Source organism: Vigna radiata, chromosome 9 (assembly GCF_000741045.1).
Source record: "Vigna radiata var. radiata cultivar VC1973A chromosome 9, Vradiata_ver6, whole genome shotgun sequence".
Taxonomy (NCBI): domain Eukaryota; kingdom Viridiplantae; phylum Streptophyta; class Magnoliopsida; order Fabales; family Fabaceae; genus Vigna; species Vigna radiata.
This window is the reverse complement of record NC_028359.1, coordinates 12,981,628-13,049,736: the sequence shown is the minus strand read 5'-3', so window position 1 is coordinate 13,049,736 and position 68,109 is coordinate 12,981,628. Positions and strand designations below refer to the sequence as shown.

Genomic DNA, 68,109 nt, shown 5'->3' with positions numbered 1-68,109 from the left:
TTCAAAAGATGATAGAAGATCTACCTCTGGATACTTTACTTTTGTAGGAGGGAATCTTGTAACTTGGAGGAGTAAAAAACAACCTGTAGTAGCAAGATCTAGTGCTGAAGCAGAATTCAGAGGCATGACACTAGGTGTATGTGAACTTTTGTGGATTAAAAATGTGTTGTCAGATTTGGAATTTAAACCAAATGAAGCTATGAGTTTGTACTGTGACAATACTTCGGCTATTGCAATTGCTCATAATCCTGTTCAACATGATAGAACAAAGCATGTGGAGATTGATAGACATTTCATCAAAGAAAAGATTGAAGCTGGAATAATTTCCTTTCCTTTTATAAGATCAGAGTTACAGTTGGCTGATGTTCTCACTAAAGGAGTGTCAAGAAGATTGTTTGATGAGTCTCTATTCATGTTGGGAATGTGTGATATTCATGCACCAACTTGAGCGGGGGTGTTAAGATATGTTAAATATTCTATTAAAGGATATTAGGCAATAAAATATTGTGTTAGTTATAATTTAGATATTATTTTAATTTGTGCAGATTTGTGCACCTGTCATTCCTTTAATAGATGAAGAATTATAGGATCCTTATATATCCAAAATACTTTTCTATATGGTATCAGAGCTATGGTTAGAGCCTATCCTAGCGATATTTGTTGGGCAGATTGTTCCACCCGCTATTAGGCCGTTATCGGACCACCCATTAATATCTTGTCTCACGCTCGAGATGTATATACCTCGGCGTGAGGGGGGTGTGTTGGAAGTCTCACATCGACTAGAGATAAGACCAATTTATAATATATAAGTGGAGTGCAGACCTTACCTTACAAGCCGGTTTTGTGGGGTTGAGTCAGGCTTAAAAACCCACTTTCTAATAAATTATATTTACCTAATCATAAGTAATAGATGGTAAATTGAATGACAAAACAATTCAGTTATAACATCTTCATAACATGTATAGCAAAAGTAAAATTTACTTGAATATATATATATATATATATATATATGCTATCGCTCACAACTACGAACTGTACCACTAAACTAATATAACAAGACTTAAATATATTCCCACTCTGCAGCCAATGTTTTAAACATTTGGAGTGCGCTAAGAAAATGTGGGCGTGCAGCTAGCAGAAAACTAGCCTAATATGTTTCTGATCGTATTTCATTATGGGCTAAGGTGGAAACAAGGAAAATTGGAAAATGGAAGTTGCTATCTGTAGTCTCCTTTTTTCTAATATATTACTTTATAGGATAAATAATCAATTTGATTTTCTGAAAGTGACTATGAATTCAGTATTTGAAAAATTAGAAAAATTATTCAATTTCTGAAAATGTGTTAAATAATCAAACCGACTTATAATATTATAGTTTAATATAAAAATAGTTTATTTTCAAATTTGTTCTTAAAATTGTATTATAATGATAGAAGAGTTCAACAAAAACTTATTAAAAATAAACACCTTTACACATTCATGAACTAAAATAAACATTTTTTTTCAATAACAAAATTTAGATGCATAATACATTTAATTCGTATGTGGATGCAAATGTTTTGGATAGTAATTCATTTATATGAATAGTTTGAAATTCTATCATTTTTTAAATTAATGTATTTTCTTTTTAACTTAACTTTCGTTGGAATATATTAGTTTTGTTTTGATTCAAATTGTAAGATTCGAGAAAATATGGGTATTAGAAATAATTTAGTGTTGAGACTTTGGTCTTTTTGTTTGTTTTTGTGTGTACATATTCATTTAGACATGATTATTATGTTATTTTCTTTGATTATATTTATATTTTTTCCTAAAGATAAAAGGAACTTGTACATTTTATTAATTATGTGCATAAATTAAAATAGGAGATACAATCTTGACATTTTAAAGAGATATTATTATTAGAGAAAAAGATATTATTAGATATTATGATTATATAATAATAATATATATTATTTATAAACTTATCATAATTAATTAGAATAAAAATATTAAGATATAGAAAGAGTGAGAGAATTTGTATTTTAGAAACCCTAGAAACACTAAATCAAATAGAGAAGCAAAGAGAGAGACACGTTTGGAGAGAAGAGAAATAGCAGCAAAAACCCTTGGGGCAAAGGGAATATTGGTGGTGCTTTGGGGTTGTAGATAAAGTCCTAGTATTGGCCAAGGTATGGGAAAATTTACCTTTTTTTGTTTATGCTTGTATGTGATATGTGTTCTTGATTATCTTGATTGATAATCCTTGTTTTGAAACATGAGTGTATGATTATGATTATCTCTGATGAGTTTTATGAATGGGCATAGGTTTTATGTAATATTTGTGATGAGTTTTTCCAATGAATGTATAATATATGTTTTGTTGGGTTATCCCAACAATTTGAAGCTAAGGGAGAACAAAATTATGCTTGGGGGTTTCCATGTATATGTTGTAAGTGTTGGATTATTAAACTCCCTTCCTATGTGAAGAATAGGCCAAATAATGTGGACATTTATGTCTCACTTTGTTTTAGAGGAGATGAGTCAGATTAGTAGGGCATATTAGAGTCATTTGAAGGGAGGGAAAAACCAAGTGAGTGAGAGAGAGGAAGAGAAGAAGTCATTCCCGCAAAACATAAAACCTACACTGGGGTTTTCTTCGTTGTGAAGTCGTTCATCGTTGGATCAGGCTGAGTTTTGGACAGTGGATTACAGACGTATGTGTCTTCATTCTGACCGTTCAGATCGTCAATCAGAGGTATAGTTTGGGAGAAAACAGTCTCACATCAACAACTCTGTTTTGGAGAATTTCATAAAAACTACATTGGTGTTTTCGTCGTTGTGAAGTCGGTCACCGTTGGATCGGGATGATTTTTGGATAATGGGTTCTAGACTTGGTTCTTCATTCTCACTGTGCAGATCATTAATTTAAGGTCTAGTTTGGAAAATAAATAGCCTCGCATCATCAACTCTGTAAGCATTATGCTTAGTTTTTTTGACTGATTGAAAACCCAATTTGGTGTTTTTATCGAAGACTCTTTTGCACCTTATTATTGGGGGTATAACATGTCAATGATTGGATCTGAAAGATTCAAGTGATGTATTATATGTGTTTGAGTATGTTTACATGGGTATGTGATGCTTGAATGCATGTATAATGTGTTAACTATGTTTCCACGTGATCTAGGGTTGATGTATGTATGTTTGAATGCTTTAATCATGTCTACGTTTCGATTCAACAATAATCAATTATCATTAGTTATAATTGATTATTTGCACATTGGTTTTGAGTGTGATTTTGAGAATAATCGATTATTTGGGAATATAATCAATTATCCCTTCCTACGTGATGTTTTTGGGCAAATTTCATTTAGATAATCGATTATCATAGTGCATTTTGGTGAAAAATGACGAATTTGATGAAGAATGGACATGAACCAAGCTTGAGGAGCTGTGGAACATGATGATAATCAAAGATGAAGGTTAGTGGTTATGTTTAGGGTCAATGTGACTTGCGGTTGAGAGTGGAGCATGAGTGAGTGTTGGGATGTACCTAAGTATGTGATTGATGAGCATGAGAGTGGAGGATAAGTCTACTTGTTGTACCTCATAAATCCTAGTTCTATCTGCGGGTAAGTCTTTCCTTTTGCCTTATGTGCATTGGAAGGAGATGATCTATAGGGGATGCTACAAGTGGGCTGTAGGAGCGGCTACAGTCGGTGAGGTAGGGTACATGAGTGAGATGAGTTCTTTCCACTATGGTATTATGGTACGGTGATGGTCATGGTGTTGTTCATGACTAGGATAGTCATTATGGTAGTGTATCTAAGATGATGATCATGGTACTTGAGATGCTTCAGGTTATGTTATGTTGATAGTGGTGTTACTATAATCGCTATAGTAAGTAGTTAACACGTGTGCTAATGAGTGGATAGACCAAGGGTCTATGTGTGAGATGTTAGTGATGACATCAAGGGTTGAAGATCAAGGATTGGGGATCGAGGATCGTGTAATTCAGCATGATTGAATTGTTTATGTTAGATTGTAAAGAATCCTATTGTTATCACTACTATGTACGAGATGTTTGATTATGGTTGATATAATCATAGGGTATGTATCTTGTCGTGTTTGATTATGGTTGGTGTAATCAAAAGGTATATATCTTGTTGTGTGTTTCGTTATGGTTGATATAATGAGTATGTATGTATCTTGTTGTTATGATTGTTTTATTTTATCGGTAGCTTACCCTATACATGTTTATGTTTTGTGTTTGTGAATGAAATTATTGATGATGATTGTATAATGCATTATAAGTGAGCAAATAATGTTACCGATGTTGCAGAGGCGTGATTGATTCGAGAGAGGATGGAGAATAATCTTGGGATTCATTTAAAGTTATTTTGTTTTACAAGTTGAAACAATATAATTGAAGTATTTCCTTCGTTATTTTATTACTCGAAATAATGTAATTGGATAAGATTTTCTTTAAGTATGTTTTCACGCTATGATAAATTTTGAATTTTACCAAATTTTAATACCCGTGACATCTCATAAATCATAGTGTTACAAAAATATTTTTAACTTGGTTGATATTGAGATGTTATTAGTAATGGTGACAATGCAGGCCGACTCATTTAAGTCAGTCTCGCATTTGATCTTCTTTTCTCATGAATTGAGCAAGGAACATTGGAAGTGTTTCAAAGTAACTAGGATTTGTTTGATCATATGTGTGTTTATTAGTTGTTAATATTATTAATTCCTCTTGTTAATCCACCATTTACGTACATGAACTAAAATGAGTTAAAATAAGGTTTTTTTTATTTAATTTTGTCTTGATGAACTCTACTTTTTGGTATGCATGTATTGTAGTAGAGATTTCAAGATAGCCATACAATATGTGACTAAGCAGTTTCTTATAATTGAGCAAAAGGCGAGTAGAAGCCATTTGCTTTTGCATCCACTCTCACTGTGATTAAGTACACTTATAAACACATCATATATGCAAATTACAAAATTTCATATTATATTATTGTAGCTCTTACAACCAGGGGTGACATCACAGATGCTTCACACAAAGTTAAGACGAGTAAGATTATGCAAATAAAATGTTAAACAATAATATATGCAAAAGGATTCTAAAGACAATGTTAACACCCTATATAATGATTGTTCTTGACATTTTACAGATAAAAAATATAATGGTTAGGTGCTCGACATAAGAATATGTGCTCGACATATTTATTGCACATAAATAACAACTTGATATTGGTGTGGATGTCAAATGTAATTATATAACTATAAATAGAACTTCCCAAGAGTCATCAATTGAGAAAGAGTATAATATTCTTAACATAAAAGAGAAAAATTTGGGTTTAAGAGAATGAGGGCTAGTAGGCCCACTCGCCCTATCTCACCCCAAGTTCATTTTGGTTACAAGTTATGTAGGCCAAACTTATACGGGTTAGCAAGCTCAACATATCAATTTGTCCTATGCTTTTAATTATGGGCTTATAGGTTAGCTCGCCTAGCCCATCCTACATTGTCATCCCTAGTTATTAGTTTGTCAAATTAATAAAGGTTATTTCAAGTTAAAGTTAATTGTGATGATTTTTCTTCATGATTTCTATGATTTTTTTTTTTTTTTTTTTTTTTATAGATGAAGGAAACTCATCAAGGGAGGTACAACATGAGCTAGTGTCAAGACCCAATCTATTTCCTTAATTGTAAATATATTATTAGGATTCATATATTTTGTATAGGATTAACCTATTCTTTGTGTAATAAGTCTTTTCTTTAGGCTTTTGATAACGGTTTAAAACACCGTTATTTGTGATGTAATTTTTAATACTAAAACCACCCTTTTTCACTTAGAAACTTTCTTGTACTCATACTTTTTCATTAAGTTGTGTGAATAAGAGAGTTGAGGTTGATTTTAATGGTTTTATGACTACTTCCCCTTGTTTTGACAGAGATTGAGGTAATACTGGAAGCAGAGATGAAGAGCCAAGAAGATGGAGCTCATAAGGGCTTAAAAAGGCACTAGAAGGAGGAACAACACGAAGCCCGAGCGTCCAGAAGCAAGGCTTGAGTGTGCAGAATTGACGTCCGCCGCCCGAGCGGTGACCCTGACCGCTTGGGCGGCGGGGCCTCGAAGCTTGGGCGGCTAAATTGAAGGGCTGGGCCTTGCATGAAGTGTTCTAACCGCCTGGGTGTCTTCTTAGACCTCTTGGGTGTCGACTTTCGTGGATCTGGCCCTGTTTTGATTCTTTTGGACCGGACCATGTTTTGGCACGCCTCCAACACTATTTAAAGGACCCTGGGGCTCTAGGTTTTGCATCCTTGGCAAAGAAGAGCATAACAATACACTCTGCTCCCAATTCTTAGGCTTTCATTCTCATTCTTTCTTCCATTGTTCATAGAGTTCCCCCATGTCTATGGGAAACTAATTTCTATTTGTTGTTGTGGGATGATGATGTATTTGAATTGATTCTTAATTTCATATGATTTTTCATTAATTGTTAGAGTAATTCACCTATTTCAATGCTTGTTTTGTTTAACTCATTCATTAGCATGATTTATGAATTGCATGAGTGTCGGGAGGTTCCTCACAATTCAGGTTCTTGTTGAATTACTCTTAAGGGTTATACTTCTCAGGGATGAGGGTATGAGTCTTGGTCGTCTTAATCTCTTGTTCTTCACATCTTTTTACCAGGAATGCTAGGAATTGTATGAACTGGTAATTAGGGACATACTTATTTACCGAGGGATCGAATTTAGGTAATTTAGTGAGAGACGTTAGCATTAATGCTTAAAGAAGAATTCTTACATACATGAGAGGGAATTTGGTGAAATCTAACCCCAACAACACATCTATCTCATATAAATCAACATTCGTTCATCTCTGTGCTCTTTTACCATTGGTCAATTGCATTTTTATTTTACTTATTATTTTTGCGCATAAACCCATTGATCTCTTTTATTTTAAGTCTTAATTAATCTTGTTATCACACGACTGTTTAGCGCCGAGAGTCCTCTGGGATACGATACTTAGTCTTACCATTTTATATTACTTGTGCGACTCGGTACACTTGTTGATTTGCCCCAACAACTTTATATTTGTGCCAAGCTTACATTTCATTTGGGCTTGTATTTTCTCTTTTTTTTATTAGTATTTGATTTAATCGATTTTGAAAATCCAATAGTAGATTAAAACAAACAACATCTTACAAAAAGTGCAGTTCTTTGATTTAATCAATTACATAAATTCCATAATAGATTAAAACAAACAACTTTTTTTGCATAAACTATAATTTTGGCTTTTTAACTTGATTCTTGAGTGATTATGCGAACTATGTGGTTCTTTGGGCTTGATTGGGAACTCAAGTAACCCTTAGAACATTACTTGGATGCTAAGACATCTTGAAAGGTGCATGCATCCTCACTCTTGAAGAAGGATTGTACTTTAATTCGCTTGGGTGAACTGAAATCCCAAGAAAAAACTAGAAGGGGGTTTAATAGTGTTTTAAAACTTTTCACAAATCAGTGTCCGATAAGTTTTCAAGAGATTGACGGTCAAAAAATTTGTTCAAACATTGGTTGCTTTAAGGAAAGATGTTTCAAGCAGGAATAACACAAATTTTATACTGGTTCACTTAACCTAAACTATGTTCAGTTCTCCCTTAAGACCTCTTAAGGGGTTCCACTAATCTTTAAGAAGATTACACAAGTTATAACACTCTAGATTTATAACGGGAATTCACGCCACTTTTGGTTCACTTAGTGAACACGATTAGTCTGAGTTTAGTCACTTTTGGTATAAAGATATTCTAATAACTTATGGTATCAATCCTAGACAAATGTCTAGACTGTTTGACTCAATTGAGCTAAAGACCAAAATATTTTAATTATCTTCAGAATATCCAATATCATAATTGTAACGAGGATAAAATTGAAAACTTGCAAAAAGAAGTTTTTTCCGTTATAAATACGAGTATGTTTTAAATTATAAACATAATAAATCATTAAAATTTACTAAACAAACTTTCGTTATTTATTTGTGAATAAGAAATTATCTAAATATTTTTGAAAAAAGAGCTAATTTGATTTAGTTTGGTGTCGTTCAAATTATCTTTTCCATGAAAACTTCTTAGAAAGAAGAATATGCAGAAAAATTAAATAAGTTTTATATACACATGAAAAATTAGAAAAAAAGGTACACAAAAATTCCTTATGCATTTATTTGTCTCTAGACAATTCTAGGTCCATTTATTCAGATTAAAAAAATAATTTACGATTTAAAATATTTTTTAAAAGCTTGTTATTTTAATTTGCGAAAGTACCTGAAATTCTTTTATTTCAACATTTTAGTTTTTTAAGAAAAAAACTTCTTGAAGTGACAGAAGAAATCTTTTTCTCTTCGCCGAACCATTCTGATATTGGTTTTTCTATTTTCTTAACAATGCAGCAATAAAATTACAAAAATATGAGTGGTGGAGGGTGATGCTGCAACTCTAACCTCAAATATCTACATTTCCTAGAAGCCTCCATTATGTTCTTAAACAAAGTCCACTGCACTAAAAAACGATGTTCCAAACCCAATGTCCATGTCACCAAAAGCCACGTATTAATAATACCGCAGTACTTCCAACCCCACTTCTGTGGCTGTTGATAAATTCTTTAGTCAATCCACAGATTTTCCTTCTACTTTTTCCACACTATAAAACACCCTCTCTCCTATTCAATCCAACCAAACACTTTGAAACACTTAGTTTCCTGTTGTCTTGTTCCCCTTTAACACTCCTACTAGTCAAAATGGCTGCCTCAGTGCCAACCTTTGGAGCTGTTAACATGGCACCGGTACTATGTTTATGTCAGATTAAACTCTTCAAACATTTGTGTCATCGTCACAACCTGTTTTGTTTCACTTATAAATTATGATGTTGGTCTGGTCCATGTTTTTAATACTTTTAGCTTACTATAGAGTATAGACATGCCGACATAAATATGCATGATGCAGTTGCCAATCATAGTATATGTGCTATATTTGTGTAAGTTTGTTCAAAGGAGTAGATTGTGAACTTATTTCTGTATATATAAAAATGGGGGGCTCTTTAGAATTTTGGTGATCAAATATGTATTTGATTTGTTTTTTCTATCTGGGTGTGTTTCAATTTCTTGTGAAGGATGAGTCTTGCTGTTGAATTTGGGGTTTATGGCTCATTGGGGTTAAATTTTTGTGCAGTTGAAACTGAATGGCTGTAGCAGTGGAGTGACAGGCTCTCCATTCTTTGGAATCTGTTTGAAGAAAACCAGTTCTGTGAGATCTAGCCAGAAGAGTGTGTGTGGGAATTTCAAAGTTTCTGCTGAGATTGAATATGATGAGGAGAAACAGACTTCAAAGGATAGATGGGGAGGACTTGCTTATGACACTTCCGATGACCAGCAGGATATCACTAGAGGGAAGGGAATGGTGGACACTCTCTTCCAAGCTCCCATGGAGAGTGGCACTCACTATGCTGTCATGAGTTCCTATGATTACATCAGTGCTGGTCTTCGCCAGTAAGTTGTTGCTTTGAACTTAACATGGCCAATAAAGAGTTGGAACATTAAGTTTGGATTGTTTGCATTCTGTGAACATGATGAATGTTAATGGACTTATTTTTCAGGTACAATTTGGACAACACCATGGATGGCTTCTATATTGCTCCTGCATTTATGGATAAGATTGTTGTTCACATCACCAAGAACTTTTTGTCCTTGCCAAATATTAAGGTTCCTCTTATTTTGGGTATTTGGGGAGGCAAAGGTCAGGGGAAATCCTTCCAATGTGAGCTTGTCTTTGCCAAGATGGGAATCAAGTAAGTTTATTTATTTCCATTCCAATATGTATTACCCGATTTGGTAGGAAAAGGATAGAGATGCTGTGTTGGTTTAGACTAAGATACATCCAAGATGAACTAAGAGTGTATTCAGCTTATGGTTTACAAACCATGGTTTGGACCACTGAAAAAACAATTTTTTTTTTCACTTCTACACAATCTATGGCTGGTCCAAAATAGTTGTTCCCAAATTGTTATAGATCCTACAATGATAAGACCAAATTATATAATATATAAGTGAGTGTAAGTTTCATCTTATAAACAGGTTTTATAGAATTGAATTAGATTTAAAGTTTACTTTTTAACAAACGTTGGGTTAAGGATTCTTAGTTTGTCAGGAAATCTATCCCTAAGTCGATTTTGCTTAGGGTTAAGGATCTTCAGAACAACCAAAATTATGTTGAAATACAGCTCAACTGAGACTTTTGCAATGTGTTATCTGTGCATGGAACTCAATATTCAGTCTCCAAACCATGGTTTGGGACATACAAAATTACAAACCACAATCCAAAACTTCATTAACTCTTTGTCTTATTGGCTTTGTGTTCAGCCCCATAATGATGAGTGCTGGAGAATTGGAGAGTGGAAATGCTGGAGAGCCTGCTAAGTTGATCAGGCAAAGATACCGTGAGGCAGCAGACATTATCAGAAAAGGAAAGATGTGCTGTCTCTTCATCAATGATCTTGATGCTGGAGCTGGTAGGCTTGGTGGAACAACTCAGTACACTGTGAACAACCAGATGGTGAATGCAACCCTCATGAACATTGCTGACAACCCAACCAATGTCCAACTTCCTGGCATGTACAACAAGGAGGAGAATCCCCGTGTTCCAATCATAGTCACTGGCAATGACTTCTCAACATTGTATGCTCCTCTCATTCGTGATGGTCGTATGGAGAAGTTCTATTGGGCACCTACTCGAGATGACAGGATTGGTGTCTGCCAAGGCATTTTCAGAACAGATGGTATCCCAAAGGAAGACATCATCAAGCTTGTTGACACTTTCCCTGGGCAATCTATTGGTAAGTCATAACTCAATTCAAGTTTCAAGCTAAATCTATTGGTGTCAAATTGCGTGATGACATGTGAATAATCAACTGTTTGATGGAATTGTATGCAGACTTCTTTGGTGCCTTGAGGGCCAGAGTGTATGATGATGAAGTGAGAAAGTGGATTTCTGGGGTGGGAGTGGAGAATGTTGGGAAAAAGTTAGTGAATTCAAAGGAGGGACCACCAACTTTTAAGCAACCACAGATGTCTCTTAGCAAGCTCCTTGAGTATGGAAACATGCTTGTCCAAGAGCAAGAGAATGTGAAGAGAGTTCAACTGGCTGACAAATACCTCAAAGAGGCTGCACTTGGAGATGCAAATGAAGATGCCATGAAGACAGGAAACTTCTATGGTTAGACCCTTGATTTGATCCTAAAGTTCATGATGGGAAAACTGTTTCTGGCTTCAGGATTATGTTGGAGTAACCATTGATGATGAATGAACAAGACTAAATTAAGGTTACCATAATTGTTTGGTGCAGGACAAGCAGCTCAGCAAGTTCATGTTCCTGTTCCTGAAGGTTGCACTGACCCTGCTGCAGAAAACTATGATCCAACAGCCAGAAGTGATGATGGAAGCTGCACATATACACTTTAGGTGATGATTCTTAGGTAAATTTAGAGCAGATATGGAGATATATGATACAGAAGAATAATTAATGTTATCATGTTTTTCACATTTGCATTCACTTCTTTTATGTATGTTGTAGATATTTGAAACCTTTTGTGTTTTGTTTTATGGCTGGCAATGAGACATCTTATAGCTATCATAGTTGAAAACGTCCTTTCCTTTGGGTTTCACAGTTATATTGCCAAGTTTGTCAAATCAAAACTTCAGTTGTACTAATAATGTGTATGATAGGATACTAAAAGAAAATTAATTATGTGTAAAATTAAAGTTATCACAATCAGATAATACTAATAAGTTTTTAACTATTGACTATATTCACAGTAAGAGTTCTTATAGTAGATGGTTGACCTTACAGAATTTTTCTTGACAAGGATACAATAAAGAAGCAATCTTTGAATAACTGAATAATTATGTATAATAACAATATTAAAAGTTATTAAAGAAGGGTCTTCCTTGAGAAAAAGTTAGAAAGGTAGCACAGGGTCAATTTACATTCTTACTTTATAAGGTTATATTCAATTATTCATTTATTTTAAGATTATACCATGTATTTTTACAAGGTAATATGCAAGAGTTAAACTATCTTAATAATATTGTTGAATGTACCCACCATTTCTACTTTAAAAATAAATAAATAAATATAATTTTAATCCTTATGTAATTTTTGATATAGTATCTGTTAGGAATTTAATTCTAGCCCCTAACGGTTGTAACGGTCATTTTTATCTGTTAATCTCTTTGTATTAATATTGGTTCTTCTAATGAGAAATTACTCGTTTTCTCTATCTCTGTCGTCTCATTTCTATGTAAACTACGTTATGTCTTTCCCTTTCTGCATACGCTTACAGTGGTATCCAGAGCTAGGTTTCTGAACCTGGGAAGTATCGTTCTCTGCGAAGAATTTGTGTAGTGAAGAAAGGCTTCACGTTGAAAGGATGGCGGGGATGATCCAGAGTAATCTACCCATATTTGACGGAAAGAACTTCGAAGATTGGTGCGTCAAGATGGATGCTATTCTTGGTTTTCAGGAGATCGATGAGATTGTGAAGATTGGGTTTAAAGAACCCACAAAGAACGCTACAAACGAAGAAAAGAAGGCATACAAAGAGAATAGAAAGCTAGATTGCAAAGCACGCATGATATTGCATCAATGCATTTCGGCAGCGATTTTTCAGAAAGTGTCAAAGGCGACAACGGCTAAAGAAACATGGGAGATCCTACAAGATGGGTATGAAACTGCTGGAAATATGAAAGAAATTAAGCTACAGTCACTACGACGACAGTATGAGCTTTTAAACATGGGTGAACAAGAAACGATTGAAGGTTACATCGGCAGAATCCAAGTGGTTGTCAATGCAATGCGTGCATGTGACAAGGTTGTCAAGGACAAGAAGATCGTTCATAAAATCCTAAGGACTCTCACGCCTCAATACGACCACATTGTCGTAGCCATTCTGCAAAGCAGAGACTTGGAAAAGCTGAAGGTCGAAGAGTTGCAAAACTCTCTTGAAGTAGATGAGCAACGTTTGTTGGAGAGAAAAGCCGCAGAACAAGAGACTACTCAGAATATTAATCAAGCCCTACAAGCCAAGACCTTCAAGAATCGTGGAACGGGCAGAGGCAGAGGTAGGTCTCGTGGCGGTCGAGGAGGCAGAAATGGTGGGAGATGCAATTCAGAGCAAAGCAAAGGTAATGAAGGCAATGAACAAGGCAATGGCAGAGGTAGAGGAAAACCCACCAGAGGCAGAGGAGGCGACAGAAAGAACACTGACAAGAGGAATATGCAGTGCTATACGTGCAATAAATTCGGTCACTATTCGTCGGAGTGCTGGCACAATGATAATGCCAAGAAAGAACAAAACGATGAAGTGAATCTTGCAAAAGAGGAGCTGGTCTCGGATTCAGATCATGTTGCCTTGATGAATATTGTTGCGGATAAAAGAAATGATGGTAAGTGTGAAACACGTGGTGAATCCTTGCTATATATACTTAGTAGTAACGAAGACAAGTATATAAAGAATACTAGTCAAAAGGAACATGTGTCGACGCTTGGAGAATCAATGCATGCAAAGGATGAAGTGTCAAACAAAACCAGACAGACAGAACATGTGTCATTAGCTAGAGAAACAGTTTACGCACAGGAAGACATGTCATGGTATCTCGATTCTGCATGCTCTAACCATATGACAGGTAACAAAAAATGGTTAATTGATTTAGACACCAGTGTCAAGAGTGTTGTCCGATTTGCAGATGATAGTGTAGTTCAAGCAGAGGGATCAGGAAAGGTGTTGATCACGCGGAAGAATGGTAAACCTGTGTATATGCATAATGTTCTTTATGTGCCCATGATGAAAAGCAACCTTTTGAGCCTTGGACAGCTTCTGGAAAAGGGATACTCTATGCAATTGCAGAAAAGAAACATTGAAGTTTATGATGAACAACAAAGGTTGTTGATCAAGGCACCTCTTGCTCGAAATAGAACGTTCAAGGTTGAATTGAACGTTGTAGAAGTACAATGCCTAGCTGCAGAAGGTGCTAATGCAGAAGAGTGGCTTTGGCACTACCGTTTTGGACATTTAAATTTCAAAAGTTTGTGTCAGTTGAGAGATAAATAACTTGTGAAAGGTATTCCTGAATTCACTGCACCAAGTAAAGTATGTGAAGGTTGTGTGGCTGGTAAACAAACTAGGTGTGCCTTCAAACAACACGCATATAAGCGAGCAGTACAAGTGTTGAATGTCATTCATGCAGATGTGTGTGGCCCTTTTGACGTGTCATCACTAGGAGGTAACAAGTACTTCCTACTTTTTGTAGATGAATTTTCTAGAAAGCTTTGGGTATACTTACTTAAAGAAAAGAAAGAAACTCGCCATTATTTTGTTCAATTCTGTTGCATGGCCGAGACACAATCGGAATTCAAAATAAAAATTCTTAGAACTGATGGAGGAGGCGAGTTTAATTCAAGGGAGATGAATGAATTCTGCATTGATAAAGGAATCAAACACGAAGTCACGGCACCTTATACCCCTCAACACAACGGGTTGGCTGAGAGAAGAAATCGGATGATATTAGACATGGTTAGATGCATGCTCAAAGGAAAGGGGCTACCTAAATTTCTTTGGGGTGAAGCGGTTGCAACAGCAACCTATCTTCTGAATAGGTGCCCCACAAAAGCTTTACCCAATTCAACACCAGAAGAAGTATGGTCAAAGAGGAAGCCCGATGTTCGACACTTGAAAGTGTTTGGATCAATATGCCATAGACACATACCAGCTGAAAGAAGAAAGAAACTTGATGATAGAACTGAAGTTCTTATTCTTGTAGGATACCATCCCACGGGTGCTTACAGGTTGTTTGATCCAGATAAGCAGCAAATCGTGATTAGCAGAGATGTTATCATTGATGAGTCTGCCATCTACACTTGGAAAGGAGGTGAAATCATACCAACTCAAGGACCTGATAATGTGACGACTTTTTGGATGGGAGAAAATAATGTGGAAGAAAATAGACCAGCAACTATCAATGTAGATGGAGACACAAGGAGACCACAAAGAACACGTTTCCCATCTACAAGATTAAATAACTATGAACTATTCTCCGATAATGATATTACTGACACTGGAGATATGGTTCAGTTTGCTCTTTTTGCAGGTGTTGAATCACTCACATGGGATCAAGCCATCGGGATCAAGGAGTGGCGAGATGCTATGCAAGAGGAGCTATCAACGATTGAAAGAAACAGAACATGGAAACTTGTGAAGTTGCCAGAACATAAGAAAGCTATAGATGTCAAGTGGATATTCAAAACCAAGTTTAAACCAGATGGAACAGTAGCAAAGTTAAAGGCTAGGCTGGTTGCTAAAGGATTCTTGCAGAAGCCAGGGATAGATTTNAATGATGTTTATGCTCCAGTTGCTCGGATTGAGACTATCAGACTTGTTGTCGCTATTGCCAATGCTAAAGGGTGGATAATTCATCAAATGGATGTCAAATCAGCTTTCCTCAATGGCCCTCTTGAGGAAGAAGTGTTCGTGAATCAACCACCAGGTTTCACTATAAAAGGGCAAGAATCAAAGGTTTATCAACTAAGCAAGGCCCTATACGGTCTTCGTCAAGCACCACGAGCATGGAACAAGCATATCGATGCACTTCTTATCAGGTATGGTTTAAAAAAATGTACAGTTGAATATGGAATTTATGTACAATCTATTGTGCAGGTAGGTACGCTTGTGGTATGCTTGTATGTTGATGATCTGTTGATCACGGGGAGCTCAACAAAACAGATTGAACAGTTTAAAATAAAAATGAAGAATGAGCTCGAGATGACCGATCTCGGTAAATTGGGATATTTTCTTGGAATGGAATTCGTAAAGACTGAAGGTGGAATGATTATGCACCAAAGGAAGTACATTCTTGAAACTCTGGACAAACTCAACATGAAGAATTGCAATAGCACGTGCACTCCTGTTATAACCAACATCAAGCTTTCATCTCATCAAGAAGAGGCCAAGGTTGATGTTACTTTCTTCAAGCAGATTGTAGGAAGACTTCGTTATATCTGTAACAGTCGACCAGACATCAACTATGGAGTTGGCCTCATAAGCAGATATATGCATGATCCAAGGCAGCCACATTTAAATGCAGCAAAGCACATCCTCAGATATCTGAAGGGAACAACGGACTACGGGTTGCACTTCTGCAGAACCGACAACAACACTGATAACATTCTGGAAGCATGGTGTGATGCAGATTGGAGTGGAGATCAAACAGATAGGAAGAGTACATTTGGCTACCTCTTCAAGCTGTTGGGAACATCTATTTCGTGGTGCTTAAAGAAGGAAAGTGTAGTTGCATTGTCTTCATGTGAAGCCGAATACATTGCAGCTGCAGAAACTGCATGTCAGAGTGCGTGGTTGGAGGCTGTTCTTCGTGAGTTAAAGATTGAAGACCACAAACCCACACGTTTAATGGTGGACAACAAATCTGCAATAAATTTGTCAAAGAATCCAATTGCCCACGGTAGGAGCAAACATATCGAAACGAAATATCATTACCTCAGGGAACGTGTCATTGAAGGAAAGCTAGAACTCATATACTGTCCTACGAATGAACAAATTGCTGATGTGTTCACAAAGGCCCTACGACAAGATCGCTTTGAAAGATTCAGAGAATTGCTTGGAGTCAAGTTGTTAAGTGACTTAGAATTTAAGGGGGATTGTTAGGAATTTAATTCTAGCCCCTAACGGTTGTAACGGTCATTTTTATTTGTTACTCTCTTTGTATTAATACTGGTTCTTCTAATGAGAAATTACTCGTTTTCTCTATCTCTGTCTCACTCTCTCATTTCTTTGTAAACTACGTTCTGTCTTTCCCTCTCTGCATACGCTTACAGTATCTACAAATTATTTTCTTTATTTTTCATTCTTTAAAACTTGAGATTGTTGTCTGTAATTTTTATAAATGTATGAATTTATCTTTTAATCTTAATAGAACAATTTCTTCACTTTTATGCCGTCAAAGTTTAAAACATTAAATTTACATATCACATTTAATGTAAAAAGTCTCAATATAGAAACATTAAATATTCTAGATTAAATAATCTGGAAGTTGTTTCTTTTTTTTTTTTCTTAATAAAAAGTCTCTACACATTTTTTCTTAAGAAAAGTTGCATATGATCCACTTAGAGACTTTGTTAACCTTTAGCAAAATATGATTCAAACAATTTTCAAATTTCCTTTTCATAAAAGAAAAAATAAACACGTAAGGATCATATTATTTTATTTTGATATTCAGAGGAAACAACCATATGTAGTGTGTCCTGATTCAATGTATCTGTACGAAGGAATCACAATCACATAAATATTTTACTCACAATATCCATACAACATATATTTTCTTAAATATTTCATCTATCATTGTTTACTTAAAAGCTGAAAAAATATATGATTCATCCGACAAACCAGTTGAAACTTTTTGCTATGCAATATGATTATAAGGACTAAAAAACTCTTGATCTAGTAATTTGTTACCTTATACTAGACCAATTTTATCAAATATAAGAAAAATTATCGTTCTAAATTTTTTAAAATTAAAAAAAAATATATATATATATTTTTAAGTATACGAATCAAACTCATAACCCAATCCAACCAAACAATGCTATTTATTTAGTTTGATCTGATTTATTTTATATACTATTTGTAACAGCAAATCTTGTTAATACTATTAGATGTAAACCATATTTATGCAATTTTTAAAATTTTAAATATTTAATGAAATTTTATTTATAAGATTTTAATTTGATAATTGATCAGATACACTAATAATTCACATGTTAAAGATAACATTATTGATGAACTAATATATTTTATGCAATAATTTGATTGATGTGGGGCCTTCTAGGTTAAAACAATATTATTATTACGTTAGTTATATATATAGAAGAGTAAACTGTGGAGTTGGCAAAGAAGTGAAGCATGGGAGAGGTAGAGGCTGCTTTCGTCCAAGAGGTGCAACACAGACCAAAGTTGGGTGTGATCGAAGCTGAAGAAATTCCTGTGATAGATCTGTCTCCAGTAACGAAGGAGGCAGTTTCAGATCCATGTTCCGTTGAAAGGTTGGTGAAGGAGATAGGGAGTGCGTGCAAGGAATGGGGTTTCTTCCAAGTAATAAACCATGGGGTGCCTGTGGTTCTGAGAGAAAACATTGAGAAAGCTTCAAGGATGTTCTTTAGTCAGAGTGTGGAGGAGAAGAGGAAGGTTAGGAGAGATGAGAGGAATGCCATGGGTTATTATGACACTGAGCACACCAAGAACGTTAGGGACTGGAAAGAAGTGTTTGATTCTGTAGCCAAAGACCACACTCCGGTTCCTCTCACTCCTGATGAACACGATGATCGACTCACTTACTGGACTAATTCCAATCCTCAGTACCCTCCACACCTCAGGTAATTCATCTTTCCTTTCTCTCAAATAAAACTAATATTTATTGGGAAAATGATATTTTGACACCAATTTTTTGACACTATTTTAACTCTATATATGTATTAAAATATGGTTGGATGATTTCAAATTAAAAAAAAAAGAATTGATTTTTTTTTTTCAAATATGCCCTTACCTCAACTTTTTTTTAATTTGAAATCGTCTAACCATATTTTGACACGTATACCGTGTCAAAATGGTGTAAAAAATTGATGTTAAAATATCATTTTCCAAATATAAGAAAATGATATTTTGACACTATTTTGACACTGTACACGTGTCAAAACGTGGTTGGACAATTTCAAATTAAAAAAAGCTGAGACAAGAGCATATTTGGAAGAAAAAAACCAAAATTCTTTTTTAATTTGAAATCGTCCAACCACATTTTGACACGTGTGCAGTATCAAAATGATGTCAAAAAATTAGTGTCAAAATATCATTTTTCCTGAAAATAATATCCAGTATCATATGATACGCATAGGCATGGCATAAAAAATGTAGGGTATCTCCGGATACGGGAACATGGGTAAAATTTGAGAAATATTTATTATTTATGGATAATAGATATAGTGAATATTTTAATATTTTTTTTCTAAATTGATCATACTGTTTGATCCGTAAAAAATAATTAAAAATTAAGTTATATATTTTTTAATTAAATTTAATTAAAAATTAAATTAAATTATATTTTATTAGATTAAATTTAATTAAAATTAAATTTTAATTTATATTATATTATATATATATATATATTTTTTCTAATTTTATTTTAAAATATATAATTTTTTGTATAATATATACATGTACATGTAGATTTTAAAATATTTATAGATATTTTCTAAACGGATGTTTGGGTAAATAAATAATAGGTACAATTAACATTACAGGTAAGCCATATGTATATAAATGTATGTGTCAATGGAAAGGTATAAGGTGAGAGGTGTAACGAAAATCTCATCAATTATAAATAAAAGCATTATAATAGTAGATATAATAATAACAAACTTAAAATTAAATTAATCTTAAATTCACTTTCTAGTATTTTATAATTAATATTGATTTATAAGGTGTTTTTATCTCAATATTTGAGAAGTACAATTGATGTAATTCTTAATATTTTTGTTTTCACTTTATTCTTTATTTTGTTTTGAAAAAGTCAATATGATCATTTCTGGTAAATTAGTGTTGCTAGCGTCATTCAGAAATTGACCACGTGTAATGACTCTGATCTTTTCTATCTCTTCAGTCTCTTTGTTTTTACTTGTTGTACTTGTTTTTACTAATTCTGGAAGAGGTCGTGGATGTGCAATGAGTAGAAAGAGAGACAATAAAAGATTGAAGAAGCTCATAAGTGGTCACCTTTCAAACAATATTAATTTCAATTTAATGGAAAAAACTAAATAAAGTCCTCTTAAATAAAAAGAAAATCAAAATAAAGAGAAAAAAAAAATTAAAGAATCATATTAAATAAACTCGTTAAATATTGGTATAAAAAATCTATAAAAAAAATAGAATATTGACGTGGGAAAAGATTTGATAGAAAAAGAGTAACAGTCAAAGTTAATTTGATGAAACAACTCTTGTTTTTAATTGATGCTATTTGATAAAGACCATTATTACACATTTTACCCGAATAATGATAATATCTAACTAAATGAGAAGTGACGAAGAGGATATGTCTGATTTACTTAATTTCTTATTTTTTATTCTAAATAGAAATATGTAGACTATGGTTAGTTCTTGTTGGGTTAAAAAATAAATAAATTATTTTCCAAATAGTTTTTTTAAAACTACTTAAGTCTTGATTTTTCCTTATGAACATAAATACGTTAGCCCTTGATTTGCCCAAAATTTCAAAAATAGTTTTGTTTCTTTTATACAAAGGTGTTGATAGTATATAACTGTGGATTACATTAGTTTTAAGTAAATTGTTGCAAGTTTGGTGTGTTTTACAATTACAAAGGCTTATAGTGTTTAGTATAAGCTTAATTAATAGGTATAATTTAAAACCAACTTAGTTGTATTTACAAGTTGTAAAAAGAATTTTAGTGTACTTAAAAGGGAATTATTTGGCTTTGAGATTTTTACAAAAGGGAAGAGAAAAAGACTTGCTTGCTTTTGCAAATTCTTATTATACAGGAAACGAAAAAGATTCTAAAAGTATATTTGAATATGGTTTTCTAATTGAGCTTTGGAGCAATGTCATGGATTATGTCTAAAATGTAACTAATAGTTGTTGAAGCATAATTTATTGGTGATGTGCTTGTGCATGTAGAAACTTAAATCATGTTCAAGAAGATAACATTGTAATAATGTGATAATACCTTAATCACTAAACCTTTTAAAAAAAACAATAACATAACTTTAGCTCTTTAATAAGCTTTAGAAGATTACATAGATCTTTGATCTCAATGAAATTAACTTAATATTGCAATTGGTTTAGAGAAGGGAACAAAGATGTTTGTTATAAAATAAATTATTATTTAGGTTTAATACCTATTTTGGTCCCTCTTTTGGGAGGGTTTGTTCAAAGTGGTCCTCCCTTTTTTTCAAAAGTTCACTTTAGTCCTAACTTTCGCAAAAACTGTTCAAGTAGGTTCTTTTTGGTAACGCCGTTAACTTAACTAACGGCAGAGCTGCCAGGTGTGTAATGTTTGATGATGTGGCATTGTAACTTGTTTTAAAAAAAATATATAATTGTGAGGTGTAAATTAATATAATTAGGATAAAATAAAAAAAATGAAATTGGGTAATTATTATAGTACTGATTCATGGTTATTGTTATCTGTATCATTAACATCAAAATGTTAAATTTGAAATAACCCTGATAAAATACAATATATCAGAGGAATAAACTAACCATGAAGAAAAGCATGCAAGTTTCCATTGGGGAGGTAATCATACACAAGAAGCTTTTCTTCCTTGGCATAGTAATAGGCTCGGAGTCTGACAATGTTGGGGTGTTTGAGCTTCCCTACAACGTCCATGTACTGTTCAAACTCGTTTCTCTCGCAGGGGTTTACGTCTTTCAGTCTCTTCACTGCGATGATGCAGCCATCGTCGAGCACCGCTCTGTAAACCGTTCCCAAGCACCCTTTTCCCAGTATTTCCGCCGATGCTCGAAGCAGATCCTCCAACTCAAACTGGTTCCTCATATCGAAAAACACCAGCTTGCTACGTTCCGTCTCAATGTTCGTCCCATCAGTATCTCAGTGTCCACCCATACAAAACAAACACACAATTCGACCCATTACAAAACAAACACACCTAATGCGATCACAAACCAACTAAGAACACTAACCTGACGACGAACGAAACAACCTCCTTGATGAACCACGAACCTGGATGAAGAGGGTGGAAGACCACAAAACCCGTACAGCGCTGACGAACCCTAAATTGCGCTGACGAACCCTAAATCGCACACAATTTCAATCTTCTGACCCAATTTCAATCCCAATCGCAAAATTGGCTCGGATTACCCCAAATTCAATCTTTTGATCCTAATTACCCCAAATCCATTATTTTTATTTTACCCTAATTATATTAATTTACACATCACAATTATATATTTTTTTTAAAACAAGTTACAATGCCACATCATCAAACATTACACACCTGGCAGCTTTGCCGTTAGTCAAGTTAACGGCGTTACCAAAAATGACCTACTTGAAAAGTTTTTGTGAAAACTAGGACTAAAGTGAACTTTTGAAAAAATGGAGGACCACTTTGAACAAACCCTCCCAAAGAAGGGACCAAAATAGGTATTAAACCTATTATTTATTACTAGAGTTAAATAATGTTTTTGGTTTCTTAATGTTTCATGAAAATTGAAATTAGTCCCTCTTCAAAACTTTAGACTAATTTAGTCTCTTATCTTTAGAACAGTGTGAATTTAGTCCTTTTAACCAAATTTTGTTAAGTTTATTTGAGATTTCAAACGTATTTCTCAACTAACATTGAAGAAAAAATATGTCAAAAGTGTAAACAACTTAAATGCTATCATGAAATGTGTTTGATATCGTAATTAAACTTAACAAAAAGTAGTTAAAAAAACTAAATCTACACATTTCTAAAGTTGAATGACTAAATTGGATCAAAGTTTTAAAAAGAGACTAATTTCAATTTTCACTGAATGTTAAGCGACGAAAAACATATTTAACTCTTATTACTGTAACTTAAAATAAGAAAAAGTTTATGATGTGAAAAGGTAAAATTTACCTTGTTATTAATATTATTATAAACAATTAAGATAATTATAAGAAGAGGTATATGTTGTTACACCTTTCAAAGCCTACTCTTTAGCTTTTCTAATTGAATAAAATTATCAATTAATTTGCAAGTTATATGTATTTTTTATTATTTCTTTCATTTTGGATAAAAGAAAGTTTTTCTTTCCTTTTTGTTTTTGTAATTCACTATGTGATCATGAATATGGGTAGGAGTACAATCACAAAGTATGTTGAAGAGACGGAGAAATTGTCCTTGAAATTAATGGAGCTTATAGCTTTGAGCTTAGGCCTTGAAGCAAAAAGGTTTGAGGAATATTTTGTGAAAGATCAAACTAGCCTTTTTCATCTTAACTATTATCCTACATGCCCTAGTCCACACCTAGCCCTTGGTGTTGGTCCACACAAGGATATCGGAGCTCTAACCGTTCTTGCACAAGATGAGGTTGAAGGATTAGAAGTGAAACACAATGGAGAATGGATAAGAATTAAACTCATTCCAAATTCCTTCATTATCAACCTTGGTGATATTGTTCAGGTACTATATTTCTTTACCACTCCAAACAACATTTTTTCACTTTCTTTGAATAGCTTCTTGAATAAAATTCTTATTTGGATAATTATATTTAGACAACATTTTTTAACAACATTTAAACATCATCTACATGTCATTCTATGATTGGTCTATGGTGGTATTTATGATTATTATTATTGATTGTGAAGTAATTTTGGACCAATCACAGAATGACACGTAGACGATGTTCAAATGTTGTCAAAAAAATGTTGTCTAAGTATCATTATCCTTCTTATTACATGCTAAAGAGAGAGGGAATTATGATACTTAGACAACATTTTTTTGACAACATATAAACATCATCTGCGTGTCATTCTGTGATTGGTCCATGATGGTGTTTATGATATTATTATTGATTGTGGAGTTTTTTGGACCAATCACAGAATGATGACACGTAGATGATGTTTAAATGTTGTCAAAAAAATATTATCTAAGTATAATTATTCAGAGAGAAATTTTGAGTTGATGATTAGGGTTGTTTGTTGTTGGAGGTTTGGAGTAATGATGCATATGAGAGTCCAGAGCATAGAGTGGTGGTAAACTCTGAGAAAGAAAGATATTCCTATCCATTCTTCCTCTTCCCTGCACAGGAAACTGAGGTGAAGCCTATGGAGGAGTTGATAAATGACCAAAACCTTTCCAAATATAGGCCATACAAATGGGGCAAGTTTCTTGCTCACAGATTTAGCACCAATTTCAAGAAACGACTGGGGGAAAACATTCAAATATTACATTACAAGATTAAATAATACTATATTATTAACGTCATTTCTCTTGTCTGTGTAAAATTCTGACTGTTAATCCAAAACATCATTTCTATTTACAAATTTGCTGCCAAATTTCTAGTGGGTTTTATGTATGCAATAATATGCAATATTAATTAATTCATTCAAAGGGTTTGAAATTTTTGAATAAGAAAATTAAGAGTAAAGAAGGTTTTGAAATTTTCTTTTGTAGGAATCCATAATTTTTTATTTCTTTTTAATAGTTTTCAAAATTTCACTTTCTTTTTCATATTTTTACAAATCACTATATAAATATTAGTTCAATTTTATACATATTTTCACATATTTAAGTTTTCTCCCATTGAATACTTGTTTGGCTCCTTCAATTAATTAACATTGTTATTCCTGAAATTTTATGGTACCTTTTGAATTTAAAATGTATGTATGGATTTCAATTGAAAATATAAATCAAATTTTGGTTTTCATTAAATATTTTCTAAATATCATTAGTATAAAAAGTCTATTATTTTAGATTTTTTAAATTTGATTTTGAACAGACTTAGATTTGACATACTTAAAATTTAAGTTTATTAATCAACAACAAACTTAAATTATAAGTCTCTTGTTATCTAAAGCATAATTCTAAATCACTATTTAAAACTTCAATTAAAGAATTAATGTAACAGATAAAGAATTATAACATGAAGTGAATTGAAGTAACCAATAAAAAGCATAACAAACGTAAAGTAAAGTAATGGTAATGTAAAGTACTGAAAAATATCAATTGAAAAGAAAATTCGGATTGATGATCTTAGTTCGATTGATAAATCTAATTTTAACTTTTATCAAGAAGACATTTTGTTATAAGGTTCATTTTAGAGTCCTTACGATACAAATCATAACTTAAATATGCAAAGCTTTAAAAGTTCTATTCAATCAATCAAAACCAAAAAATAATTTTAATCCAAGAGAAAGATAACACATGTAGTGAAATTGTAAAGGATGGAAATGTAAATTAAGAACAAAATAATTTATGCTGAAATTGTAAAGTCCAGAATTAAAAGGACAAAATCTGAAAATAATAACTTGCTTAAGAAAAATAAAGAAATTAAAGGAAGGAACGTAAAATCAATAATAAGCAATGACAAAAATTGAATCATAACTATACAAAAATATAAAAAGCAATACAAAGAATCAAAAGAGTAAAATAGAACTCAAAATCATAAAAGTAGAGAATTTAAAGAAATGCATAAATTAAAGATTCAATCAGTAAAAACATTAAAGATTGCAAAATTGAAAAAGGAAAAATAAGAATTATATTACATTAATTTCAAAAAACAAATGCATAGAAAGTTTAGAAAACCCTCAAGGTCACTTTCTACTCTCAAAATCCCTAAGAATTAACCTATATGCACCGCAGATCCAACCTACCTTCACAGTGTAAATTTTTTAACGGAATAAATATATTCTGATTTTGATGCACAAAATTTTATATATAGTTAAGTGTATTAGAATTTGATTTTATTAGAAATAAAATCATGTGAGATACTTTTAGTAAGATTACTCTAAGACTTAACTGTAGAAAATAAGAGACTAAGAGAAGAGAGAGCTGCACTCATGACTTAATGTATATATTTTTAAGTTATTTTTAGTTAATTAAATTTAAAATTGGTTTATATCAAAATTTAAAATTATTTTTAATCCAATCTAACTCAAATTGATAGGCTAGATTAACTTACAAATTGGATTGACTTATAACAGCACTAACTATATGCTTGTCTTTTCACTTTTATTAAAGTATCACGTGATGTTAAACAAAATCAAAAGAAACTATGGAAAGACTAAAATTAAAAACCAATGAAGAAAGTATATGAAAAGTAACAAATCTATAGTTAAAAAATATTTTGTCTTAAATATAATGTTTAGATTGATTTTTTTTAAGTTAATAAAGTTAATTTAACATTACTTCAAAATTCAAATGTCTTAAATATAATGTTTAGATAAAATTTCAAATTCTTTAGTTTTAAGTAATTTAATTTCTAACAAAATTCTAAAATTTCAATTTCTTGCCGAAACAAAATTTCTTACCAAAACAACACATTGTAATACAACATTTCAAATTCTCTAAAAAAATAAACCACCCTCTTTAAATACCTTATCCAATCACGCTATTAAGAAAATTCTATTCAGTAACTTAATCTAAGGTTTCACATAAGGTTTCGCATATCTAGGATGACAACGAGGTCGGGTCGGGTACGAATAGTGTCTATCTGCAATCCGAATTGCCTGATAAAATTATACCTTCAACTCGACCAGCTATCTGTGATAATATCTGCATAAAAAAATCTGCAAATTTTTTCCAACCTGCGGATATCCATTGGATACCCATTTTCAACCTGCGAATATTAAAAAAAAAACAAAAAGACTAGCCCAAGAACCTGCCCAAAGGGTTTAGTTCTTTCCCTCACTCAGAAGCATTAGGGGTCTCCCCCTCTTTACTCCATTTGCATTCAACTAAATCCAGAGTCTCTTCTCTAGACCAAAGAAGAATGGCATCCGCTACACACCCGCGCCGATTCGGGAGCCATCGTCGGCCGAGGCGAAAGCCTCTCACCCCTACCATCTAGGCTTCTTTTCATGTTCCTCTTCAGGCACGAGAGAGAACTGTTCTCGCCTCTCCACCTCGCATCCTCGCCGCCATCGCCTCCATCGAAACCGGTCGCCGCGAGTTGTGGCGCGAGGCGCCGCTAGCGCCGTTGCTCACCGTCGAAAGGACCACCAGTCGTGACGTCGGGTCTTCTCCCTTCCTTCTCCTCTTCGCGTGCGAGGTTGTTCACGAACGACACCGGTCGCCACTTGAGCGAATCCAGTCGCTGTGAGCCGCAAGACAAAGTGCTGCCAAACGCCGTGTCAAGGTCCTCCTCTCCCTTTCTGCGTTAGAGGGAAACACTCTAGCACCTCCACCGCAAGCTTTCCTCAAAAACAAAAAGGTTGGCCTAAGGGTAAACCTGTTGATAACATAAAGAAATAAAGAAGAAAAATACAAAACAATAAAACCTCGTTTAACCCTAAGAGTAAAACTGTAATTTCAATCTTTTTAGCGGATAACGGATATCCGCGGATACGAATAGTGTAGTACCCGAACCCGACCCGATTATAAACGGGTATTAAAATATCCGTTACTCGCGGATTGCGGGTAGTAAATATCCACATGTACCAATTATCAGTTGTAAATTTTATCCACAGATATCTGTTGACGCAACTTTTTTACCATCACTATGCGTACAGGTTAATCAAGTAAACCATAATACGATTATAAGCACAACGTATTGACATTGAACATAGAAATTCATTCGGCCACTAGTCAAATTCCCAGCACTAAGCTTTCTTGCATCAAATAAAAGATACAATAATCATAAATGAAAAATAAGACTTGGCTACTTATCATGTGTTCTTAAGAACAATAACACTTCTAAATATCACAAACACGCTTAAATCACTATAACTGGTGGCTTTAGGATGTTAACAAGTAAAAAGGAAGAACCAATCTGCTTGAGGAACAGTTTAATTGTCAACATCTTAATGATGGACATTTCTCAAACTTCACCATCCCAGAGCTCTTCAACGGTCTTATAGGCACCATAGGTATCATCAACAAAAAATGTGCCCTTAATTAGCCTATCCTGCATGACCAAATTCTGTGTTAACTCAAAAAATCAAACTTTAAGGCCACTTCCGGCATTATAATGCTATGGTACACAAGCATAATACAAGGTAGTTAAACATGGTAAGGAACTACGTACCAAGAAGAGAAAGACCAGAAAAACTAGATTATACCAAGGGCATGTTTAATTCCCTTGTACCACTTTCTATTTTGTTTTAATAATTGTTTTAGATAACAAGTACTCACTCAACAATCCATTAGTCATCCAGAACCTTCCAAGTTTTGAAAAATTATCATCCAAAATCTAAAAAGTTTTGAAAGTTATTTCAAAGTAATTAGTTAGAAATCTAAAAGAACAGAAAGTTTCTCTTTTTTTTGTCTTCTTCAACTCTTCCCCAATTAAATACACTGTGTCTTGCAACCTGGTTGATTGCATTTTGAAACTATAAATAGTTTTGAAAAAAGGAAATTAAACACAACTTAGGCAAGGTTAATTTAGTCTTTAAAACTAGAAAAAAGTTTTTGACAAAAAAATTAACCACACCCAAAGTAACTAACTAACTACTTGCCTGCTTAATTTCAGAGAACTTGGCCATTAGCTCTTCTGGAATAGACCAGTCAAAGACATCAAAGTTTTCCTTGATCCTGGATTCAGTAGTACTCTTTGGCAGCACACTTTGACCTGATTGCAATCCCCACCGAAGGGCCACTTGAGCTGGTGTCTTCCCAAGTTTCTCTGCAATCTCTACCACAACAGGATTCTTAAGAATGTCACTTTTCAGATTCCCTGGTGAGCCTAGTGGAGAGTATCCCTGAAAAGAAATTTGTCATATATACCAACAGTTAGAATGCAAATATCAGAAGAATAAAGAACGGTTGTTGAGTATAAACCAGATTCATTTTCAACTAGCCCTGTAGACAATTTCACCAAAAGTGATCATTTTCTTTTCAAGTGATAGTTTATAGGAATAACATTCTTTTGTTTAGGTGAAAATACCAAGAAATTTGTATCATACATTCCATACTTACAGATATATGTATTCCTTTGGATTCACAAAATGCATGCAACTTTGGCTGCTGCCATCCTGGGTGCAATTCCACTTGGTTAACAGCAGGAGGCACTCTTGCTATATCCAACAAATCTTGAAGCTTCTTTGAAGAGAAATTGCTCACTCCTATGGCTCTAGCCTTGCCAGAATCATAGAGTGCCTCCATTGCTCTCCATGTGCTGGGAATGTCTGGATGATCCAGATATTCTTTCTTGAATCCAACTGATCCTCTTTTCGTGCGGACTGGCCAGTGAATCTGCAGAAAAAATCATTTTAGTTTGTATGAAGGAAGAGAATCAAGAGAATACTGAATGAAAAGGATTGAACCCAGATAATCAAAGTTAGCAGCCTTATATTGATGAAACCATTGAACTTTGTTCAATTGAGAAAGCCTTACTTGTAAAATAATGCTAACAATATACTTAGACCCTCTTTTCCAAGGAGACAATAATATCATATTGATTGAAATCATTAGTCCAATATATGGGTCTCCTTTCTCAAACTAGCAGGAAATCCCGTAATATGCACTGACACCAACTAAAGAAAGTTGATTTTAAGCCAAAAATTCCAACCAAACTAGTAGAAACCACACTAATTTCAACCAATAAGAAAAGGATTGTTAAAAATATTACATGAATTAGAGATAATGCCAATGTACAATATATAAGTAGGAAAATCCTTATTTTACAAGTTGACTTTGTAAGAATAAGTTAAGTTTAAACTCATCTTTTAATATGGTATTAGAATCTATCATAGTGAGGTTTTCTGAACATAACTATAGGACCATCTACAAATATTTAGTCCTACACATGAGATGTACATAACGTAAGAGGCTGTATTGGAGATTATATATCAAGTAGAAATAAAACCAAATTCGAAGAAATAAGTAGGGGAAATCCTTACCATACAAGCCAATTTTGTAAAATTAAATTAAGCTTAAACTCAATTTCTAATAAAAATAATGTCAAAACGGTGTATTGCTAGTTTGATACACTTTTTTAATTTGAATGTAGAGCACTTATCTTCACCCAAATCGCCAGAATCCACATATTAATAATGCTTACCAGATAGAGATCAACGTAGTCAAGTTGCAAATCATGTAATGTTTTATCCAATGCTTTTGGCACATCTTCTGGAGCATGATCATTACACCTGAAAATATAGCCAACAAAGAAAAGGATCTCCACTCAGCAAGGAAAGACACACAGCCTTTTCCAACTTCAAAAAACAAATAGAACACAATTATCAAAAGACAGCAAACCAGAGTTTGGAAGTTATCCATATGTCCTCACGCTTCAGTACACCATCATCAAAAATCTTCTTAAGCGCAGAACCAATCTGTGAAAACCAAGATTCAAAATAAAAAGTCAATTAGCTACCAAAATTAACCGTGTTCTCACTACTTTTCTATTTGTTTTCAAAACCAAACTATATAGCACCAAAAGCATAACCTAAGACATCCCACAATTAACAATTTTTTCACAGTTCACATATTATTACAAAGCAAAAAGGCAATAATACAAAGTTAATAACTGAAAAGATAAAACAGCAATGAACCCTGAGTTATAAATGTTATCAACTTGAATTATTATTATTACCTCTGCTTGATTGTTATAAGCTTGAGCACAGTCAATGTGCCTGTATCCAACCTGAAAAACGGTGACCCGACACCAAAATCAGTCATCACTCCCACATAGGAAAAATCGAAACAGCAAACATTGTTCCCAAAACAGATAAATCCAAAAACCTATGCTAAATTTTATTTCTCTAGTAATAAAAAATAAATCCACTACAAAAATGATATTTTTATTCTTAGTTTGAAAAAAAGTACTACCCATGATTAACCCCATCGGACAAACAAAATGGTGACAATAACTTTTGGTAACACAGAAATTTTCTTTGGGTATTTGTATTATAGAAAAAGGGGAAAATGTTAATTGAAGTGAAGTTTTAATTACCTGAATGGCTGTGGTGACAGCTTTTGCTACAACTCCTGGTTCAGCTTGCCATGTGCCTAACCCAACGGAAGGAATCTTGGCCCCTGTGTTCAACTCAAAGAATTGGATTAACTTAGCCATTTTTTTCTCAATGATGAAAGGAAGCACAGTTAGGTAGAAAAGGATCAAAACACTGGTTTTGGGTGGTTTGACTATTGTCTGAGTTCGATGCAAATTATGCATTTATAGGCAAAAACATGAACATGAAGCAGTGAGCCGGGGAAAATGTGCCTTTTGGAGGATTAGATTTCCCATGGTCAGTTCTTTTATTGTTTCGTGCAATCTGACAAGTATAGTCGTTGGATGAAATATACGGTTCAGATTTTGTATTGTATACGGAATGTGAACCGTTGGATGCTTATAAATGGTTTGAATGAAGTGAGTGTGGGAACCAGAGAAAAGAGTAACTGTAGGGAATTCGATCCACGGTGCTAGGTCTTCACACGGAAATCGAAAAGCTGATATGTGCACATACGTCATACACGGTACCCATTTTGTATTTGTCATTACAATGTTCATAATAATTTGTATTCTAAAGACGTTGATGGATTAATATGTAAAATTAAAATAAAGATATTTTATATAAAATTAAAACTAAAAATTCCTCAACATAAATGAAAATTATTATTTTAAATAAAATTAAAACATATAAATTAATAGAATTATGTAAAATAATAAAAAAGAGTTAGACAGGATTCTGGATTAACTTGATATTTGTACAGTTGATTTTGTGACTCCGTCATAAACTTGATATTTGATTAATTAATAAGAAAATAACTTGATAATTGATTTTTAGAATTATGTATTTGATACTTGATAATTCATTTGATTTTTTTTTTATTTTTTTAAAAAAATATAAAATTTATATATTTTAATAATTATTTTATTTTTGTACTATTTTTAAAATGAATATAAAAATATATTATGATTGTAATTCTCTTTAAAATACATTGAGTATAGAAAGAAAACGTAAAAAGTGACCATGATTTTGAGTTGAATGTGTGTTTGTCGTTTAGCTTGAGAAACATCAATAATGAAATTATTTACGTGGTTATATAGTCACTGTTTAATGATAGTAATAGTTAGGTATAAGTTCGTGGATAATGATATTTAGACAACATTTTTTTTTTATAACATTTGAACATTGATTACGTATCAATATGTTATTGGTTAAAAATTACTCCACAATAATGTTTATGATTATTATTATTGATTGTGGAGTAATTTTTGACTAATTACATATTGAAACGTAATCAATGTTCAAATGTTATCGAAAAAATGTTGTCTAAATATCATTATTCTAAACTCGTAGTACGTATAAGTTTAAGCTCATACTCGTATAAGCATGTAATCATATATATATAACTAGCATTTTAAATGAATTTTAAATTTTGTAAGATTGCATTTACTATGTATAATATGTGGATGTGGATTAAATGATTCAACCAACTTTAAGAAAATAAATTGAAATATTTCAAAATTTATTTGTATATTAACAATTTATTTAAACCATTCAACAAATAAAAGTAGGAAAGGTGAATTTTGGGTTAAATTGAACCAGAGGTTGCGAGTAACTGTTAAACAGCCTTTTTTTTTTTTCACAATAAAGCAAGAAAGACAATAAGATTAATGCAAGAATTCAAAAAAGTACATCAGAACTAAACAATTAAAGATATTACAATGTACGAAAGATTAAAAGCTCAAAATGTACAAAGAGTAAAGTACTTACAAAAATCAGGAATTATCGTTGCAAGCAATTAGTAAAAACAACCAATTTTCGTCAATAATAAATATTTTCTGACAAATTACTGACGATAAAAAATCTTTCGATGATAACAATATTGGTAATAACATTGTAAACTTGAATGAGAAAAAATATACAGAATGAACTTTGCATTGTATTAAATTCTGAAATGAAACGTGCAAAATCGTTACCCTGTAGGTCAAGAACTCCTATATCAAATAGAAGATACAATAACCATACATGAAAAATAAGTCTTGGTTACTTATTTTTCTGTTCTTAACAATAATAAGGAAGAACATGCTTGAGGAACAGTGTAATTGTCAAAATCTCAATGATAAACATTTCTCATACTTCACTCACCATCCCAGAGTTCTTCAGTGTTCTTATAGGGACCATAGGTATCGTCAGTAAAAGATGTGCCCTTAATTAGCCTATCCTGCATGACCAAATTCCTTGTGTTAACTCAAAAAATCAAGCTTTAAAAGCTACTTCTGGCATTACACTGCTATGGCACACAAGCATAATATAAGGTAGTTAAAGATGGTAAGGAACTCCATAACAATAGAAAACTACATTGTACATAAGCAACAAGATAGTTAACAGTATCAGCAAAATCAAGGGATATGGAGAGGGTGGGAATCAAATGAATGAGGATCATTAGACAATTGAGGATTATTATGTAAAACTAGAAGCCTTTCGTCTATAAATAGTTTTTGAAAACAGAAGTTAAACACCCCTTGGGTAAGGTTAATCGAAAACTTACCTGCTTAATTTGAAAAGTTTTTGAAAACTTTTGATTTGGCCACTAGCAAATTCATTTGGCCCCTAGACAAATTAGCCACTGGTCTTTAAAGCTAGAAAAAGTATTTGAAAACTTGCCTGCTTAATTTCAGAGAACTTGGCCATTAATTCTTCTGGAATAGACCAGTCAAAGACATCAAAGTTTTCCTTGATCCTGGACTCAGTATTACTCTTTGGCAGCACACTATGACCTGATTGCAATCCCCACCGAAGGGCCACTTGAGCTGGTGTCTTCCCCAGTTTCTCTGCAGTCTCTACGACAACAGGATTCTTAAGAATGTCACTTTTCAGATTCCCTGGTGAGCCTAGTGGAGAGTATCCCTGAAAAGAAATTTGTCATATATACAAACAGTTAGAATGCAAATATCAGAAGAATAAAGATTGGTTGTTGAGAAACCATCCCACAACAAAACTATATAGCACCAAAAGCATAATCTAAACCATCCCACAACATTCTATTGCAGAGCAGAGGAAATGTTACAAAATCAATAATTCAAAAGATAAAATACATGAACCCTGAATTATAGAAGTTATCAATTTGAATTACTATTACCTCTGCTTGATTGTCATAAACTTGAGCACAGTCAATGTGCCTGTATCCAACCTGAACAACGGTGACCCGACACTAAAATCAGTTATCACTCTCACATAGGAAAAATTGAAAGAACAAAAGGGTTCCCAAATCAGATAAATCTAAAACCCCAATGCTAAATTTTATTTCTCTAGTAATAAAAAATAACACCACTATAAAAATTATCATTTTATTCGTCATCTAAAAGAATATTAAAAATAATTTCAGTAATATCTTTAATCAATAATCTGAATAGCCGAACTGATAGTCCTAATTAATAATAGGAATCCATTTACAAGACTCTGAGATACTCAATTCGTTTATATATCTTTATATTTCAGTATTCTCTTTAAACTTTTTCTTAACCTCTCTCGTCGATTATTCCAACTATTTGACAGCCACTCACGGGCCTATTAACCTGGTTTCACATAGCTTCATTTCTTTAACTTCGAATTTGCAATTTAGACCTAACTCAACCTTACAAAATCGGTTTGTAAAATAGTTTTATCTTTAAGGATGGATAATATGCTCAACAAAGAACAAAATCTTGATAAGATAGACTTTAATAATAACTCTTATATCATGTTAGAAGTAGATTATAAAATAAAGTTTACACCCACTTATATACTATAAATTGACCTTATTTCTGGTCAACGTGGGACTTCTAACAAGTTGTTTCATTTACTATTAAAGTGTAATGCAAATTCTAGAAGAATGTAGAAGCACCTTAGATAGAAGAATTCAAATGTAATACAAATTCTAGAATATTGTAGAAAAGCCTAAGATAGGAAGAAAAATCAAGAATAGTCTACATATGTGAAAATCTAGAACATTCCACATAAGTTATGGCTAGTATGTTCTAGAATATTCTATGGGTCTATAAATACCCATGAACTCTACCATTTGATGTATGAAAACAAGAAGCCAACATCTACAACAACTAAAGACAACTACAACACTTCTTCCAACTACTACTTTTACATTCTACTATCTCCACATTTTATCTACCTTATCAACTACTCCTTTCACAACCTTTAAATACTAACAGTGGTACCAGAGCTACGTTCGGTCATCTACTGGGCGTAGATAAAATTTTCAACTACCTTAAACAAAACTATAACTCCATTTTGTACTACCTCCAAAATATTTTCTCAACTCATGGCTACTACCAATCATACATCATCAATTCCAGTACCTATTTTCAAAGGAGAAAATTATGATTTTTGGAGTGTCAAAATGAAGACATTCTTCCGCTCTCAAGATTTATGGGACATCATAGAAGAAGGATTCATTATTCCAGAAGACACCTCCACTCTTACTGTAGCTCAAAAGAAGTAGTTGAAAGAAAATAAGCAAAAGGATTCAAGGGCTTTATTTACTCTTCAACAAGCAGTTGATGACACAATTTTTCCAAGGATAATTGGTGCCACAAGTGCAAAACAAGCTTGGAACACAATACAAGAGGAGTTTCAAGGAAGTGACGAGGTACGCAATGTTAAACTTCATTTTCTAAGATGAGAGTTTGAATTATTAAGAATGAAAGAATCTGAGACCATCAAAGACTATTATTCTAGAATAAAAGAAATAGTTAGTCAGATGAGAGTCTATGGGGAAAATATTCTTAACAAAAAGATTGTTGAGAAAATTTTAATTTCAATTCCCCAAAAATATGATGCAATCGCAACTGCGATTGAACAAACAAAAGGTTTGACTACATTGTCAGTAACACAACTAATAGGCTCTCTTGAAGCTTATAAACAAAGATTGAAAAGGCATGAAGAAGACTCGGTTGAAAATGCCTTTCAATCAAAACTAAAATTGCGGTCTCAGAAAGAATGTGAAGGAAATAAAAGTAGAGGAGAAATTTCTAGAAATAAAGAGAATTCTAGAAGCTTCTCTATGACTCATCAAGGAAAATATCCTCCATGTGGCATCTGTAAAAAGACAAGTCACTTGGAAAAAGATTGTTGGCATCATGGAAAACCTCAATGCCACTATTGCAAGAAATTTGGTCACATAGAAAAGTATTGTCGNAATAAAAATAAGCATCAAGCAAACTTTGCGGAAGAAGATAATCAAGAGAAACTCTTATTCTACGCCAATCAAGAATCTCCTGGTGGAGAAGGGAGATGGTACTTGGATAGTGGATGCAGCAATCACATGGCGAAAGATCAAAGCATCTTCAAAGACATTGATAAATCTGTCAATGTCAAAGTTCGGCTAGGAAATGACACCACAGTGGAGTCTCGAGGCAAAGGAACTGTCATGGTGGAAACAAAGAAAGGTACGAAATTCATCAAGGATGTTTTACTAGTTCCTAATCTTAAAGAGAATCTTTTAAGTATTGGCCAAATGATGGAGAATGNATATTCTCTTCATTTTGAGAAAGATACATGCAAAATTTATGATAGTAAAATGATAGAAATTGGCCAAGTAAAAATGGAGAAGAGAAATAGAAGCTTTCCNNTAAGCTTNAANCNTNGAACTAATATTGCCATGAAGGTAGAAGTTGATGACTCATGGCTTTGGCATAGGAGATTTGGCCACTTCAACACACATGCCTTAAAGCTTCTATATCAGAAAAACATGATAAGAGATCTTTCGTGCTTGAAGGAGAATGATGAATCATGCGAAGGATGTCTCCTCGGAAAACAACACCGATTACCATTCTTAACAGACAAAGCATGGAGAGCAAAAGACATATTGGAGTTGATACATACTGATGTTTGCGAACCAATGAGAATGCCTTCACATCACAACAACAAGTATTTCATCCTCTTCATTGACGACTTCTCTAGAATGACATGGGTCTATTTCTTAAAGGCAAAGTCAGAAGTCTTCGACATATTCAAGAAATTCAAGGCCCTTGTTGAGAAGCAAAGTGGAAAGCAGATAAAAGTACTTAGAAGTGATCGTGGCAAGGAGTACACATCTCACGAGTTTGACAAATTATGTGAAGATGAAGGCATAGAGCGACAACTTACAGTTGCATATACTCCACAACAAAATGACGTGTCAGAGAGAAAGAATCGCACGGTTATAGAGATGGCAAGATCAATGCTAAAAGAGAAAAACATGCCTAACACTTTTTGGGCTGAAGTAGTCTACACTGCAGTTTACATTCTAAACAGATGTCCTACTAAGGCAGTCGAAGACAAGACTCCTATTGAAGCTTGGAGTGGGAGAAAGCCATCAGCTAAACACCTACGAGTATTTGGGTCTATCTGCTACATACATGTTCCTGATAAAAGGAGGCACAAGCTCGAAGACAAGACTATACGAGGAATATTCTTGGGATATAGCACACAATCAAAAGGCTATCGAGTCTACAACCTACAAACAAAAAAGCTCATCATTAGTCGAGATGTTGAAGTTGATGAAAATGCTTCTTGGAATTGGGAGTAAGAAAAAGTTGTTAAAAGCAACATTCTACTTCTAGTGCAACAATCTCAAGAAGAAACTAAAGAAGAGGCAGAAAATTCAGGTACGCTTTCTCCACCTCCACAACAACAAGACTCTTCGCCTAAATCTAGTCCAAGAAGAGTAAGATCTTTGGTAGACATATATGAAACTTGCAATATAGCCATGATTGAACCTAACTGTTATGAAGAAGCATCAAAGCAAGAAGTATGGGTCAAGGCTATGGAAGAAGAAATTAAAATGATTGAGAAGAATAACACTTGGGAACTCGTAAATTGCCCTCATGGAAAAGACATCATAGGAGTGAAATGGATATATAAAACAAAGCTTAATCCTGATGGAACTATACAAAAGCACAAAGCAAGATTGTTCGCTAAAGGATACTCACAACAACTAGGAATAGACTACAATGAGACATTTGCTCCAGTTGCTCGCTTAGATATAATTAGAGTCTTAATAGCTCTTGGAGCACAAAAAGGATGGAACATCTATCAACTAGATGTCAAATCAGCCTTTCTAAATGGAGTGCTCGAAGAAGAAATTTATGTTGAACAACCACAAGGCTTCATCAACAAAGGAAATGAAGGCAAAGTACTAAGACTAAAAAAGGAATTATATGGCCTAAAGCAAGCTCCTTGAGCATGGTATAGCAAGATTGATAAATACTTCATCGATCAAGGATTCAGGAGGAGCAAGAGTGAGCCAACACTATATATTAAGGCACAAGGTCAGTACCATCTCATTATCTCTTTATATGTCGATGACCTTATCTATACAGGAAACAATATGGAGATGATGAAAGAATTTAAAGAAGACATGATGAAGACATTTGAAATGACCGACCTTGGCTTGATGAACTATTTCCTCGGTATAGAGGTGAAACAACAAAAAAAAGGCATATTTATCTCTCAAAAGAAATATATTGAAGCTCTACTAAAGAAGTTCAAGATGAATGGTTGTAAACCTGTCACTACTCCATTGGTGGTAAACGAGAAACTACAAAAAGATGATGGAGCACAAGAGGCAGATGCATCACGCTACAGGAGTTTAATTGGAAGTCTCTTGTATTTCACAGCCACACGACCAGACATTATGTATGCTACAAGTCTTCTATCAAGATTCATACAAAAGCCAAGTCAGATTCATTATGGAGTAGGAAAAAGAATTTTAAGATATTTACAAGGCACAAAGGAGTTTGGTACATGGTACAAAACCATGACTAATTCAAGAATGATTGGCTACACAGATAGTGATTAGGCAGGATCAATGGATGACATGAAAAGTACGTCCGGATACGCTTTCTCACTAGGATCCGGTATTTTATCTTGGGCATCAAAGAAGCAAGCAACCGTGGCACAATCAACAGCAGAAGCAGAGTATGTAGCAGCTGTTGAAACCACAAGTCAAGCAATATGGCTACGAAGAATACTTGAAGAAATGGGTGACCGCAAGATGGACTGACTATTATCTATTGCGACAACAAATCGGCAATAGCAATAGCAAAAAATCCAGTCCATCATCAAAGAACAAAACACATAGCCATTAAATATCACTTCATTCGAGATGAAGAGACAACTAANCAAATTTGACTCGAGTACTGCCCAACAGAAGACCAAATTGCAGATATTTTTACGAAGGCATTACCTCGACAAAGATTTGAACTACTACGCACTATGCTTGGAGTTACCGAATTTGCATTAAGGAAGAGTATTAAAGTGTAATGCAAATTCTAGAAGAATGTAGAAACACCTTAGATAGAAGAATTCAAATATAATACAAGTTCTAGAATGTTGTAGAAAAACCTAAGATAGGAAGAAAAATCAAGAATAGTCTACATATGTGAAAATCTAGAACATTCCACATAAGTTATGGCTAGTATGTTCTAGAATATTCTATGGGTCTATAAATACCCATGAACTCTACCATTTGATGTATGAAAACAAGAAGCCAACATCTACAACAACTAAAGACAACTACAACACTTCTTCCAACTACTACTTTTACATTCTAGTATCTCCACATTTATCAACTACTCCTTTCACAACCTTTAAATACTAACATTTACAAGAGATATGTGAATATGTTGTTAATACTATACCAGTTAAATAAGTAAAACACAAATCTATCCATTGAGTAACACAAATTGGGTAGATTGTACTATTGAACAAGGGGAAATAATTAATTGGAATAAAGTTTCACTCACCTCAATTGCTGTGGTGAGAGTTTTTGCTACAATTCCTGGTTCAGCTTGCCATGTGCCTAACCCAACAGAAGGAATCTTGGCCCCTGTGTTCAACTCAAAGAATTGAATTAACTAAGCCATTTTTTTCTCAATAATTATGATCACGCTGAAAATATCCAAACACTAGTTATGCGTAGTTTGACTATGTTCTGAGTTTGATGCAATTTATGATGTATTTGTAGGCATAAACATGAACATGAAGCAGTGAAGGGTAGAGAGCGTGCACTGGGGTGAATTAGATTTGCTGTGGTAAGTTTTATTATCATCGTGTGCAATCAGAGAAGAAGAGTCGTTGGATGAAAATCTACGGTTCAGGTTTTGTGTTGTATAGTGTATGTGAACCGTGGGATGGTTATAAATGGTATGAATGAAGCGATTTGGAATAGGAAAAAGAGGTAACTGTAGGGAGTAAGATCCCCGGTGTTTTGTCTTCCCATGAAGACTCTGGATAGGGTAAAGCTGATATATGCACACACGTCATATAGGAAGTGAGAAAAATCAGTGTCAATTGCCTTAAATATGCACCAAAGGGTCACCAGTTTGGTACTTGTTATTCAATATGACTTGTATTTTTAAGACGTTGATGGATAAATATGTGAATAAACTAAATATATTTTATATAAAATTAAAGAATAAATAGTTAATTTATTAAACATTAAAACTAAAAAATTACTTATATTATTATAAAAAGAGGATTTATTTTTTTTTACACATTTTGTTTTTAATTTTATTTCTAAGTTAGAATAATTATTTTATCAATTTCACTCTTTAAATGATTTCTTTTAAATTTAATAATTTTTTATTTTTTTTCTAAATTTTAATTATTCTTTTAAATTAAAATAATTATTTATGATAAAAAATTCTAAACGAAACTAAAAATTACTCACAATAAAATTATAAAAATTATTTAATTTTATTTTTATGATTATAACAATAATAGTAATGTTATTATGTTTTATCTTAAAAAATGTGGACACATGTGTGCATACACGTAGCACATATCTTTCTACCAGTTATTATAAATAAAATGGCTAAATATACTTTTCATTATTTTATTTTTCAAAATTGGAAACATTTTAGACCAATTTAATTTATCATTTTTAAAAATTATGTATGGATTTAGCTTTTTAACTAAATTTTATTAAGTTTATTTGACGTTTTATATAAGATATGGAAAAATAAAAATCTTAAAAATAAAGTTATTTTAAGATTTTGGGTTGTTTTTTTGGAAATTAGTGATCTTTTAACATCCCAATACCGAGAGTCACTTAAGCGTAACAAATATTAAAGAATTTTGCTAAAACCATAAGGTAATTAAAATTTTCCTTTCAATATAGATATTAAAATTTTCAATATTAACTATCCAAATCCAACACGAAAATAAATAGCTTAATACAAATCTTTAATCCCTTTCATATAGTACACAAAGACTTTAATCAAACTCCTACTGCAAACTCCATCTATATATCTAGAACTGTCATTTTAATTTGATACCCCAAGGCCAACCTCGACCCTTCTTTAAAGTAGACCCCATTTTCTTAACCCACGTTTCAGGGGCTTTTTAAAAGTCCCTAGCCCCAAAAATCCTATGAAAGGGGTTGACATTGGGTTAGGGTCGAGTTAGCTGCTTTACCTCAATCAACAAATTTCTGACATTACAACACTCTCACAAACTCATTTTTCTGGCACCATTTCCTTCACATTTCTCATAAACTTTCTTCCCAGATCATTCTCTTCGACGCACAAACCTACTTCAATCTCTAAAATCACAAATTTAGATGCAGAAAACACTCCCCCTACCGATCCCAACATCTTGAACAACGAAGACCAATTCGTTTCCTTTTACAATCAAGCAATCACTTTAAAAAACCTCAACTTCTCAAAACAACCTCCACCAATCAAAGCCCTCTTTGAATTATTCCAGGTTCTCTTTCTTGACTCTTTCCTTTTCTATTGGGTGTATGCATATGATATTTGTTTGATAATAGACATAGAATTAGCAAATTTGCATACTGCACTTTGAATTCTGAAAATTAGTGTTTATGGGTTGTTCTTGATTTTACCTTTTACACTCAAGAATGATGGTGATGGATTGTGATAATTTGTGCGTATAAAAAATAATAATAACATTATAAATGAAGCATATTTTACCTTTTGAAATTGAAACTACCGCAATTCATGCATTCGAAAATTGTATTCACTAGAATCTAAACCACTTGGGAAGAAAAGCAGAGGTGTTGAATGAAGTATAGTACATTTAATTACTGATGAATCACTATTTTGTATTATTCACTTAGCTTTTTGCACCGAATTGTGTTAGTAAATTGTGATTAGTTCTCCATTATTTGTCTCATTTTCACTATTTGGGCTTAATCAGATTATTAATTCTTATTTTAATTAATTTGAATTATTTGGGCTTAATTATTCCAATTATTATTTGCAAGACAATTTTGGAAACATATTTTGGGACTTCAAGAGGGTGGCCACATCAATATTATAGTTTAATTTCGTTTTGGATTCGTTTATAATGTAATTAGGTCAAACTTTATGACTTTGGACTCAATTTTAGGTCATATTTTATAGAAGCCCATATAAGAAGGGCATTTTAGTAATTTGAGTTTATAAAACCCCAAATCATATTTGGGAAAGCTCTATTCCCCTCATTTGCGTTTTTCTCTCTAGGTTTTAGAAGCTTGGTGCATTTTCCACCCCCTATGGGGGTTAGGTTTGCTTTCGTTCTCCTTTTTCTTATATTGAATGAATTTCGTTTTCAATTTGAATTTCAATTTCATATCTTGCTTCCATTTACATTTCCAATTTCATTTTCCCCCAATTTCATTACTGCCCAATTTCGTTTTCTAGGTTCAATTGCTTTTCTAGTTTTGTTTCTTACTTCCAATTGCATTTTCAATTTCGTTTCAAGCTTTGCATTTACGTTTCATTTTCGTTTATCGTTGCTTATACGTTTTATGTGCTCTAATTCCATTTCGTTTTGTTGTTTGGGTTTCATTTTAATGGTAGCTTAAGTGTTCTTGGTTGGTCTTAGTGAGATCAACGTTTTCCTTGAGATTGTTGGTCTATCATGGTGATTTTGTTGTTTTAACCTTGCTCCATATTTAATTATGTTCTATGCTTATAATTGGATACACGCTTAGTTACCTAATTGTATTTAATCTTAACTTAGTCGATTAAGTCGTATTTGCTTAATCTATGGCAGCATGGAAATGATTAAATGGGGCATTGCGTTTGCTTAATTCGCTTTTATGAAAGCATGATTAGTCTTCGCTTAGTTGATTAATTCATGTTTGATTAAGGGTTAGAGTAGTTTGTAATTATTGTTAATCTGTTATCGGAAGCATTGTAATTGAGCTAGTGGGCAACCGTTTTGAGTTAGTTTTTAAATTCAAGTTTTAATTTAGTTGGTTTCAAGTCACAAAACTGTCCACAAAACCACCCACCAAATCTAATTCCTAAACCACATTTGGTCATTGAGAAACGACCAAGGAGTCACTTCCTAATATTATATTGTACTTAATTGCATATTAAATTTAATTCAGGTACGACCTCAATCAAATTTTGGCGCCGTTACTAGGGACCAATGGTTCGGTCTTAGGTTATTTGTTATGTTAGTGTGTGTGTGTGTGTGTTGTGTGCATTTTTGTGTATGTTGTTGTTATGGTCTGTATGTACGTGTTGTGTGTTTAATTGTGTTGTGTTCTATTTGTTTGAGTCACAATTAGGAGAAATTGGATGCTATTTGGCTTGTGAGCCACTAGAATGCAATGAAAGAGTTGCGAACATAGTGAATAATGCATGAATAGTGCCTACCTTTTCCTAGTTAATTGCCATTTTTTGTTTCGATAGCCAGTGATCTCGTTTTTGGTTGAAATTTGGTGTGGTCACTTCTTTTGGCTCATATTTTGATAGAAAAATATCATAAGTACTTATGGTTGTCCAGATTCAGTTTTGTGAAAAACGGGTGAGCCCAAACTTCCAAAAATAGTAACTTTTGCTTACAGAGTCGGAATTGGACGTATCATATGTGCTTTTTGGGTAGAAAAATGTGAGCTATCCATTGCTTCTAGCTTATGCTAGGAGATCAGGCCTCTAAATAAAAATACAATATTGTTTACTATTTCTTTTTTTTAGAATGCTTTTGTTTATGGTAACGTCATGGGTACATGGATTTCAATATCTTATTAAACTTGTATGGATTCATATGTATGCAAATTAAATAACAAACAATATAAACACCTTCAAATCACACTTTAAATATTTAATTAAAATGAAGTTGATGTGAGTTCATCTTATATCTTTTATATTGCAAGGTGTTTATGTGATTAAGAAAACCAGAAGAAGTTCCTCACTGGACATGAAGATAATCCCATAGGTTATCTAAGTGTGAAGGTTCACTTCATAATAGCTCAATGGAGAGGAGAAGAGGGTTTAATTGAAAAAAAAAACGAACCAATAAAATGGGACAAGTAAAGGGGGATAAAATACAAAGGGATAGGGAATGAGGAGGTACACTATTTGGCAACCCAAGATGAGTGGTGGTTACCGCCACTTGAACTAAGGTTCAAGATAAGACTTAAAGCGCATCGAACATAGCCCCCTAATATTTTTCGGCGGTTACGGTACCATGTCTTGAGTGGGGTCCGTCACTTAGGCTTATCATACATCCTATATTTAACTATGTTTAACTCGGACTTGGGGAGCATATGTATGGTATAGAGGATAGGTCGAACGGTCAACATCCACAATTTTTCGGTTTACTACTTTTGCCAAAACAAATCAAATGTTGGGCCAGCGTTTAAGTTATTAATGTTTGCCCACCGCCTAAGTTATTATTATTGGACCAATGGTTTGGACAAATAAATAGCTAATAAATTAAAAATAGAATGATTAAAGATTATGATAATTGATTCTAAGATAAGGAAGTTGTTTATGAGTAACAAACTAGCATTAAAGGTAAAATCATTTTGTTAGACCTATGTCAGTTTAGGGTCCATAAAATAACTTATAAATAGAAGGCTAAGCCGAAAAGGTAAGCAAGTTTGATTGAGCTTTGAACCAATTCTGAGTACTCACCCTCTATTGAATATTATCATTATTATCATGCAAAGTCACTAACTTGATTGTTAGAGTGCCTTTTGCAGGTATCCTCCCACTTGGCTCGGACATGAAGAAAGGTGTGTCTCTTGGCCCTACACAATTATATGTAGAAACATTAATCTGAATTACAATTTCTTAATCTGTTACATCATTAATGTAATTGATTAGGTCATCGAATCTGGTTTTATATGCCTATAATTGCTATTTTGAATTGTTGGACAAGTTTTAAATCTTATTATATACATGTTTGGCATAAAACACATATCATATGTTGCATATAACTCAAATTCATTTTGAAATCTATCATATATGCATCACCATGAGTGTTACTACTTTTTTGCAAAATTGTTAACACTTGCATCATATTTTCTGCTACATATAGCTGATATTCTAATGTCATTAGTGTAATAATACTCTTTGCTATATCCACATTGCATACATTACATGAGTATTAGCCAACTTATTTGATATCAAATGATATACAAATGTTATACATATGCTCTAATATAAATGCATTGATATATATATCATATACATCTAGTATACTGTATCATGTAGACTCATGAGCTTTGATACACACTATACCATCAACATTATGCTGCTTAAATTTGTTATTGTGCTATATCTCTTTATGATAGGGGGAGCATCTTTAGCACATGTTTATTCCATGTTACTTGTTCTGCCAATTTTGGCTAATAGGGAGTAACTTGAAAACATGTTTCTTGTTGGTCACCATAAAAAAAGGGGGCAGATTATTGATAGGGGGAGCTAAACCTACCCTTTATATATCTATGTTTTTTATGATGAACAAAAGAATGGTTTTATAGTTTCTTGCACAACAAATGACATAACAATTGCTTTATCATTATTATGATTGTGCTTGATATATGAATTCATTGTTTGTAAATGAATCATGCATTAAATAGATTGAACATATAATTTTTGGTGGAAATAATCGATTTAACAATGTGTATAATCGGTTAGATTTCTCTAAATCACTTGTATGCTTAACAGGGGAAAATAACTATGTGATCACGAATTACATAAGTTGTATAATCGATTAAACCACGAAGCTATGTCAATATATGTTTCTTTAGTGTATTAATCTGTTTAGGATGAAAATTAATTTGAAAATTTGCTTAAGTGTTGACATAACTAATTACATAAGTCTCATAATCGGTTAAGTTTGTTTCATATGTCCAAATCAATTTCATTTAAAACCTAAACTATTTTTAACGGTGAAATGAATTTATTATTGGCTTATGAGAATTATATAATCGATTCCATGCGTTGTATAATCTATTAAATCAAAACAGAAGAAAATCTGTTAAAGTAGAAGGAAAAGCTTAACAAATTACATAAATTTCTTAATCGAGTATATTTCATCAAGATTCAGAAATTCCTATAAATAACTGTCTTATTCGCGCTGTTTCAATTGAATTCAATTGCAATCAATTTCATAACTAACTGTTTCATTGAGTTTTGATTACAGTAACGTCCAAGAAGTTTGTTGAAGAATCAATGATCAATTTGGGTTTCATATACATCAAGATTCTATTAAGAAAGTGTGTTGAACAATTATGATTCAATCTACACTATTGGAGTGTGATTGGAAGATCAGATAAATCACATACAATCTGACTATTTTGTTCTTGTTCGGGTATGCTAGGGGAGAGAGTTGTGATTGTTCTTTGTGAGAGCTAAGATTGTTCTCAAGGTTTTGAGAGAATTGTGATTGTTCTCTATGTTGTAAGAGTGAGGGTATTCACTTCTTGTTTTGCTATAGTGATTTTGAGTGTGGAGAGAAATACACTGAGTGGGGATATCTTGTTAACTCTATTATTATAGTGAAAACCCTTCAACTAAGGTTGTTAATGGAAGACTGGATGTAGGCTTGGCCAAACCAGTATAAATTGCTTGTGTGAATCTTTCTCTATCCTTTCTCTTTTATTATTGATTCATCACTAGTTGTTTCGTTAATTTCAAAAAAAAAAAAAACAAAGATTCACTAGTAAATAAATAGTTTTTTAACTCGCCCATTATGCTTCAGTTTCGAAAAAACCAAAGCGTATCAAAACGCGGTGACAATTTTATAGTTTTTACGAAACTATATGTCTCGGTTCAATTGGAACAGATGCCTAAGGAGTATACTGTCTCGGTTCTATGAAAACTCGAGGCAAAAAACCATGCTTCTCCTCTACAAATCAAAATTTTTACTTGACAATTTTTTCAAAATAGACCTACTACCTTGATTCTACACAAAACTGAAGTAGTATATCCTGCCAAAAGCTGACAACCTCTATATTTAAACATTCCAAATTCATTTTGTCAACCTCTACGCCTCAGTTGTATTTTTAAGTCTAAACATGATGAGTGAAAATTATATAGATGATATACCTTATTTACATGTAGAAAAAAATTGAACATTTAATAGTTTCCATAAAAGTTCGATTTACAGGTATCGTTGAATCAATTATGATGTTGGTTCTCCTATTATTTAGATTAGTGTTCTCACTCGCCATGTGGTGACGCGTGAGAGTGCTGAGGATAAAATTTCAGTCAAGTTTAGTATGGAAGGGAACAGACCGGATCCAGGAAAGGTTTCGACAAATGTCCATCACTAAAGCACCAACAGCCACCTTTTTCTTTGTTATAAAAAACATTAACACCTTCATTCAATACGTTCCTCACCTTAATCTATATTAGGATTAGTTTTCACAACACAACCGCATCATACTTAAGGTTTTTGACTTATTCTAAACCAAATTAATTCCTGACACATATAGGCTGGTCGATCAGCCGCTAGCACTGATCTCACTGTCTTACCACAGTAGTCACAGTCTTGCAAAACATAGAAAGAGGAGCTTATCTGTATAAGAAACCACCACCTCAAAACCCTAGAAAGTTAAAAATAAAAGGTGTTACTAAAGAGAATGAACATCAGCATTATATATAAATACTTAAAGGCCCTTCCTTTTCTTTAGCTCGTCATTACACAGTCTTCTCTTCTCTCTTTCCTTCTCACTACACACATTCATGTGATTTTCTCTCATAAAGCTTTACAATAGAAAAACTAAGCTCCGAGAGTGAATCATGGTTTTTACTTCCATCCCAGATTCTTATTTTGATGCATCCAATTGGCACCAACCCGGAGGCAGTGACTCCAACTCTCAGCAGCTGCTTCAACCACCACCGCCACCACTTACGGTTGCAATGCAGTCTCATGGAGAGGGTTCAATCAGGCCAGGGTCCATGGCTGATAGGGCAAGGATGGCCAACATGCCAATGCCAGAGGTTGCACTCAAGTGTCCACGCTGCGAATCCACCAACACCAAATTTTGCTACTTCAACAACTACAGTCTCTCTCAGCCCCGCCACTTCTGCAAGACCTGCAGGAGGTACTGGACCAGAGGCGGCGCCTTAAGGAGTGTCCCCGTGGGCGGAGGCTGCAGGAGGAACAAGAGGAGCAAAGGTACCGGCGGCAGTGGAGGCGGCTCCAACTCTCCGGCAACCTCTGACCTCGTGGGATCTTCGAAGAGTGAGAGAATAGGGCTTGCACCCCAAATTCCACCCTTCAGATTCATGCCTCCATTGCATCAACTTGGTGAGTTTGGAGATGGAGACATAAGCCTAAACTATGGCCTCAGTTATGGCCCAGTGGGAGGAGTAGGAGACTTGAGTTATCAAATTGGAACAAGTGCTTTATGTGGTGGTGCCACTTCAATCTTCACAGCACCTGGTTTTGACCAATGGAGAATGCCACAGCAGTTTCCTTTCTTGGCCTCCTTGGAAGGTTCATCACCAGCTTCTAATTTATACCCTTTTGATGGTAGTGCTGAGGTGAGTGGATATATAAGGCCAAAGGTTTCAACTTCTGGGATCATGGCTCAGATAGCTTCAGTGAAAATGGAAGAACGCAAGGAACCTGATTTGTCAACACTTTTCTTGGGAAACGATAATCCAGTGAATGAACAATATTGGACCAGTGCAAGTTCTGCATCTTGGACAGATATTTCTGGGATTAGCTCCTCTTTCGCTGCAAGCAACCATCTATAGAGGCTGTGAGAAGCTTCTGGTTTCAGTTAATGTTCATGGCTTCAGTTTCACTTATCTTATTGGAGACAAGTTTTAATCGAACTCCATATTTTTCCCAATCCCAATACAGAGATTTGAGCCTTGGAGCATCGCTACAAACTACGGATGTTGGCTGTTTTTCTTTGAATCGTAATATATTTTTCGTTGTATTTTCTTTGTTTTCCATATAATGTTATGTTTCATTGTATTACAACGTTGAATGTCGTTTTCTTTTCTTGAAGTTGAATTGTGGTATGAAGTTTGAATCTAGGATCTCATCTTAACTATTCAAACATAGGCTGAACCAACTACTTAAATGATGAATATACTAAGATTATGTTTTGGAAAGAGCACTAATATACCACTAGTGGAAAAACGCTGTTTAACGTCGGTTATTTTGGGCTTTTAACGTCAGATCCCGAACCGACGTCTATTCGAGTGACGTTAAATGAGACGTCGGACCCATAGGTCAGACGTCTATATAGACGTCGGACTATATAGGTCAGACGTCTATATAGACGTCAGACTCATAGATCAAACGTCTAAAATGTCACCGTATTTGATAGGATCTTTCTTCGCTTGAGGCCTCTCGAGTTGTTCCTAAGCCATGGTGATTCGAGTTTACAACTTTATATTTTAGTTGAAGAGAATGGATTGTATGTTCTTATTTTGTATTAGACGATTTTGATAATGTAGTGGAGGGAATTGGAGGAGTGCAAAACGCAAGAAATCGCCGTCCAAGAATGCTGCCTAAGGACATGAGCAAAACTGCACAAAAACTCAATGAAAACGCATTTTAATCGGTTCAAATGAAAATGTAATTGGAGTAAAATTAATTTTAAACGGTGCAAAAGTGAAAAAACGAACCAGAAAAACGTAGCCTGTGCAGAGAAAACGCGAGGAAGATGATGAACAATGAGTGCGCGTAACTACTACCTTGCGTTCGCAGTGTTTTAATGCAGACATTTAGACGTCGGTTCCCTTTACAACAGACGTCTAAAGTGCTTTAGAAGTCAGAGTGGCGGGATCAGATGACGAAATGGAGTCAAAAAGTGACTTTTTAAATTTCATGATTTAGTGTTTAGACGTTGGTTCCCAGAATAGCAGACGTCTAAAGTGCTTTAGAAGTCGGAGTGGCGGGATCAGACGTCTAAATGGAGTCAAAAAGTGACTTTTTAAATTTCTGGATTTAGGGTTTAGATGTCGGTTCCTAGAGTAACAGACGTCTAAAGTGCTTTAGAAGTTGGAGTGGCGAGATTAGACGTCTAAATGGAGTCAAAAAGTGACTTTTTGAATTTCTGGATTTAGGGTTTAGACGTCGGTTCCCAAAGTAACAAACGTCTAAAGTGCTTTAGAAGTCGGGCTCTCCCAACTGATGTCTATATTTCTGACAGGTAGGTGAATAGCCATTAATTTTCGTCATATAGACGTCGGGGCCCCTCTTAACTGACGTCTATATGACTGAAAGAAATGACTTTTCATCCACCTGTCAGACATATAAACGTCAGTTAGGAGGGGCTCCGACGTCTAAAATATTATAAACATCGGGGCACCTTCTAACTGACGTCTATATGGCTAACTTATTTACGAAAATGCCACCAGTCATCAATATACGTCGTGTTTACCCTTAACCGACATCTAAGAAGTGACGTTAAATAGCGTTTTTGCACTAGTGTACGTTCATTTGACACGGTGAAATAATAATATTTTGATTATAATTATATTATATTTTAATTTAAAATCAGAATATATATTATTATATAATTAAAAATAGTGTCAAATGAATTTTTTTTTAACATCGGCTGTTAAACTAACTTTTTCCTTTCGAAATATATGAATATTATCAATATAAACTCAAATTAAGAAGATATCTCACATTTTAGGTACGCGATAAACTTTGAGGAAAATTATAGTTAGAGATTTATATTTTTCAAACATGTTTAAATGAAAGAGCTAAAATAAATATAGGTAAATGAATGTTAAAAACAATCATTGCAAGAGATATATGTCCCACATCATTACAAGATATGTAAATTTATGTAGTATAAAAATTGTACCACATAAATTTATGTATTATGAAATACATTTTTTTATTTTATATTTATTTTTTATTTTTATCTTTTATCTTTTAGTTAGTTTGTTATTATTTTTTATTTGTATTTTGGTTTTAACCCATATTTCTTCTATTATAAATAGAGAACTCTATCCTTGTATTTAACACAAGAGAGATTAATCCAAATATAGTTATTCACTATATTCAACATGGTATCAAAGCCAGGTTCCTCTGAGGTAAATGTTTCTGGTGTTTCTACCACTACATCCACTGACGGCAGGACCATCTACCGCTGCTGGCGGTGCCGCCGTCTACGGCTGTTGTCTATTTCTGCCATTACCGGAGTTTCAGTTTCGACCAACGATCACACAGTTTTGATCGTCTCGGCCAGGTGACTACCATTCCTTTTAAAGTTATGGATTTGCTCCCTTTTTCATCGTGCATTGTGGCATGTTTGGTAGTTATTTAGAGCATCAAGGTTGCTCTTTTTTTTTTTTTTCCTTTTTCAGGTTTCTTGATTGAAGAATTTTTTATAGTTTCTCTCTCCTGTTCATCCATGACTTCTTCCTCTGTTGTCTCTTTTGTCTTCTCTTTTATCACCACTGCGTTTGACCCGTCCATATATGCTTTTTTTTTTCAATGGAAAGGATGGTTTTTTTAGTTTATTTATAGCCGTGGTGGCTCTCCAACAATTACCTCTTTATCCACTGGTGGCATTCCTCAAGGGCGATTTGCATGAAGAGATTTACATGGAGCAACCTCCCAAATTTGTTGCTCAGGGGAAGTCTTTTGGATTGGTATTATGTCTTCTATATCGTCTTGTAAATCATTAGCAATTTGGTGTCTCTCGAGTGCAGAAGCAGATATTTTCACTAAGTCTTCATGAATTATATTAGTAACAAGCTTGGTACATATGTATGTACTAGCTTAAGGAAGAGTGTTAGATATATTTTATTTTATATTTATCTTTTATCTTTATCTTTTATCTCTTAGTTAGTTTGTTATTATTTCTTATTTGTATTTTGGGCTTATTTCTTCTATTATAAATAGAGAACTCTATCCTTTTATTTAACACAAGGGAGATTAATTCCAAATATAATTTTTACTATATTCAACAACATTTGACGTAAATTTATTTTAGACTTTTACATCAGATAATACAAGGTCTAACATAAAAAAGTATGCAACCAAAAGCTACAATGAAATGTTTTCTAAGCTTCTTTCAATGTTTTTCATATCAATTAAAGGATTTTGATAAAATTGAAGAAGAATTAGTGAACATAAAAACTAAACTTAGAAAAGAGGTCCGACCACACTCGATAAATATTAAGTAAGTTATACAAGATTAAGGATATTTAATACCCTTTAGTATTGGATACTCTTGAATCTATTCAACTTAATCTTCTTTCGAAGTGACCCAACCTTTTTCCTAAGTTTGACATCTTTGTTCACTAACTCTTCTTCAACTTTATAAAACATTTTGCTTTGACACGCAATAACTCAAACTGAAACAAGTTCATAAATGAACCAAGGTGAGAACCAAGATTTGATTTTGGTTTCAAATGTCATGAAAGTAAAAAAAAAACCACAAACTTTGTTTACAACTACAATGTATTTTTACACAAAAAACATCACAAACAAAAACAAAAGGAACATTGATGCAAATCCATGACTAAGTTTCCTAATAAACTGTCACGGTCACATATGAAAACGCAAAGATTGGCAAACAAGCCTGGCTGGAACAAAATCAACAAAGATATAAGAATGAATCCACAAACCACCACCATTTCATTTTTAGTGATCAATCCCTTACTCACAAGAGTTTTGTTGAAAGAAATGAGTAAGGAAAACATGGTTCTATTATATAAAGAAAAATTTAGAATATCTTATTGTCCAATGTAAAATTCGAACAAACCAACCTAGGGTTTTAGAAATTGCGATTTTTAAACTTTAAAGAAATATAACAACAAACACGAACCAACATTAAACAAAACTCACTCCAACCTTCAATTTATCATCGCGTTCAGAAGTCAACAACCAAATCCAATCTCCTTCGACACACAGCGTGATGCGAGCGATACAGAACAGAAAACGACTCTAATGTGAGACAGAGAGACCACGAAGAAGATGACGCCAATGCTTCAAGGGCTTTTCGAGAAAGTGTAGAATCGAAACCAGTGGTAGTGAGCATAACTTTGGATTCTACGAGAAGATAAACCCTAAATCAGAACAATGATACATTAATATGACTGGTAATTTTAATTAAATAATTATCTTTTAAATCCGTATATAAAATTAGTAGATAATTTTTTAAAAAACTTACATACGAATTTTCTTTTGTTACATATAGATTTTGTCATTCGCAAATATTCGCGCTCAAACGCACTAAAGTTATATACATATTTTATATACAGAAAATCAGTAGAAAATCTTTTTCTCATATGGAAAAATCCATATGTAACTCATTTTTCCAAATTTGTATGTAAAATCCGTATGTAATATCTCTATTACATATGGACTCAAATCCATATGTAAATATCTGTAAGTAATTGACAATTTTCTTTTAGATTGTATTGGTTGGACTTTATATTGTTTGATTAAATGCAGGTTGATTGTATTGTGAGGGTAAACCACCAATGCAATATCACTAGAATCTACTACGAAGCTATCGACGAATTTATCGGTGGATATATCCTTCGGTAATTACCTGTGGATATATCCTATGGTAATTACTAGCAGATCGTCCTTCGGTAATTACTGACGACCAATACTCGTCGGTGGTGGTTACCGACACCATTAATATCGACAGTAAACATGTATTATCAACAGATTTTAGCTGTTAGTGATTGTCGATAATACCAACTTTTTTGGTAGTGGTTATGTATTAAATGATATTTGAAAAGAGATTATCATAGCTCTATTGATATCAAATTCACATACAAAAAGATATTAAGTGGTAAGAGTTTATGGAGGTTCTATGACCCCGTCATGATGTAAAATAGAGGTGTGTGATAGGCCATAAGGATTTTCTCCTATCATATAAGGAGGACTTAGTTCTTAGCATGTAGCTATGTGTGAGTGAAGGTAGTATGACAGGGGCAAAAACCATGAGTTTAATTCAAAGTAAAGTCAAGTATTTGTGATTATATGATGTTGATAATTGATGGTATTAGAGGTAGCTACTTGCTCTAAGAAATATATTAGATACTTTTGTTGTGTGTGTTTGTTGGTGTGTCTGTTTATATCTGTCTATGTGTGTGTTTGTCATATGTATGTGTATGTTTATGTGTGTGAATGTGTTTGCCTTACTATCTTTGATAGTGTTTGTGTGTTTCTCTATAGGTGTGTCTATTTTGAGTATGTGTATATATGTCTATCTATGTGTTTATTTGGTTGCGTTTGTTTGTGTTAATCTTTGTGTACGTTTGTTTGTGTGATTTTGTATATGTTTGTTTGTATGTCCACATGTATGTGTGTATATATTTGTGTTTATACTCGTATATGTAAATCTATCTATATGTCTATGTATATAAGTTTTTGTGTAAGAGGGATATTAAATTTGAATAATGTGTTATTTTTTTTATAATATTGACAATAAATATGAATAGTTAAAGTAATATGTAAATAATTCATTTTTTATTTTCAATTTATATTTATTTTCATTTATATTAACTGTTTTTTATTTTCTTTGTTTTCATCTCTAATCCAACAATAAGCAAACAGTGCTTAAGTTACTATTTCATTTTTTTTTAACAAGGAGTGACAACACAGCAAGCCCGGAAAAGACAGAGTCTAACAATCACTTGAAAAGACTGATTGTCATACTGTTACGAATGTGATGAAGACCGGAACATTTTAGTTATCAATGAATTGAATAAGGTAAATATTCGACTGCAACGTTACATCATGCGCAGCCAAACATATTAGAGGTAGTTTCGCTGCGCAGATTGTCGTGTTTCGAGAAACTTTTGCTCTTATATTATTCACATGCACCAATAAATATATACTGCAACGGATGATATAGTGTTGGTTTTACCAGTACAACCTACAACGTATCTGCCTTGGATTTAGAAACTTCCAACAATCCATGGAGAATATATTAAAGGTTTATCATTCAATTTGTATTGTTGTTTGTTTCTTCATCAGAATAAAGTGAGTTATCTGAACTGTATGGAAGTAATGCTTTTATGTAGATCATATTGTTTGACCCCCTTTATTATCCTTTGAATATGGTCTTTCAACAGAGGCTACTTCTTACTCCAGCTAGTCTAGTAGAGAAATATGTGCCTTTGATATGCGATAATGTTGAAAAATGTTATTTGACACATCTAAATTTTTTATATTTGTTTGATATTATTTTTACTTTTTATTTTTTTATTGAAAAATTACAAAATTTTATATTTTTTAAACTATTTTATTTTTATATTATGTATCAAATAAATATAAAAGTCTGTCATGATATTATTATTCGATATATGTTTGTCACCCTTTTGGTTTTCATACTACGTTTCAAGAAAGGTAAAAATGGCAAAGTAGGTCCATTCTCACACTAAAAAACCTCCAACGTCTCTCATGTGCTCTTAAGTATATTATTATTTTTATTTTATTTTAATCCTTTAAAATATATTATTATCGTAGATCGATCTTCTATCCATTTATACAAGTTAAAAAATGAATTGAATTAAATTTTTATTAAATAAATAATAATTAGGCTTTCTGATTGAACAATATGGCTTACTGTAATATTTTTATCTCATGAATTATGACCTAAAAATATAAAAGTAATTATTGATGTAGTTTTCATGAATCAGATGAAGATAGATGTGTATTAGAGAGAAGAGATTATTTCATTATCATTATGTAAGAGTTATATACATTGCCTAATTTTTTGGCGTAGATAAAGCAACAGAAAAACGACACATGTCCACTCTAATCCATAGACAAAAGCCTAAAGATCTAGACTTTCTTCGAGATTAGCGATGTGTATTCCAAATTTTTTAACATTTATTCTAAACCCAACTTAGAGGTCATTTATATAATATGACTAGAGAATATTCTTATATAATTTAATTCTTGCTAGGCAAAAAAAAAAAGATACTAAATATTGGTTGGATCATTTAGTTTCCAGAGGAAAGAATATATATAAGTAATGAAAGGATTAGTTTTCTCACAAAATAAAACAAACATAAAACATCATATCAATCTATGACAAAATTACATTACATACATATTGATAACTCCTTATAATTTCTTTTTTTTTTCTTTATTAAAATTCTTAGTTGCTTTAAGCTTGAAATTTTGTTAGAATTAATAATCAAATTCATCAGCATATATGAGATTTATTGTTAGTCAATTGTTTCATATTAAAAATAAATGAATATTTACCCCACATTATAATTTTTGTATTATTTGTCGTTAGTAACGTGACACCCGGGCACTATCGAGGGTGGGGAGTAATCGCCGGTACAAGAGGCATGGTGCAGGGGGCACAGACAAGGAGCGGCTCTTGGCAGACTTCCAGTGGAAGGGGTACATGGACGAATCGAACATACACCGCAATGAGAGGGATCTAAAGACTGTATAGGTATGAGACTATACGGTTGAAGGATAGCTTAAAGGAATTGATTTAGCTACTCATATCAACAAACACATTTGCTTTTCGGTAGCCTAACTCATAAGAACTCCATGGTTCAGCAATCCTTGTAAGTTGCCGGGACGTTACAAGTAACATTTTGTGTTACTTGAAAAAGATATCTTTTAATAAATAACATTTTTTTGGAAATCTGATGAATCCACTAGTGAGTCAATTACATTTTGCATTACTTTAGTTTTACAAACATTACTTAAATTTCATAGAGTTTATAGAAAAATAATTATAGTAAATAGGTAGAAAAGTGTCTTAAAATAAGACAATTTTTCATAATGATTACTTAAATAAAAAATCAAATCATTATAATAGTTAACACAAAAAAACTCAGTTTAAATATAACAACGACCTAAATGATCGAGCTTCTATGTCTCGGTGTTATGTATAACTAATTTTTATTATGCTTAATTTCTTAACTTAACCTCATCCTTCTTTATTATTTTTTTGAAATTTTCCTTTTCTCTTATTTAAAAATTGTGTAGGTGTGAAGATATACAAATGAGAAAACATTCAATATCTATCCATTAGTGAAACAAGAGGTAAAGAACGAAACAATAAAAAGAAAAAACACAATAAACAATTGGATAGAAATAAGTTTAGATAACAATCTAAATGTGAGTATAAGTCTCAAATTATTTAAAAATGACAATGTTAAATTTTATATGTGATGTTAATCTCTTATGCTAAGTTGAACTCAAGTGTTTTATATATATATATATATATATATATATATATATATATATATATATATATATATATATATATATATATATAATATTTTGATAAGAAATATTTTGGAAAAAATATTAGTAAAGATATTAGAGTTAATAGTTCCTTTTATAACAAAACACAATTATAACTACAATAATAACTATGTAAGTAAAAAATATTATACATTGAAAAACAAAATATTTTGTATAAAACGGTCTCATTCTTTCATGAAAGGAAGATTATCCTAAAATTATAATACAAAGGTCGGATTTATAATCTCCTCTTGTAAAATGAAATATAATTAACGAAACAAATACAAACTGATAGATGCAATGTTCCGAATTTGCATTAGAACCATACAATGATTACATGAATAAACTAAGGTTGTTTGAGAGTGAGAAATCTCAAATTTAAATATTTGATATACAATTATTAAAAAAGTCATCAATAATAATCCACCTGTTTGCATCAAAATTGAGAATACGAGAACAAACGAATAGTGATTGGTTTTGTAAAGTTGTCAAGGAATGTCTGTCATTGGAAGGATAGTCAAAAGCAGAGAGATTTTAGCAATCACTAAGATAACAATCTTACTGTCACAAACACATGGAATGGATTTGGACAATATTTTTTACTAATATTTATTATTTATGTATTATTATATAATTGATTTGAAATTATTTCACAATTAATAATAATAATCATTATAAACATCACTATAAATTAATTATAAAATACACACAAAATAATATTTAAACATAAAAAAGAAAAGGTTGTCATTATCATACATGAAATATGTCTATTTTCTTACCATTTCGCATGTGTTAACGCGAGTGAGCGCGTGTCTTTCAGTAGTCACAAAGAAGACAAGCCATTGCTTTGTCAGTGTGTTGGAGCAGAGAAACCGAACCTCGGTCGCAGTGATTTGATCCTTCTTCACGCTCTTCCATGCTGCATGGGAATTTGAAGCTTTGAACATTCTAAATTCGGAATTTCTGATTGATTTCCATGTCTTTAACTCGCATGGTGTGTGGCACTGTTTCTTTTTCAATGGTTTGCGTCCAACATTGGATTAACGGATCTCAATGCACTTCATTCGTCTACAGACATTACTGTTTTCCTTTTCTTTTTCTCCGAGTCATGTGTGGTATACTTCAATGAAGATTCCGAGGATTGGAATTTAGGGTGGGTTAGTAAAATTATTAAGATTGTGTTTAAATAAAAAGAAAAAAGTAATTGAAAAAAATAATAGAAATTTGTGAGAAAATAGTAAAATTAATTCAAGTAATTGTGTAATTTAATTAATTTAATAGAAGATATCATATTTAGAAGGGTTAAATATGTTTTTTTATTTAAAATTATAATTTTTTTCCAAACTTTGATAACATCATCTAATATGATCAACTTTAAAAAAAAAATGAAACTTTTATAAATGCAGTGATATTTATATATTCAAACAGTAAAAATATAGGATTTGGTTATTTCACAACAACTACCTATACTTTATCAATAGTTTCAAAATGCTACTTTTTTTAAATGTTTTATTTTAGTGTTAGAGAGTATAAGTTTCAATTTATAAAAAACTAAACCCTATACCCCTATCTAGGGTTAATTTATAAAATTTTAAATGTCAAAAGATCATATTCCATTACGTTAATAACTCAGTTTCTCTTCTCCAACTACAAAAAAGAAAATTAATTTCACAGATGAACATAATTTGTCAAAAATAGCCAAAATTCGTTAGTAATATTGTAAACGATTATTAACGACCAATGATCTGTTAGTAATACCTTTGTCGATAATAATTATTGACAGATATTGACTGTCAGTAATTACCAACAAAATAGGCCATATTGAATGATGACAACCTCCTTGGCTAGGTGATCGAGACTGTACTAGAATCAATTTTAATGTTCAATTAAATATCGTATAGACTAGAAAATGACTTCTAGGTCGTCTCTCAAGGACCAAATACTAGTTCAGCCATTAGATCAAACATGTGGTAGAGGATGTTTATGGACAAATTTGTGAATGAAAATGAACTAATTAAAGCACTAAATTAAACACAGATTTCAAAACGGTTGATCATTAACTCAAATATATTGTTCCAATCACAGATTAACATCAATTACTCACTCCTCTAACCCTTAATCCAACATAATCAAACCAATTAAGCGAAGACTATGACATGCTTATTGTTCCACATGTGCACGCCAAGCCAGTAATGACGCTCCCCTACATTGTGTGCATCTCTAAACATCTCTGACAATCTATGGCATGCTTTAATGTGAAAGTTTCTTTAAATTTGAGTTTCATCTTCAGGTTTCCACAGTACCTTCATTTGTAACAATAAATGATATTGATCAAGGTCGTACCCGAATCAAATTAATTTGGAATTAAAGTGCAGTATACACTAGGAAGTGACTCTTAGGTCGTCTATCAAGGACCAACAATTGGTTGAATCATTAGATCAAACACGTGGTAGGGGGTAGTTTTTGGACAAAATTGTGAAGTTAAATTAAACAATTAAAACACGAATTCAAAAACTAATTAAAAACGGTTGGTCACTAGCTCAATTACATGCTTCCAATCACATATTAACAACAATTACCCAATCCTCTAACGCCTAATCCAACACAAGTTAACCAACTAAGTGAAAACTAACCATGTTTTCATAAACGCGAATTAAGCACACGCAATGCTTTCATTTAATCATGTTCGCGCTGCCACAGATTAAGCAAACGCGGTTTAATCGACTAAGCGAAGATTAAATGCAATTAGACAACTAAGCATGTATCCACCATTGTCTTATCATCCGCTACCGTCTTTATCATCCTCCATCGTCTTCATCTTTCCTTTTGAGCCTTAGGTATTCTCCACCATTTTTTCCTCTCATACATGATCTTCCAATCTTGGAGGAAAAGGTAGAAGCTTCAAGCATTTTTTGTTGTTGTTTTCACTTGGGAACAATTTGGTTAACATCTCAACCAAATCAAAGAAGATGTGTTCTACAGGATGAAACCCGGATACCCGGAGCAGCAGTAGTAGCCTCTCCTCGCCGTCAAAGTCGAGCTCGAACAGTTAAAGCTAGTTACTCCAGCTCAGCCGTTAAAGCGACCATCGAACAATCCCTTAACGTTGTCCCCTCCACCATCAATTCTGGATTGGGATTTCGGCCTAGCACGGTGGCTTTGTCGAATTCCGCCACCGGCCGGAAATTGTATCTGAACCCGTGTCTGCAGCAGCGATTTTACTCTTATAATGACAATGTTAGTTATTGGGCCTTCAGCCTTGTTTAAGATTTCAGGGTTGTTCACAAGTAACGCTAGACCCTAAGTCAATGTTCCCGTAGTAGTGTTTATCGCAACCAATATTAAGGCCATGAATATCACTTTGATTGTGATGTTGGTGTCACGACCTTAAAACTCTTCACCCTCCTCAACAAGCCTAAGAAGCACGTCCATGAAATCCCCGTTACCAGAATCACTTTTCTAGTTGCGTTTGTGTTGTTCCAACCGAACTTGAGCCAACCCATCTAACTCTTTTATCGTCTTCTTCATTTTTTGTTCTTCTCCATCCAAATCCAACCATCTCAAATATGGCAGGGCATCAGACACAATGAATGACATAGACAGATGAATGAAGTCATCGAGTATCTTTTGGATCCGTTTGATAACAACTGATTTAACGTGTTTGTGTGTGTATATTTTGTGAACAAATCAACTCCTTCATAGCTTTTACCTTGTTTTATCCTCAAGTTTAGTGTGTTTCCTAGTTTTCTTGTGTTTTATTTAGTATATGCTTATTTTTGTTTGAGTGTTTGAAATAAATGAATAGGAAGCAATTCTAGTGGAGGAAAATAAGCAAGAACTCAAGGGAACATGTTTTGGGACAATAAAAGATCAATTTGAAGCCAATACTCATGTTGGACGCCTTTGGAAGCGCACAAGAGCCTGAATTTTAGAATGTTGTGAAAACTGTTAGACCCGGGCGCCCTTGGGGGGCATTGGGCGCCCTTATGTGTGCTGCAGCCAAATTTCCACGCTCGGGTGCCCAGCACCCTGTGGTTCGCTGTTGGTGCTTAATTATAGCGCCCTGGCACCCCTGAGGGGCGTTGAGCGCCCTTTACTTCGCTGTTTTGTGTTTAATTATGGCACCCGGGCGCCCCAGAAGGGGGGCGGGGTGCGACTTTCTGCTGATGTGTCAAAATGGGTTATTTAAACATGGGTCTCGCGATTTTTGGGGATTCTTCTCCTCCTACACTTCATTCTTCACCTAGAGAGATTGAGAGAGGCCCTTGGAGGCTATTTGGGGTGTTGGGAAGCTCTCTCACTCCTCATTGGGTCTTCACGCTTCATCAATGGTGATTTTTCCCCTTTTGGGTTGAGGAAGAAGATGGGTCATAAATTGTAGATGGATATGCAAAGGGGAGGCACAAATGGAGCATGGAGCAGCTGCCAAGAACCTTGGGAAAGGCTTTGCATCTTCTCTTTGGTTCCAATTTCTTCCCTATCTCTTCAATTTTGTAGAACCCTAAGTTCTCCACCATGGAGGGCTTTTCCTATTTGTTGAAATTAGTTGTAAAACATGGAATTCTTATGTATTTTGTGATGTTAATGATATATTTTGCTGAGATATGCTTAATGCTTGTTGTGGCTTGATCACCTATGGCATGAATTTTGGTTCTTGATGTATTGAGAAATATGATTGAACCTAGAATTGAAATTGAAGACTTATTGGATGGAATTGAGATGTTTGTAAATGCATGAGAATGAAATGGATGAATTCTAATATTACAAATTGTAAATACACTATGTTAAATTCCTTGCACACCAACTGTTTGATAAAATACCAAAAAGAGTTTCTTGTGTTGTTTTTGTGCACTTTGATGTCTAATTGAGTTATAAAAGGAAGAATTGTCCTGTGTTGCACAAGTCCCTTGGGAGAGAACGATATTTATCACTTGCTACGCTGCGACCGATGCACTTGCCGTTGGTTTTGTAACCAACAAGTTTTTGACGCCGTTGCCAGGGACTTGTGTTCCAACACAAGACAATTTGGGCATTTATTTGTTCTCACTATCATTTTCACTAGCAAAACATTTTCCTACCATTGCTCTGAACATGATGTTTAACATTATGTCCCCAAACCATCTCTTCATCTCAGTTGTTGCTTTTTCGGAACCATTAAGTTTCCTCTTTTGCCAAATATCGTAATTCTCTTTCATCGTTATCTTCACCTCTGATTCCATCACGTGCTTAAGCTTGTCAATTGGACCAAAAATCACAAACAAAGATGCAAAACAGATCACCAGAAACAAAAATGTAGAAGAATAAAAGAGAACCCTACTTCAATAAAATCAAGCATCAACATTGAAAATGATCAGATAACTTTACCAAAAGAAATTTAAAAGGAAGAAAAAAAATTCAAAACATATACTTAGAGATTAATAATCTTAGGATCACACATTCAACGAAATACCTAGGAACATTCACACATTAATAACAACAGGGGTCACGAGAAAGTTAAGAAAAGTCTTCATCTGAAATTTTGACCATAAAATTAAGGTTTATAAAATCATTGTAGCCACAATTGTGTCACCTTTACGGGCAATCCCCCCACAACATCAAGAATAACAGATTTAAAATTTTGGACACAAAAACAGAGAAAAACAACCTATGAACACAACTTCTGAAGAAAAAAAAAAACAAGCTTACCATGGTTAGTGAAGGTGGTTGTTGACCTCTTGAAATCCCCATTTTGGGATTGTCCCTTAATTGAGAGATGGGGTTTTCTCAAATGCTCACGTTATTCATTTGGAGAAGGAGCTTCCTTTTGATAAGGCATAAATACCTGCAAGATTGAAGGGGGGATTTGATTGAAGCACTAATTCAGATTTGTATATTTTCTCTTTTCCATTTCATAATCTCTCTTTTCCATTTCCTAATTTCCATATCTTATCAGTCTCTTTCTTTTTTTTCTTCATTTTTCCAATTCAATTCTTCATTTTTCTGATTCAATTCATTTTTCCCTTTTTATTTTTCTCAAAGCTTTCAAATTTATCTAAGTCGTCGCTCACCCACGAACTGATCGTTGTCTCTCACCACTGTCAACAACCATCACTGTCGCCATTGGCTGAGGGGTCCTTTTCGACCACGACATGCCATAGCTTCCGACCTTGAGCTTTCCAATGCTCCTTCCTGCTCGTTAAAAATCTCCTAACCTGAAGAAATCCATAATATGAACAATTAAATAATATAACATAACACGTCATATAACACCTATACAATACTTAATAACAAATTAAATAATAAATTCCACGTAATATAAGACATACATTAGCGCATCACGTCAACAAATTTTAATGTCGTTTGTGACATCTTATCGGATAGGAAAAAATTGGCTTAGTTTTTCAAATATTAGGACCCAATTTATACAGTTGTAAATACGAGGATCCACTTAAGGTTCTCGTACAAATATGAAGATCATCCAAGGGTTTAATTTTTTTTTATTTTTCTGATTTTTTCTATCTTTATGATTTTTTTTCTATCTTTTCTTGTCTTGTCTCTTTTCTTTTTTCTCTCTCTTTTTTTTAGAACACAAATGTAAGAGACAAGATACACAACATATTCACAAAACACAAAAGAAGAGGAACCAACTAACTTATTCATGAGAATCCCAAGAAGACCACTCTTGTTCCCAAAAAAATTCTAAAGCTCCAAAGTTCCCTAAGGTTAAGTGATCATGGTTTTTCACTTAAGGCTAATTAATGAGCTTCAAAAAAAAAAGGAAAACATAGGCTCAAAGGGGTTATCAATGGATTAAAACAAAGTAGGCTTATTTGGCTAGAGAGACTCAAGAACAAAATTGCCTTTATCACTTCAAAACATGTGTATCAATCAACAATCATCAACAAGAGTCAAGGCAAGGCACATGTGCAAGTAATCAAGAGATATATCACACAAGAAAGAACATAAAGTGGCTCAAATCTTGACACACGATATTTCTGTCACAATCAATCAACCTCTCAAACATCATAATCATATTTCCAAGCAAATAAAGCAAGGATTTCAAACTATAAGTATCAATCAAGTGCAGGAAGAGCCCGGGAGTTAACAAAGGATGCGACCCAAATAATTGTTGGTGGCCACAAGAAAAAAAATGTACCATCTGCCGTAAACTGGGACACAATAGAACGAAGTGCCCCTTACGTCCAGACATCACAGAACCAACATGTCCCTCTGCCTCACAAACACAGGAAGCCAATCCCCAATCCCCGCAACCACCATAACCTACTCAGGAGTCCATTCCACATTCAACTCCACCAATCATGAGGAAGAAGTTAGCTATCAGAAGAAGAAACGTTTAGATGTATTTTGAAGTCAATTACAAACACTTTGGATGTATTTTGGACTTATTTACTTGTGTAAACTGATGTGATCAAGTTTTATTATGTAGTGTCATTATCATTTCATCAAGTATTATTATGTCCTCTTATAGGTGCACCTTAATTATGTAGTCATGACAAACACCTGTGTTAGTATATTATGCCAGAGATTTTACATGTGTTCATATCCATTTGGGACAAAAAGTAAAGTGATGTGATCAAGTTTACTTGTGTAAACTGATGTGATCAAGTTTTATTATGTGCTGTCATTATCATTTCATCAAGTATTATTATGTCTTCTTATAGGTGCACTTTAATTATGTAGTCATGACAAACACTTTTGTTAGTATATTATGCTAGAGATTTTAGATGTGTTCATATCCATTTGGGACCAAAAAGTAAACAATTTTAAATACAATTAGGGACCACATTGGACATTTTAAAATGAAAACGGATACTATATTTAACATTTCACATGAACACCTTCACATTACATGAACAAAAACATCCAGCTACACTTCAACGTCAACGTTCAGCTTCACCTTCACATTCATATGAACATAAACAGTTTCTTAGACCTCAACGAATACACTGAGCCACCTACGAAGATCAACCTAAACAGACCTTGAGAGTGACAATGTTAACTACAATAGCAACACACATAGCTCCAAGTAACAATTTCATCCTTTTCTGCAAGTTTTGGACTAAAATTTCCAGATCACAAATCCTCCTCCTTTGTCTGACAGTTTCATTATCTCTTTTCTCATTATTTTCTTCAGTATACCATTTGAAAATGTTACAGTAAATTCCTCTTGAAGATCCATCATGTTATGCACCAAATAAGGCACAAAATTGATTCTAACTCATCAATCTATGAACAAATATATTCCAAATAAAGTGAAAAGGGAAATTAAAAAATCTTGTAATGACGACATCCCCAAAATTTTCGTCCTGCATTTTGTGGAGTTCTCGCAACTTTGCTCACAGCATAATCACCATACTTGCAATGAAGGATTATCCCACCTCCCCTCCAACCACCATCATTTGCGGATTGTGAATTCTTTCGCACCCTATTTTAGAACAAGACGAACATCCTTGAGAATAAGCCATTTCTATCCCACAACCTCTACTAAAAAAAGTTAACAACTTGAAAGAATCCTCCTAACTTCATCGAACCCTAACCCACCCCTTTTATTAGCCTCAACTTTAAATATTTTCACCAACTCACTTCACTTCACAGAGTCATGTAAGCATCATTTTAAACAGGTCATTAATGTCACGCCATGCAAGCATCTGCACCGTTATGATTTTAACGCCATCTACCAAAAGGACGATATTGAACAATTTTTAATGAAATATGAGACCTTAGTGAACTTTTTTCAAAGGTAGAATCATTTTGAACCAAACTCCCAAAAGAAGAGACCAAATGATGTATTAAACCTCTCTTTTTATAGTTTGATAATGAGATACTTTTCTTTTGTCAGTTATGAGTATTTTTTTTTATTATTATATATATATATATATATATATATATATATATATATATTTTGACATATATAAGTTTTAGTATAGTAAGAAAAAAATAAATAGACTTAGTTCAAAAATTTTAATTTTATTTGAACTCCATTAATGAATGTGATACTTGAATAAGTATTTGGTCTTTAATAATTACATGTGTATTTGTTAAAGAAAATATTAACGTTAATATACCATTAATCTTGAGTGATTCTTTTGAAATGTTTTGAATATTAATATTATAATTTTCTATTTAATAAGCATATGTAAGGATTACTAGGCATTCAACACGTGATCAATTATATTAATCATCTACAAAATTAAAAAAAAAACTATCAAAATTAAAATTGTTATACTACAATATAATTTGTTATTATACTAAGTAAAAAATATGTTATAGTAATATTTATTTTTAATCATTATTTATTTTTATTATAATTGTTGATCATCATCAAATATAATATCAGGAAGATAGAATTACTAGTATATGTAACTCTATTCGTAATGGTTCTGTAAATTTTGTAAGCTTGTATTGTCTGCGCGGAGACAATTGAATTCAAGAAAAGTAAGGTCTGGATTATTTTTGAAAGCCTATGTAATATTCAATTCGTGATGAACTGCATTCATCCGTGGCACGAAGTTAAAATAAATTATTCCAACTACTTGTAACTTAGTGACGAAACAAAACATATGATAAAAGTTTGAGATTATGAAGCAACAAATAAAGAAATCGAAGAGATCCATGGAACGAAATATGAAGAAAGTGAGAAGCAAAAGGGTCATCATCCATGGATTTATCTGCACAGACAACACAGAGTTACTGGTGTTCCATATCCGTTGCTTTTCTCCAACGCTTTATGAGCAACGTGGCCACCAACAAATAGCGATTTCGACTCTTGAACTGGGAACAAGCCATTATGTCCATAAATGGTTGAACAATGATTATTCCTTCTATGATTTCCAGCTTTTCTTTCTGACAGAAGATTGTTACCAGCAGCACTCACACTCACTGCATCAGTAGTTAGCTTTGAACAAAATGAGAACAACCAAGGCCTCAGCTTGTGATTATTTTCGTTGTTCTTTGAGGGTTGCTCCAATCTTCCCTTGCTTGATCTCCTTGAGACTTCTAAAAAGCTAGAAATTCTCATGAGGCTGCCAAGCGTGATGCTCTTGTCACGGAAGAATGATGCAGTGGACTTAACCCAGCAATACCAAGTTAGAAAAATGACTCGTGAAAAAAATGCTATATATGAACATGCATAATCCAATCTAAAATTTCCTTTGAAATTACTTCTGTCGAATATTATATCGTAACTTTTGAATTACTCTACGTAGAATCTATGGAAAATGGTCGTGTTCACTAGACGTTATGCTTTTGATTTGTGTTTAGAAAACGACTTCTCAAACTTTTGACTCATTTTTGCTATTCATTAAACATATTTTTCAACATGATATTAAATACAGTTGGCAATAATTCTTCACTTTAAGTGAAAAATAATACTGTTGAGAATATTAAGTAGGCACTCAAACTAGTTTTCTTTTAATAATTTGACTCATTTCATAATTAAAGGAATATTTTAAGGAAAATAATATTTTGACACTAATTTTTTGACACCATTTTGACACCGCACACGTGTCAAAATATGGTTGGACAATTTCAAATTAAAAGAAAAACTTTGGTTTTTTTCTTCCAAATATACCCTTGTCTCAGCTATTTTTAATTTGAAATTGTCCAACCACGTTTTGACACATGTGCGATGTCAAAATAGTGTCAAAAATTGGTGTCAAAATATCATTTTCCATATTTTAATTGAGTTGTACTTGAATATGACAACCTATAAATTAAAATTAAAGACAAAAGTAAAATCAGAACCATTTTGTTTCAACGCATAGTGTGGCAACGCAAGGCCATGTTCTGGACCATGGGAACCAAGCAACACCGGTAACACCGAAGAGATTGAGAATCCAAAAGAGAACAACAAGAAGATGAATTTTCTTTATGGGTGATTTTTATGCATGTAGTTATTCATGTTCTCAAGGGTTTTGATGTTGTTTTAAAAGAACAATATTACCATA

The 68,109-nt window shown here is 33.2% G+C and overlaps 7 protein-coding genes across 7 annotated transcripts in view; 5 read left to right on the top strand and 2 right to left on the bottom strand.

Moving 5' to 3' along the window:
• The first annotated feature begins 8,624 nt into the window (after window positions 1-8,624).
• On the top strand, window positions 8,625-11,708 carry LOC106774376 (ribulose bisphosphate carboxylase/oxygenase activase 2, chloroplastic). Its single transcript, XM_014661357.2, has 6 exons — window positions 8,625-8,835; window positions 9,221-9,537; window positions 9,645-9,836; window positions 10,408-10,880; window positions 10,979-11,260; window positions 11,390-11,708. Exons 1-6 carry the CDS (start codon window positions 8,791-8,793, stop codon window positions 11,503-11,505), a joined length of 1,425 nt encoding a protein of 474 aa, XP_014516843.1. The 5' UTR covers window positions 8,625-8,790; the 3' UTR covers window positions 11,506-11,708.
• Window positions 11,709-12,473: 765 nt separating this feature from the next.
• LOC106773379 lies at window positions 12,474-14,153 on the top strand. Its single transcript, XM_014660077.1, has one exon. It carries the CDS (start codon window positions 12,474-12,476, stop codon window positions 14,151-14,153), a length of 1,680 nt encoding a protein of 559 aa, XP_014515563.1.
• Window positions 14,154-17,982: 3,829 nt separating this feature from the next.
• On the top strand, window positions 17,983-24,168 carry LOC106774276 (probable 2-oxoglutarate/Fe(II)-dependent dioxygenase). Its single transcript, XM_014661214.2, has 3 exons — window positions 17,983-18,484; window positions 22,958-23,282; window positions 23,810-24,168. The coding sequence occupies exons 1-3, from the start codon at window positions 18,015-18,017 to the stop codon at window positions 24,065-24,067; spliced, it is 1,053 nt and encodes a 350-aa protein (XP_014516700.1). The 5' UTR covers window positions 17,983-18,014; the 3' UTR covers window positions 24,068-24,168.
• A 3,173-nt stretch (window positions 24,169-27,341) lies between these two features.
• LOC106774226 (NADPH-dependent aldo-keto reductase, chloroplastic) lies at window positions 27,342-30,921 on the bottom strand. The gene is made up of 7 exons (XM_014661141.2): window positions 30,715-30,921; window positions 30,355-30,405; window positions 30,018-30,094; window positions 29,821-29,908; window positions 28,737-29,012; window positions 28,277-28,519; window positions 27,342-27,726 (listed from the first exon to the last, which is right to left on the bottom strand). The coding sequence occupies exons 1-7, from the start codon at window positions 30,832-30,834 to the stop codon at window positions 27,640-27,642; spliced, it is 942 nt and encodes a 313-aa protein (XP_014516627.1). The 5' UTR covers window positions 30,835-30,921; the 3' UTR covers window positions 27,342-27,639.
• Window positions 30,922-38,237: 7,316 nt separating this feature from the next.
• Window positions 38,238-38,546, top strand: LOC106773378 (uncharacterized mitochondrial protein AtMg00810-like). Its single transcript, XM_014660075.1, has one exon. It carries the CDS (start codon window positions 38,238-38,240, stop codon window positions 38,544-38,546), a length of 309 nt encoding a protein of 102 aa, XP_014515561.1.
• Window positions 38,547-47,531: 8,985 nt separating this feature from the next.
• LOC106773377 (dof zinc finger protein DOF5.1-like) lies at window positions 47,532-48,967 on the top strand. The gene has a single exon (XM_014660074.2). It carries the CDS (start codon window positions 47,740-47,742, stop codon window positions 48,700-48,702), a length of 963 nt encoding a protein of 320 aa, XP_014515560.1. The 5' UTR covers window positions 47,532-47,739; the 3' UTR covers window positions 48,703-48,967.
• Window positions 48,968-66,610: 17,643 nt separating this feature from the next.
• The window catches only part of LOC106773818 (uncharacterized protein At3g17950-like), a 2,690-nt gene continuing 1,191 nt past the window's right edge, over window positions 66,611-68,109 (bottom strand). The window contains exon 3 of the mRNA XM_014660574.2: window positions 66,611-67,229. Coding sequence (XP_014516060.1) covers window positions 66,828-67,229 — 402 coding nt within the window. The 3' untranslated portion in view covers window positions 66,611-66,827. The remainder of the gene's footprint in view (window positions 67,230-68,109) is intronic.

Bases quoted from the DNA above. Each gene is read 5' to 3' on its own strand.
- LOC106774376 (XM_014661357.2), top strand. From the start codon at position 8,791: ATGGCTGCCTCAGTGCCAACCTTTGGAGCTGTTAACATGGCACCG. The intron at 8,836-9,220 runs GTACTATGTTTA...ATTTTTGTGCAG, and splicing joins GAGCTGTTAACATGGCACCG to TTGAAACTGAATGGCTGTAG. The intron at 9,538-9,644 runs GTAAGTTGTTGC...CTTATTTTTCAG, and splicing joins ATCAGTGCTGGTCTTCGCCA to GTACAATTTGGACAACACCA.
- LOC106773379 (XM_014660077.1), top strand. From the start codon at position 12,474: ATGGCGGGGATGATCCAGAGTAATCTACCCATATTTGACGGAAAGAAC.
- LOC106774276 (XM_014661214.2), top strand. From the start codon at position 18,015: ATGGGAGAGGTAGAGGCTGCTTTCGTCCAAGAGGTGCAACACAGACCA. The intron at 18,485-22,957 runs GTAATTCATCTT...GAATATGGGTAG, and splicing joins CAGTACCCTCCACACCTCAG to GAGTACAATCACAAAGTATG. The intron at 23,283-23,809 runs GTACTATATTTC...TTGTTGTTGGAG, and splicing joins ACCTTGGTGATATTGTTCAG to GTTTGGAGTAATGATGCATA.
- LOC106774226 (XM_014661141.2), bottom strand. From the start codon at position 30,834: ATGGCTAAGTTAATCCAATTCTTTGAGTTGAACACAGGGGCCAAGATT. The intron at 30,095-30,354 runs GTAATAATAATA...TGGTTTTCACAG, and splicing joins CTTATAACAATCAAGCAGAG to ATTGGTTCTGCGCTTAAGAA. The intron at 29,909-30,017 runs GTTTGCTGTCTT...CTATATTTTCAG, and splicing joins TGGATAACTTCCAAACTCTG to GTGTAATGATCATGCTCCAG.
- LOC106773378 (XM_014660075.1), top strand. From the start codon at position 38,238: ATGAATGGTTGTAAACCTGTCACTACTCCATTGGTGGTAAACGAGAAA.
- LOC106773377 (XM_014660074.2), top strand. From the start codon at position 47,740: ATGGTTTTTACTTCCATCCCAGATTCTTATTTTGATGCATCCAATTGG.